This window comes from Mus musculus, chromosome 12 (genome assembly GCF_000001635.26).
Source record: "Mus musculus strain C57BL/6J chromosome 12, GRCm38.p6 C57BL/6J".
Classification (NCBI taxonomy): Eukaryota; Metazoa; Chordata; class Mammalia; order Rodentia; family Muridae; genus Mus; species Mus musculus.
In genome coordinates, this window is record NC_000078.6 from 42,376,642 (window position 1) to 42,448,730 (window position 72,089).

Below are 72,089 nucleotides of genomic sequence, written 5' to 3' on the forward strand. Positions count from 1 at the left end.
AAGGAGAAAAATAATCTAATCATATTTTAATCATCCCTAAGTTTTAAAGTGTAAATATGCTTCAATGTGCTATAATGATTTTAATCTATAAAGACAGATATTACTACAATGGAACATTAAATGCTTACAGTTTTATTAATCTTAAATTTTCACCTTTCTTCAGTTCTTGCATATCTATCTATCTATCTATCTATCTATCTATCTATCTATCTATCTATCTTCATCATCACCATTACCATCATCTAATCTATTGTGTATGGAAGGAGTAGAGTGAGGAAAGCTCCTTACACAACTTACATGTGTATATCACTGGACAACTTATTAGAGCCAGTTCTCTCCTCCCTCCCTCCCTCGTGTTGGTTCTAGGGACTGAATTCAGGCTTGCCAGTCCTTAGGGTTCATAGAAAACATCTTTATCTGTTGACACATCTTGCTAGGCCACGATTTTTATAAGAAAACTTGTAGAAATGAGCTGAAATATTACTTACTTGTTTTGCTTTTTAGATAAAGCCCTGCACTGATCTGGATACCATTTCCCTCTCCTCACTTCTTTTAACTGGATCTCTCTTCTCTTTTGTAGGTATAAGATACTAAGTACAAGGGGTAAGGCAATTCAGGTGTGGTTTGGGTCTTCTAGTTTTATGGTTTTAGACAACGTACTTCCTAAACCTGAATGATAAAAATGAGGGCTAGGATTTACAATTTCATGTGAACTTTTCCTGGCCTCTGTGTTTATCTACCTACTTTGAGAGAAATATATTTGCATTAAAAATCAATAAATTTATGGTTCCTTGAGGTTAGGCTTACTTTATATAACATTGTGGTTAGCACTTACTAACACATGTGACTCTGACAGGGATCCAGGGTGGTTGGCATCCACAGATTCACCTCTTCTCCTACTTGTTGCCTACAGTTCTTGTTTGCCCAAGGATAGCTATGAGGCCCAATACAAAAAATCTAAACTTAAACATGAGATTTTCTTGCAACGTTTGGTATAGCTATAGGGCAAACTTCTTAGCATATACTTTGAGAGAGAGAAAAAAGCTGTATCTTAATGTCAAAAGGTGGGAACAACTGGAGGGTTCGTTTGTGGCCATCAATCAATGAATCATCATCAATGGCTTTTGCCTTAAGATCATCTGTGAATGGGAGTTTTACACTTTTCTATGAGTTGTTCTCAAGAAGAGCGGAAGATAATATTCTCTTTCAACTAATTGCCTGAAATCCATGGACAATTTTCTCAACACATAGAACTAGCTCTACAAGTTTTCTTTATATACCATCCCACCCACCACAGTTTGAAATGTACAGCTTCTACTGCACTCATGAAAATGAATCTATAAAGCTTTATAAGACTGCCACTTAATTTTTAGGGAAAGCTCTGAGTACATGTTCTCTGTAGAGTTGTATAGGTGATTAGAGATTTACTCAAAATTTATACATCTCTCTCCCTCTCCCCCTCTCTCCCTTTTCCCCTCCCCTTCTGTGTGGTGCATACTCCTTAGAAAAAAATATACCATTTGCTCTAAATTGGACCACAATTATTTAAGTTGAGGTTGTCTTAAAGATGAAATCAAGAATCTGCATGCTTAATAAATTTCTTAGGACTTTCACAATTCATATTATCTAATAGACAGAAGTGTCAACAATGTAATAAGTAGTTGTATTATATAACCCTGGATTGTATATCTCCTGTAGCCATTTGGCAGTTAAGCAGACAAATGTGTATCTATGAATTCTACTTATGGTTAGTTTGGATATTCATGATGTTAACAAAACTGAGATATTTTATTTTTTTCTTGGTGGTAATGGATGGGTAGTGATCATGTTACTGTCACAAGGTAATAATAGTGGAGCCCAGTGTTCCATTGTGTAAAAGACACTACTTTGCATGGTGAAGAGTCCGAGATTGGAACATGGAACTGATTCATATGCTTGATCAGATAGCTGGGGAAGAAATGAGCAGCCAAAGCCTTTTGGAAAGCAAGGAGAACTAACTGACTTTTTCTTAATGATATCATGGCTAAAGTCTCTACTTTTTGATAGTTCTTTTAGTTTAATTAGCTACCCACCCCCTAGGAAAATTAAAATTCAAACTTTGATTCTGTCATAAGGTTAGTGAAGAAAAAACTGATTTAAAAACTCCTAATGATACTAAGACACACACACACACACACACACACACACACACACACACACACACACACACACAAATCTTCTTACAGATCACTATAAAATTTATCTCTCAAGGCTGCTATAAAATTTTGCTGGACAGCATGAGTGTCTTGCTAAATGACTCATACCCATCCTTTCAGTAGTTGTGGTGAGCAGGCCTACATCACCAGATTGTGTTGCCTGGAAATTATAATGCAGGTGCATTAATAATTAAAGTGTCCACTCAAACAGACAAGAATGCAAAAACAGATACTGATGAGTAATTATAATAATTAAAAAGTTGAAGGCAAGAATAATATATTCAGCAACACATACATACATGAAAAATATAGTAGGCCCATTCAGAATGAAATAGAAATTTAAATTAAAGGATAAAAGTCTTTTATTAAAATAAAAACAAAACTTCAAACAATCTCTTGGGAGATGTAGAAAAAAGGGTGGGGAGTCTCATAAATGTTCGAGTGAAAACATCATAGGTTGTCACTGAATAAAATCTTAGTGATTTGCAATAAGCAGAGCTCAGTTATTGGTTTCTAACTTTTTCCTTAGAGTTGCTGACTGATTCACACTTATCAGATCAATATACTTTAAAGCAGTGGTCCTCAGCCTTCCTAGTGCTGCAGCCCTGTCGCACACCCTCTGGGCCCCTTTGTCTTCATGGAAAGGGTCTCTAGTAGCAGGTGGGCAAAGCATTGGATGAAATGATAGACAGAAGCACACAGGAGACGTTGTGTAGAATCTGAATGTAATTTGTCTAATTGAGCATCAATCTTTTTATACAGAAGAAAGTAGGGAAGTTAGGTGACACAACGGCAAGGTACAAATGAGGTTACCGGATGCTTAATGACTCTTACACAAAACAGAGGAATGTAAACACAAAAACTGGCAGGAACTGGGCAATAAAATAACTGAGACAAAGTCAGCCCTATCTAAGGTCAGGTATAGTCTTAGAAGCCAGGTGTGAGGTCTTTACACTCCTAGGGCAAGGACTTTCACACCCAAGTCATGGTTCTAATTAGGGAGTTCCGTTCTAGCTAACCATCTCATGAATAATGCAATACTCTAAAACCACAGCTTGATCTACTTCCTAAACCAATTCCTGTATATGGGAGTGACTTGGCTTTTATTCTAAATGATAGTGGAATACCAGAGGCAATTTTGAATGTCACTGAACAGGCAACATTCTTCCTGAATTCCAAGCCCATGGTCAGCTCAAGGACTTTCTAGGATGTTGGAACACTGGCAAAGGCTTAGCTATGGCAGAATTCAATCTTAAAAGGCACTTATAATAAGATAATACTAAAAGAGCGCACGGGGATCCATACACTAAACTAACAAGGGAATAGGGTATGAGTATATGGGTTAATGGGAATGCCAAAGCTCCAGGAGTTGAGCTTCCATGAAACTCTTTGCCTGGTGAGTGCTTCCAGGCCTCTCGGCCTGCCAAGCAGACTTCACTGGAGTGTGTGTGGCACAGCCCTTAAATACAGCTCCTCATGTTGTGGTGACCCCAACTATAAAATGATTTCCATTGCTACTTCATAACTGAACTGCAATTTTGCTATAGTTATGAATCATAATGTAAACATCTGTGTTTCCAAATGTCTTAGGTGACCTCTGGGATAGCATTTTTGGACTCCAAAAAGGGTCATTACCTGCAGGGTGAGAACTTCTGCAATAAAGTGAATGTCTTAGTGATAAAATATTTCACAGCTGGGTAAAAATGTCCCCACTTGGCATCATAGTCAGAGCCCCCTTTAATGCTAATCTCTAGGAACGATACGTAAGAGTTTGCTAAATTATCTGAAAACGGGAAAGTGGCAGTTTAAGAAGAACAGTGTCCTAGTTAAGGTTTTATTGCTGTGAAGAGATACCATGACCATTGAATTTCTTATAAAGAAAAACATTTTATTGGGGCAGGATTACATTAAGATGTTTAGTCCATTATTATTGGGGCAGGAAACAGCATGCAGGCAGTACAGTACTAGACAGCTAGTTGAGAGCTGTACATCTGCAACTATAGGCAGGAAGGAGAGCAAGAACCACTGAGTGTACCTTGAACTTCTGAAAGCTCAAAGCCCACTCTCAGTGCAACATACTTCCTCCAATAAGGCCATGCCTCCTAGTAGTGTCATTCCTTACAGGCTCTTGGAGCCATTATCATTCAAACCACCACAAATGGAAGTTGAAAAATTCAAAACCCTCACACACTGCTGGTGGGGCTAAAGCTGCTCTCAGATGTTTTGCAGAAACACTGTGGATGTGCTGTATAAGTAGATGGAATTTCTGTCTATTGACAGTATAGAGCGGGTCTGGCTGACTCAGTTCTCCATTGCTTTTATTGCTTGTATCTTTCAGTATTAAATGGAGAGAGCAGTTGGCGTGCCTCATCTTTTGATGAGGAGTAGCTATCTGAAAGAGATTGGGTTCATTCTCATCCCTCCTAGAATGAATGGCCTTCAATGCTCCTGAGCTAGTCATATGACACCAGGTATATGAAAGTCCAGATGAGGCTATGCTGCTGTCCTTTTGCTGCAACAGGAAAAATATGTGCTGATTAAGATTCCATTGTCACAGTCAGCTTTCCTGGGCCTTGAGAGATGAGCTTGCCATGCATCTTAGGCATCTCTCATCCCTTGATGCCTATCTGAATGATAAAGTGGCTTCCCTTAACATTTTGTGTGGGCAGTCAACCTCACCTGACTTGTTTAAGTGGTAGAAGTTACAAATTGGCAAGTGGTGCACAGTGAACATGCTTCATAGTCAGCAACTCCACACAGGTTCATGCTCTACAGTACCATGGTCATCTGTAAGACAAAGAAGTGTGCCCCAGAAGAGCCCAAAGCTAATGACACCTTGATCTTCAGCTAGTACTCTCCAAATGTGATAAAATAGATTCGTGTTGTCTAAGCCACATCTTCTATGTTATGAGAACAGGTTGAATAATACAAACACTGAAGTACATGGTCGAGTAGCTGTTGCCAGTAAAAATTTAAAAAAGAAAAAGTTCTCCTTTTATTTGCCTTGAAAGTGAGTGCTTCCTAGGAATATACTGTAATTTAGAACTATCCTAATGAAGGGTGTTCAATGTCAGAGTCTTGGGACAGAAGACAGTCACTCTGATTTGATGATAGAAAGTATAACAGAATTGATCTAATATTTTGAAAATTTTAGAATGTATCAATATTGAAAACCTACATGTTTAAAAATCACAATCTATAAGAAAAACCCAAATATCTGTACTATTTTTATGCTTATGTCTGCGATGCAGTGTGGATTCTAATTGTGGATTCTAATTTCTAACAGTAGATGGTAAATAGTTAGACAAGAATGGGACTGTATGAGCAGCTTTAACAGGTGCTGCTCCCCAAAGAATTTTCTGTCAAGAGCATTCCCTGCGGGATTTCAAGGAGCTCCAAAGCAGAAGCAGCCAGGTGGCTACATTTGAGGAAAGGTTCATGTGTCTCCACATGTTCAATAGTGTACAACAGTGTGGCACATGCAGTTGTGATGGCAGAAATGGTTGTTTGTGATATGTACATGCATACATTATGTGCATTTAATGAAAGTTAATGAGAAATGTGTGGTGCATGTTCATATTACAATTTTCAGCTGGAATTGAGCCAATGTAAAGACATATATAAAAAGTAGACTAGATTGACCAATATTTATCTTGGTGAATGAGAAAATGTAGACCCTGGCAGGCCAATGTTTAGTTGAAATTTTGCTGAAGAGCCTCTTGATGAGGGGAGCTGGTCTTTCTGTTATATTTAAACCTTCAGCTAATTATAATAGTATACTGAAATTATGCAGGAAAATCTGCTTTATTATAGCTTTACTTATTTAAATGCTAATACCATCCTCAAACCACTTAAGTTGACTCATAAAGTTAACCACTTCAACTCCCTATAAAGACAGTAGTATAATTAATATTTCTTTTACATTTAAAAACACTATTCTATACTGTTCTTGGATATAGAGGAAAAAGATGTGTGTTTGACGTGGAAACATCTAGTTCTTTGGAAAGATAGTTATGTCAATTGATGTTTTGCTGAGGCACACAGGTGAAAAAATGTCTTGCTAAAACAAACATGTGAAAGACTGTTTTCCTGAAGTAGACACAGGTGAAAGGACATCTGATGAAGGAGTATAAATATGACCCCACAGATAGTGGGAGACAGGCACCGAGACTTAGTTTGGTTTGTTCTTCCTCCTTATTCTTTGCTAAGAACACACATGTATTGGTTAGCCTTGCATAGTGTTGTTGAGCTCAACTTGTGATAATATCACCTTTGAGAGAAACTCACTCAAGAACTGCTCTTGAGGTTCCTGTGGCAGCTTGCTGCTTCTATGGCCTGGTCTCAGGCTGGTTGGTGAGCTTAGTGGTTTCTTCAGGATTGTACTACAGATGACTGGTGTCTGCTTGCTGAAAGGACTGGACTGTAGCTGCCGGTTCACACCTGGTGTCTGCCTGCTTAGAAGACTGGTCTGCAGTTGCTGAATTGTATCTGGTGTTTGCTACAGGGCAGAATTGCTGCCAAAGATTAATCTTGCCCCCAAGAAACTATTGCTGAAGAGGTCCACTTCTCCCATATCCTAATAACTATCTCTTCCACTACCTCTTGTGGGTGGTGGGCTAGAGGAGAAGTTGGACCCTTATCAAAAGTAGGGTGAAAAATGTATGCCTACATGTGTCCCCAATTCCTGTGACCTTTTCTTTTTAATTTTGCCTCACCCTTCCATAGTTTTTTAAGTACTGACAGCTCACTGCCCTGCATACTAAAGTATACCCCAATATCTTTCAGTCATTTTTATAGATCATAGCATTCATCACCTATTTAAATTTGGTAGATATCCTCTGATAAGAAAAGCCAAACTGTAGCATGCTGGAGATGAATATTTGTACAATTGCCTGCTGCAGTCTCTTGCCACTGGAGTATGCTTTTTTCTTTCTGTGCCCATGCTGTGATTGAGTGAGGCATTACCCATTAGCTGATGTTGCTGCTTGATATGAAGAAAACTAGCCCCCTAATGGGCTCAAGGATGACACAGTTCTCTTCCTCTTTGTGCTTACTTCCTTTCCAAGGCATTAGGAATTCTGACTTGGTAGAGGCAACATAACTTTGGTTCTTGTAGGGAGCAGTCTTGCCAATTTCCATTTGTTTCCTTTTAAGATTGACTAAAAGAATATTGGAAGCAGGGGCAAATATTTATTATGTCCTTATGAGCTGCAGAGAAAAAGGCTAACTGGGAACATAAATGTGAGAAGTTACATTTGATTGAACACTTGCAATCACAAGATTAGTTAGTTCATGCTTGCTCTACATGTGTGGTCTATAATGAGGCCTTGTCCAGTCTGGATATTGTTCATATATTTGGAAGAGAGCTAATCAAGAGGTTTTATGTGGCTTACATGGTGACAGTTCAGTAAAAGTATTCTGATGGGTAAGCACAGATTTGGGGCAGTACCCTTAGAATGCTGCTTGTTTATCGAGTTGCTATAGAAGCATAGAGGATAGAGGTTCACAGAAGGGTTAAAATCATGATCATCACTATGCTGCCAAGGTGGGCAGCCACTTGCAGAGAGTGAAACTCCATGAAATATTTGTGAATTAAGGGAATCTGGTGGTGACTTTACAGTTTACATTCCAGATACTTTCTCTTTTATTATATGCATTTTAACTAAGTACCACTTTTAATATATTTCAGAAAGAATTTTTATGTAAACAATAAACAACTGTGCTGCCCCCTCAAATATGTCACATCACCTTTGGGATGACAAAGATAGTAAATGCTGATGGTAATGCTGGCAGATGTGAGTGAGAGTGGACTACAAGGTTTGAATCTATATAATTAGTACTGTCTTTTTGTAGCAAGCTAATACCATTTCTATAAATTTAGAAAAATGTTCTTCAGTCTTAAAGAGAAGTTAGCTATGGTCCAATATGGAAAATACTTGCTATTTTTTTCCCTAAACACACTAGAACCTGCCTGATGCCTACTTTGTTCATGTTTGCATGTCTTTAAGATGGTAATGTTTAACCAGCATATATAGTTATTCCCAGATAATTGGTTTAGTTATTTTTATTAAATTTACAGAATTGTAAAATGTGTGGCCTTTTCAAATTATGGCAATAGCTAAAACTATTAATAATATTTTGAAGCTAATGCTGTTATTTTTAATTGATCAAATACAAGCTCTCCTCTTTTTATCTGGAAAATCAAATTGTTATTATGTAACTTCAAGGCATACTCGATCAGCATTAGAATGTTTTGGTCTCAGAATGCTAACAATGCTGCCTTTACTGAAAACAATTTAAAATCCAAATGAATTGATGCAAAGAAATGGGTCATTTTCCACAGTGTTCTATGATTTCTTGTTTACAGTTATCCTCTTCGATAATACTGATATTTTTTGTTATGGATTCACAATCAAAACACAATTAAATTTTACTGTCTTGAGACCTGGGAAGAATATGAATAGACACAATTGCTATTTATGGTATAGAGCTTTCTTTCTGGATTTAAAAGGGTTGCAGACCCTGGGCTCTATGTTCTTCACTTTATGTTTATACATCTAGGATTGGGTTTCAAACATGTAGGGTTAAATTCTTGTGAAGAAAATCAGGTAAACTTTTGTCGTTAAGGGTAGCTTCTTGTTTGTCCCCTTTAGTATTCCGTATCCCCCAAACTTTGAGCAAGCACTTGTACAGTGAACACCGACATTATAGCATTAAGCTAATAGGATAATCATAAATTTCTTGAAATAATGCCCCGGTACAGGGGAACACCAGGGCCAAGAAGTGGAATTGAGTAGGTAGGAGAGCAGGATGGGAGGAAGGTATAGGGGATTTTTGGGATAGCATTTGAAATTTAAATGAAGAAAACACCTAATAAAAAATTGGAAAATGTTAAAAACAAAACAAAACAAACAAACAAACAAAAAACCAAAAGCCTGGTGCGTAATAAGTGCCAAAATCCCAAATTTCCATCTATAATGGAAGGCTGAGAGGTACAGGGAAGGCTGCATGAAAATGGAGATGGGAAGGAGTGTTATGCAATGGACAATCCTACTTTAGATGTCAGAGGCCCATGGCCTTGCTAACACTCTTGCTTCACACACCTAGCATCCAGAACTATAAAAGAATTTGTATCTGATGCTCATGTAACTGAGTTTGTGATATTTTGTTGATTTTATAGGCAGCAAACCATTTACTACTGATTGCTGAATTTGTGCTGATGATATCAGTATATAATCTGTTCTTGTGGGCTCTAGTATAACCCTGACTACTCCTGGTAATCTATAATCTGTTTTTATGAACAGTTTATTATTTTAAGTATGCCAAAACTCTAAAATTTACAAAGTACCATTCTCAGCTCTAAGTGATTAATACAAATCAAACTCAATGGCATTTTTGGAAGTTTTGCTTTTCTTTTTAATCATACAGATCATTTGCTTATTATGGTTTTCAGCTTTGTTAAGGGGTTTCTCCTTGTTTGAATATATGTGTTTTACCATATTTTTGTGCTTCTTATGCTTTTTCTTTGGCTCTTTATTTTTCCTGTTAGTTCTGTCCTATTCTGGTTTTTGTTTTAATTTTATTTAATTGTTTTTTCACACTCCATATTTTATCCCCCTCGTGGTCCACCCTCCGACTCTTCCAAATCATATAGTCTCCCCTCCCATTTCCACAAGTATGTTCCCATCCCCCATTCCCTACCCCACCAGACATCCCCACTCCCTGGTGCCTCCAGTCTCTTGAGGGTTAGGTGTATCTTCTCTGACTGAACTTGGACCCAGCAGTCCACTGCTATATATGTGTTGGGGGCTTCATATCAGCTGGTGTGTGCTGCCTGGTTGGTGGTTCAGTGTCTCAGAGATTATTATTATTATTATTATTATTATTATTATTATTATTATTTATTATAGATGATTATTTGTACTCTAGGAAAGAAAGAAAGAAAGAAAGAAAGAAAGAAAGAAAGAAAGAAAGAAAGAAAGAAAGGAAGGAAGGAAGGAAGGAAGGAAGGAAGAAAGAAAGAAAGAAAGAAAGAAAGAAAGAGGGAGGGAGGATTTGGGTAGGTGAGAATGTGGTAAAGCCTCGTGGAAGAGAAACCATAATCAGAATACAGCGTGTGAAGATAATCTATTTTCAGGAAAGAAAAGTTAAGTTATTAGAGGCACCCTCCCACACCCAGGATCTTGAGATCACTGGTGAGTGAAACGTAACATTTGTTCCAAAAAACCCAGAGGGTCTTGTGCCAGCAGGAACAGGGACAAAGGAAACCCACCCAACCAGCTGCTGGGGGTTGTTCTGGTCAGCACCAGCTCTATGCCATCTTTGGCACTAACTCAGTAGGCCCTAGCACACCGAGGATTTTGGGATCACGGAGATTAGTCTATTCAGGAGAGCATATGGGCAGCGGAAGCAACAGACTTTCTTGGACAGGGTTGCTGCAGGCCTTCATCCTCAGCCAGGAGGCAGATCTGAGACACAGACCCCTGGACACCTTCCCTGCCAGAGGAGAGTTGACCTCCAGGGAAAGCCCTGACTCCAGGACTCAGGAGCTGGATCTGAGATCCAGACTTCTATACAACTTCTGTGCAAAAGGAGTGCGTGCCTGCAGAGAGTGTTCTGAACACTGAGACTCAGGAGAGAGTGGGACTCCAGGACTGCTAGAGGCAACAGAATCACAGGAGGAACAAGCTCTAGCCAGAGACAGCTAGAACACCTAACACCAGAGATTACCAGATGGTGAAAGGCAAACAAAAGAATCTTACAGAAACCAAGACCACTCAGTATCATCAGAACCCAGTATGCCCACCAAAGAGAGTACTGGATACCCCAACACACCCAAAAAGCAAGATTGGGATTTAAAATCATATCTCATGATGCTGGTAGAGGATTTAAAGAAGGGCATTAATAACTCACTTAAAGAAATACAGGAGAACTCTGCTAAACAGAAGTACTTAAAGAACTACAGGAAAACCCTGCTAAACAGGCAGAAGTCCTTAAAGAGGAAACACAAAAATCCCTTAAAGAATTACAGGAAAACACAACCAAACAGGTGATGGAATTGTACAAAACCATCCAAGATCTAAAAATGGAAGTAGAAACAATGAAGAAAACACAAAGGGAGAGAACTCTGGAGCTAGAAACCCTAGGAAAGAAATCAGGAGCCATAGATGCGAGCACCAGCAACAGAATACAACAGATGGAAGACAGAATCTCAGATGCAGAAGGTTCCATAGACAACATGGACACAACAATCAAAAAAATTGAAAAATGCAATAAAAGAAAATTCTAACCCAAAACATTCAGGAAATCTAGGATACAATAAGATCAAACCTAAGAATAATAGGTATAGAGGAGAATGAAGATTTTCAACTTAAAGGGCAAGTAAATATCTTCAACAAAATTATAGAAGAAAACTTCCCTAACCTAGAGAAAGAAATGCCCATGAACACACAAGAAGCCTACAGAACTCCAAATAGATTGGACCAGAAAAGAAATTCCTCCCGACACATAATAATCAGAACAACAAATACACTAAATAAAGAATATTAAAAGCAGTAAGGGAAAAATGTCAAGTAATATATAAAGGCAGACCCATTAGAATTATACCAGACTTCTCACCAGTGACTATGAAAACCAGAAGATCCTGGACAGATGTTATATAGACCCTAAGAGAATACAAATGCCATCCAAGGCTACTATACCCAGCAAAACTCTCAATTACCACAGATGGAGAAACCAAAGTATTCCATGACAAAACCAAATTCACACAATATCTTTCCACGAATCCAGCACTCAAGGATAATAAAGCTAAAACATCAACACAAGGACAGAAATTATGCCCTAGAAAAAGCAAAAAGGAATCCTTTAACAAACCTAAAAGAAGACAGCCACAAGAACAGAATCCCAACACTAAAACAAACAAACAAACAAAAACCAGAAAGCAATAATTATTTTTCCTTACTATCTCTTAATATCAATGGACTCAATTCCCCAATAAAAAGACATAGACTAACAACAGACTGGCTACATAAACAGCACCCAACTTTATGCTACTTACAGGAAACCCACCTCGGGGAAAAAGACAGACACTACCTCAGTGTGAAAGGATGGAAAACAATTTTCCAAACAAATGGTCCAAAGAAACAAGCTAGAGTAGCCATTCTAATATCGAATAAAATTGACTTCCAATCCAACGTAATCAAAAAAGACAAGGAAGGGCACTTCATACTCATCAAAGGTAAAATCCTCCGGTGAACTCTCAATTCTGAATATCAATGTTCCAAATGCAGGGCAACCACATTCATTAAAGAAACTATAGTAAAGCACAAAGCACACATTGCACCTCACACAATAATAGTGGGAGACTTCAACACTCCACTCTTATCAATGGACAGATCCTGGAAACAGAAACTAAAGAGAGACACATTGAAACTAACAGAAGTTGTGAATCAAATGGATTTAACAGATATCTACAGAATATTTTATCATAAAACAAAAGGATACACCTTCTTCTCAGCACTGCATGGTACCTTCTTCAAAACTGACCATATAATTGGTCAAAAAAGAGAACTCAACAGATTAAAAAAATATTGAAATTATCCCATGTGTCCTATCAGATCACCATGGAGTAAGGCTGATCTTCAATAACATAAATAATAGAAAGCCAACATTCACATACAAGCTGAATAACACTCTACTCAATGATACTTTTGTAAAGGAAGAAATAAAGAAATAAATTAAAGACTTTTAAGGGCTTAATGAAAATGAAACCAAAACCTACCCAAAATTATGGGACACAATGAACACAGTCCTAAGAGGAAAACTCATAGCTCTGAGTGTCTCCAAAAAGAAACTAGAGAGAGCATATACTAGCAGCTTGACAGCACACCTAAAAGCTCTAGAACAAAAGCAATCAAATTCACCCAAGATGAGTAGATGGCAGGAAGTAATCAAACTTAGGGCTGAAAGCAACTAAGTGGAAACAAACAAACAAACAAACAAACAAAAAACTATTCAAAGAACCAACTAAACCAGGAGCTAGTTATTTGAGAAAATCAACAAGATAAATAAACCCTTAGTCAGACGAACTAGAGGGCAGAGAGACAGTATCCTAATTAACAAAATCAGAAATGAAAAGGGATACATAACAACAAAACAGGAGGAAATCCAAAACATCATCATATCCTACTACAAAAGGCTATACTCAAAAAACTGAACAACCTGGATAAAATGGACAAATTTCTAGACAGATACCAGGTACCAAAGTTAAATCAGGATCAGATTAATGACCCAAACAATACCATATCCCCTAAAGAAATAGAATCAGTCATAAATAGTCTCCCAACCAAAAAAAGCCCAGGACCAGATGGGTTTAGTGCAGAGTTCTATCAGACCTTTAAAGAAGACCTAATTCCAATTCTCCTCAAACAATTTCACAAAATACAAACAGAGGGTACTCTACCCAATTCATTATATGAAGCCACAATTTCTCTGGGAGCTAAACCACATAAAGACCCAACAAAGAAAGAAGTTCAGACCAATTTTCCTTACGAATATCAATGCAAAAATACTTAATAAAATTCTCACAAATAGGATTCAAAAAACACATCAAAATGGTCATCTATCATGATCAAGTAGGCTTCATTCCAGGGATGCAGGGATGGTTTAATATACAGAAATCATCAATATAATCTACTATATAAAGAAACTCAAAGACAAAAACCTCATGATCATCTCATTAGATGCTGAGAAATCATTTGATATAATCCAACACCCATTCATGATAAATGTCTTGAAAATATCAGAAATTCAAGGACCATTCCTAAACATAATAAAAGCAATCTACAGCAAACCAGTAGCCAACATCAAAGTAAATGGTGAGAAACTGGAAGAAATCCCACTAAAAACAGGAACTAGACAAGGCTGCCCACTTTCTCCCTCCCTACTCAATATAGTACTTGAAGTCCTAACCAGAGCAATTCGACAACAAAAGGAGGGCAAGGGGATACAAATTGGAAAGAAAGAAGTAAATAAAAATCACTATTTGCAAATGATATAATAGTATATATAAGTGATTCTAAAAATTCCACCAGAGAACTCCAAAACCTGATAAACAGCTTCATGAAGTGGCTGGATATAAAATTAACTCAAACTAATCAGTGGCCTTTCTCTACACAAAGGATAAATAGGCTCAGAAAGAAATTAGGGAAACAACACCCTTCACAATAGTCACAAATAACATAAAATAACTTTGTTTGACTCTAACTTGAAAGTGAAAGATCTAGGATAGGTAAAGATACTTTCCCAATTTGTTGGTGGTCTTTTTGTCTTATTGACGGTGTCTTTCGCCTTGTAGAAGCTTTGCAACTTTATGAGGTCCCATTTATTGATTCTCCATCTTACAGCACAAGCCATTGCTGTTCTATTCAGGAATTTTTCCCCTGTACCCATATCTTCGAGGCTTTTCCCTACTTTCTCCTCTATAAGTTTCAGTGTCTCTGGTTTTATGTGGAGTTCCTTAATCCACTTAGATTTGACCTTAGTACAAGGAGATAGGAATGGATCAATTCACATTCTTCTACATGATAACCGCCAGTTGTGCCAGCACCATTTGTTGAAAATGCTGTCTTTTTTCCACTGGATGGTTTTAGCTCCCTTGTCGAAGATCAAGTGACCATAGGTGTGTGGGTTCATCTCTGGGTTTTCAATTCTGTTCCATTGGTCTACTTGTCTGTCACTATACCAGTACCATGCAGTTTTTAATCACAATTGCTCTGTAGTACAGCTTTAGGTCAGGCATGGTGATTCCACCAGAGGTTCTTTTATCCTTGAGAACAATTTTTGCTATCCTAGGTTTTTTGTTATTCCAGATGAATCTGTCGTTGCCCTTTCTAATTCGTTGAAGAATTGAGTTGGAATTTTGATGGGGATTGCATTGAATCTGTAGATTGCTTTTGGCAAGATAGCCAATTTTACTATATTGATCCTGCTAATCCATGAACATGGGGTATCTTTCCATCTTTTGAGATCTTCTTTAATTTCTTTCTTCAGATAATTGAAGTTCTTATCATATAGTCTGGAGGTTCCTCAGAAAATTGGACATAGTACTACTGGAGGATCCCCCAATACCTCTCCTGGGCATATATCCAGAAGATGTTCCAACCGGTAAGAAGGACACATGCTCCACTATGTCAATAGCAGCCTTATTTATAATAGCCAGAAGCTGGAAAGAACGCACATGCCCCTCAATAGAGGAATGAATACAGAAAATGTGGTACATTTACACAATGGAGTACTACTCAGCTATTAAAAAGAATGAATTTATGAAATTCCTAGGCAAATGGTTGGACCTGGAGGGCATCATGCTGAGTGAGGTAACCCAACCACAAAGGAACTCACACAATATGTACTCACTGATAAGTGGATATTAGCCCAGAAACTTAGGATATCCAAGACATAAGATATAATTTGCTAAACACATGAAACTCAAGAAGAACGAAGACCAATGTGTGGACATTTTGCCCCTTCTTAGAATTGGGAACAAAACACCCATGGAAGGAGTTACAGAGACAAAGTTTGGAGCTGTGACAAAAGGATGGACCATCTAGAGACTGACATATCCGGGGATCCATCCTATAATCAGCTTCCAAACGCTGACACCATTGCATACACTACCAAGATTTTGCTGAAAGGACCCTAGCCGGGGTCTAGCATACACAAAAGTCAGCTATTGGATGGATCACAGGGCCCCCAATTAGAGTAATGTGTGGAAATACAAAATACTTAATAACAGTTCTCTTTCTGGAGTCTATCATTTGTCTTACAATCATTTTAGTGATAATTATTTCTCTTTGTGTTTATCTTTAAAATTTATGAAATATTTACTAATAGTTCCTTTGAGAGGCTATAAAAACTGATGCTTTTAGTAATTATAACATTTTAGAATTAAGGTAACCAAGATTTACATCTCAAAATTACAGTTACACATAAAATTATATTTTACAAGTGAGTTAAAATACTTTTTATTGTTTTATATGTTGCATTATGTTGTAAAGGGAGCTTTTCAGAGATGATCATAACTAAATAAACATCTCCAGAGGAAGTAAAAATTGGGCACAGACTGAAGTGCTTGGCTTAATAATCTGCAGCAGGTATTCTAGGAAGGGCTGGGAATGTTAAAGGCATGGAATAATCACCATCTTTCCAAGAGTCCAGAGCTTGCTGTCCATTGTGATTATGAGCACTTGACACTTTCGGGTTTGATTTAACCATGACATAAGTTAATCAATTAAAGCTACTTACCCAATTAAATAAGGCCTTCTTGGAAGGAAAAGTGGGGAAATTTTTAAGAACTACATTGGTCATTCAAACTTTAGTTTGGCATTCAAAATATACTTGAAAAATTAACACATTCAAGAGACCTACTTCATGACTGTCTGTGACTTCTGCCTTCATGATAAAACTAGAGTTTTATACACACTTGCCTGTAAGAACTGGTATAGGAGAAGAAATGAGTTAGAGATGTGTGCATGGAGGTCATATGTTTGCCAGAGTGTTTGAGTTGAAGAGCGGTTTAAATGGGTGCTGGTCGTGGTAAAGGAAAGGGGGGAAACAGAGGGAAGGGAGACTAATCCCAGGGCACATGCTGGCATCTTGGTTATATATTGATCAGTCACCAAGTAGCATTTCTTAGGCCTCTGCTGGTGCAGTTTTCTGGCTTTGTCATTGAATCTCAAAGATTCAGAGATGGAGCCACTAGTGATCACTGATTGCAGGAGTGGTTCGTTTTTGTTGTTGTTGTTGGTTTTTTGTTTGTTTGTTTGTTTTTGTTTTGTTTTTTTTTTTTTTGTATCTTAATACAAAACAGGAAACACTGTTTCATGTGTCTAAGTCAGGAGTTCCCAAAGCTTAGAAATGCCTAGTGTTAACTTTTCAGTTTCTTTTCCAACAGAAACCGAGATACCAGTTTTAGGTGTTGCTGACTTAGCATTGCTTATTCTTCTCATTTCTATCAGCTCCCTGCTTCATTTATTTTACTCTGCTCCCAACATATTGCTTAGGGTCTTTTCTTTTTCCTTACATTGATTCCAAAACTCATTTACAAGGTCTGAGCTTCCTATTTACTTTGTTCAAGCCTGATAAGTTCACACTGTCCATCTAATGACAGGTAGCAGAAGGATAAAGGTTGGTGGATAAGGGATTTTTATTGTTTCTCTTAGTGTATGTATGTGTGATTTATGCATATGTTCTTATGTTTATATATTTTTAATTCGTTTTTTTACACTCCATATTTTATCCCCCACCCTTGAATCCATACTCTGACTATTCCACATCCCAAATATCCTCCCCATCCCTTTGTCTCCACGTGGATGTCCCCACCCCCATCCCACCTGACCTCTAAACTACCTGGGGCCTCCAGTCTCTTGAGGGTTAGGTGCATCATCTCTGAATGAACACAGACTCGGCAGTCCTTTACTGTATGTGTGTGTTTGGGGCCTCATATCAGCTGGTGTATGATGCCTGTTTGGTGGTCCAATGTTTGAGAGATATTGGGGATTCAGATTAATTGAGACTGCTGGTTCTCCTACAGGTTCTCCCTTCTCCTCAGCTTCTTTCAGCTTTTCCCTAATTCAACAAAACTGGTCATCTGGTCCATTTGTTGGTGCAAATATCCGCCTCTGAGTCTTTCAGCTGCTTGTTGGGTCTTTTGGAGGGCAGTAATGATAGGTCTCTTTCAGTGAATGCTCCATATTTTTAGTAATAGTGTCAGGCCTTGGGACCTTGTATAGGTTTTTGTATACACACCTAAGGAGGATATGGAAAGGAGTCTTTATCATTCTCTACATATATTAGACAAAATATCTTAATGAACCTATTGAAGTTCACTGATTTAGCTTTTCTGCATGATCCAGTGAACTCCTGGGATCCACCTGTTTCTCCCTTACTCCATCCCAGCATTTTAATGGATATTTTGGTATCTAAATTAACTTTCTGAGACATCTCTTCAGCCTTCTGGAAAAAGAGTTTGACATGAAAGTAACTATTTAAGACATAAATACTCTATAGTATAATGTTGGGGAAACTGTCTCCTTAATATTGTAATAGAGGCACAAGAGTTGCTAGAATTAACAACCATCTTCTCAGCACTACAACAAGGAGACTAATGGACATTTAAAAGATTCCCATATTCTTTGAAGTTCCTCATAGACCTCAATATGTCACTGATACAACTACAGAGGTGACATGGTGAACTTCTTGCACTATCCCAAAGAATTTCTTCCTCCCACAACAATACAGACACTCTAACCACCATTAGACATGGTCAATATTAACCTCACCATAAATGTCTATCAGTCATAATAAATATTCATAACATGAGTTATTACTCTCTAACAACTTACAATATCCTATTATTAGCCTAGGTTTTCTCTATATCTTGTATACAGTCAGTCATCAGAAAAAAAATCTTCTTTATATTTAAGTCCTTTGCAAAGGACTTATCTTCTCTCCCTAATTAAAACATAGCTTTCTTGAAGAAACTTTCAAAAAGTCCTCTCCAAGAAAGCTGTTTTTCTCTTTTATGCCATTCATACTTCCATATTCTGTATTATCTTCTGATAATTCATGCCTTTTTCAGACATTACTTTCTACTATCAAGCAGGGTGTTTCACAGTAACTATGATGTTAGGACCTAGGTGGAGCTTAATGTTCATTTTCTTCTACCTAACATGGGGAGATGCTGTTGTAATAGGACTTTCACCTGGCAGACTCGTTCATCCACAGGTTCTGTGTTATTTTCCTTTAGACGTAGGAAGTCTTTTATTACTCTTACTACCTTCCCAACCTTGTTTCTCTAGCCAAGGTTAGAACATTATAATAATTCACACAGGCTAAATGTCTGCAGATTTGAGGGAATAAGTCCTATTGTTACTTAGATTTAATATCCAAAAGAAAAATTACTAACATAAGTCTGCTTACTGCTTGTTGAAGTCAGTAGATGTTTCTTACACTAGCAATAAAAATCTACCATGACACATTTCTAAAAATATAAGTCATGATGATCTGGTTGAACTGTGGGCTATTTTAATCTGTCCTATTGGTTTTCTTCATTCCTTTTAAAAAATGTTTTAACTTTGCTGGAACTATTTCCATAGTTAACTAGAAATATTCATATTCTTACCACAGAGAGTATATAATAGTTTATAACTTATGCTATTGTAGACTATGTGTTAAAAGAAAAAAATGTCATTGTGAAAAGAATAGCATCTCTTAGCCACTAATCCAGGTGTATTCTTCTATATAATCCTCACCACACATTGTGTTTTGCCTATAATTCTTGAATGAAGGGTGGTACTGTTCTTTCTCATCCATAAAATGAGTTTTAGGCATCTGCCTTTATTAATTCTATAGTCAAGTATATATCCAGCAATGCTCAGAGCCTCTTATCTTCACATATTTTTTCATCTCCTTGTTCTCTAAATATATGTGAATTAAGGACTGAACAGTGGAATGGGTGTCTAAGAAACATGCAATGCTTCAAGTGCAGTAGGTGGTTCATTATCTAAGTGATATGATGTGCTGTTCATTCTTCATTCCTTTATTACACATGACACGAGTGGAATGCAATAAAGGGCTTTTAGCTCCTTGAAGTGCTCCCATAACCTACAGGAGTACCATTTGTCTTAGTGGCAGTTAGCAAAGGAGCAAAGAACAATTTGTCTTTTTTTGCCTCATATTTCCACTTAAATGTGGAGAGATAAAAAGCAAGAGACAGCTTGTACTAATTAGGAGGAGAAAATTTAAGAGAATATTGCTCTTGGCAGTGTTCAAAATACCAAGGTCAAACTTGTAACTTCTGTAATTCTGTGCTTCTCTGTAAAAGTGTATAATGGGTAAGAAAATTTTCATGGAGGTATTTTTAAACTTTTTTCAGAACGCGGGCTTACTTACAGAGTCAAGGGGTTGCATATCCATTTCCTAAATGGTCATTTGGAAACCATAAGATCCTATTTATTCATTAAACTTAGGACTTAAGAATTAAGCCTGAAAGATTAATACATCTGTATATACTGCTCTCTTAGGGGCAGTTCAGTTGCTGTTCTGTAGAAGTAGTATGGACAATCATTCCTGAGGACATTCAAGGACTACCTGTTTTCCACATTCTCTCATTTTATGTCACATATTTTGACAATGTGATGCATTTTTCGTGACGTTTGAATTATTGATACGGACAAAACAATCAACAGTTATATAGTTCCTTCCTCCCACAGTAATCCGTTTTTCCTTTCTTTTGATCATTTACCAGCATATTAAGAAAAAACACATGTTTAGTTATTAAGAATTCAGTATTTTTTAGCATATGTTTGATAAGAATTCAGTATTTCTTATTTTGTTAATCTTAAGGGATGGTATGTACATGCAATTATTCAACAATGCTATTCACTTCTTAGGAATGAATTCTCCAATATCTTGAAAGGCACTGTAAGATTAGTAATAAAAAAAAAACCACCAAAATAATCTTAATTAATTGAAGCTGAATTCTGTCATGATAAAAGATTAAAATACTGTTGGAATATAGTTTCCATTATTTTTACTATACAACTGTACATACTCATTGAATATTTAATTTATATATTTTGATAACCCACAATGCATCCATTTGGATTTTACTTTGAACTGTCAAACTCCTGCCTTTCATAATATTAAACACAAGTTTGCATTTATCTCTAAAGTGTTAATGAAACATTTTAGTCATCTTAGCTCAAAGAAAGATTTTGTACAATTGTGTTACTCTTTTAATGTTGCTATTTGACATAGCAAAATAATGTAAATATGCTCTAGTGTGATCATAGTTCAACAGAGCATATCTTTTTGCCTCAAGTATAGTTTAGTAGTCCTCTTAAAAAATAGAGCTAGCATGTAATAACACTGACAGAAAGGAAAAGTTAATTTTATGAAGAATATTTATTGTTCTTTAGTAATTAGTTTTTTTTTTCTACTGGTCTTTAAGATACACGAGGAAAATGATCACTTCCAGTTATTTGCTGCAATGTACCATTTCCTTGTATCATTTCTGAAGTTCATTAAACATTTGAACATAAGATGATATTTCCATGTTGTTTTACTCAGGCTTAATTTAAAAGTATATAAAAGTAAAATAGAAATCCCAAAACTCTGCCCTGGTGTGTTCAGTGGAAAGCTATTTGTTTTTTTTTACAGCAACCTAGAATAACAACCTTATCACCTAATGTTAGACTTTATGTTTTTCACAATTCTGTTTAAATCTCAAATGAGAGTTAGAGAATTTTTAACTCAGGAGTAAAATGACTCCATTAGATAGATGCCTTTTTTTTCTCTTTCTTTTCTTTTTTTATTATTTTAAAGATTTATTTATTTATTTTATGTATGGGAGTACACTGTAGCTGTCTTTAGATATACCAGAAGAGGGCATCAGATCCCATTTCAGATGGCTGTGAGCCACCATGTGGTTGTTGGGAATTGAACCCAGGATCTCTGGAAGAGCAGTCAGTGCTGTTAACCACTGAGCCATCTCTCCAGTCCCCTTTTTCTGTCTTAATTGGAAAGCTCAGGTAAAAGTTCTTTGCATGGTTAACCATTAAAAGTAGTGTAACAAAATGAGAGTTATTGCTTTTCTTCATTTGCACTTGGTTGGTTATCTATGAGATATATTGGGATTTGCCTGCCCCTTTCCTCCTGGCTTTTAGGTCCTCAAATCATTGCATTTGTTATGTTGTCCAACAGATGGTCTTTTTTTTTTTTTTTCCTCCTTTAGGGTAAGAACTTTTGAGAATGCCACAGACTCTATCTTTCTATGCTATATTTAGAAGATAATTCTCTGCACCTTCATGGATCGATTTTGTCATCTAAGTGACTTTGTGAGAGATAATTGACATTCTTTGTTTTATGACAAATGTATGTGATGGATTGGTTCTACTAGTTGACACTTCCTATCAGTTGTAAGCATTTCCCAACCAGCCAGATTCAAATCCTATGCAAGATACATGGTATTTTCAGGAAAGTAGCCAGAATGAATTTCAGAAACAGAGTAAACATTCTCTCTGCAGAAGTCTTCAATTTTCTAAAGTCATGAAAAAGATGAAAACTCAGTAAACTACTAGTAGAATAGTTTCTAAGAGTCAGCATAGGTTGTAATTGAAAAATTTACAGGTGCGACTCTAGGTAGATACTGTGACACTTTATATCAAAGCATTGAAGGTTTAAAATGAATTTGAACAATTTTATAGAATGGTTAAGACTATAAATCTGCCTATAAGAAATCCGAAATTATATCAAAAGTTTGCAATAAATAACATAATCTATTTTGTGTGTAAAGTAATGCACAATGAAAATATATATGACAGTTTAGTAACTTATTGTCTTTAGATTATAGAAATAGTGAAAGAATATCAGTACATTGGATGGCAGAAGACATGAAGGGGCAGGGCTGGGAGGAGGGTCCTGTGATTGCAATGTAAAGTGAATAAATAAATTAATGGAAAAATATGCATTTTATATGTGGGATGCAGTCCTTTGTTTGTGAGACATCTTACCTTGGCCACACTTTCTTTTGCTTTCTCATCCCTCAGCATGTCATCATCTTCAAATCTACAAGGCTAGCTCCAGATCTGTAGTTTTAAAAGCCACCAGTGCCAGTTAAACATATCATCTATCAGTTTTACTTGCCCAAGCACACGTCATGTAGTGATTGTACTGGCTCTTTATCATATCATACATGCAACCAAAGAAACAAGTTCACATCCCCAGGTGAAATTACAAAAAGAAAATTAATAGTTGTCAAGATAGTATACCTTCCATCAAACCACTTTCCTTTTTAAGTGCTCTCTAATGAGAACTATGTAGATGAAGCCCAGACATAGAATTTAAAAGAACGATCCTAAATTTTATTAAGATATTCAGGAATTAAGGGGGATTAACAGAACAAATACTTCATTGAACTCCAATAGGATGACAGTATATGCTTTGGTAATTTCCAAGAAATAAAAACTCATGGCTGAAAGAAATAATGTGACTAACTCAGGAATTAAAAGAATAAAGTAAAAAATAAAGAACATGACATTGACAAGAACAGAAGCTGAAGTGTAGGTGAAATTGAAATTCTTAGCATCCTAGTTAGAAAACTCAGGAAGAAGTCCTACAAGTAGAATAAAACAAACAGAAGATAGAATATCAGGATGCAACGATTTAGACAAATATGTAAAGAATATAAAAATCTTTAAACATCACTGTGAAGGAACATACAGGAAATGTAATAAACCATAAATAAAAAGATCAAATCTTCAAATTATAGGCATAGATGAAGGAGAAGACTCTTAGATCAGTCGAATAGACCAGATCTTTAACTAGGTCAGAGAATAAAACTTTCACAAATTAAGGAAACACATGACCACAAAGATATAAGTAGCCCACAGAGTATCCTAACTAGACAAAGAAACATCCCAAAATACGTGATAGCTAAAAGACTAGATAGGCAAAACAAAGAAAAAATATTAAAAGCTTTAGAAGAAAAAAAATACAGGATATATATATATATATATATATATGTATATATATATATATATATATTCATTAGAATATATATATATATTCATTAGAATAGCACCAGATTTTGAAATGGAAGCTGAACTTCACAGGATTCTAGAACAATTCATTCTGATTTCTAAAAGACCACACCTACAAACCTACACTACTGTACCCAGCAAAACTATCTGCCATAATTGAAGAAGAAAGAAAAACTTTCTATAATACAAATAGCCTAATAAATTCATATTCCACCAATAACTTCAGTCAGAATGCTGGACACAATACTTCAAAATAAATAGAGGAACAAGCACAATGAAAACACTCTAAAAGAAAATAAACAAAGATATAACTTAAAATGCAGAGGACAAATGATACAAACAATCTAAAAACAAAATTATTGTAATATCTATATAAGTTTTAATAATAATGTCAAACATTAGTGGCTTCAAATCTCCAACACAGGCTAGCTGAATGCATTAAAAAACAAAATCCATTTTTCTGTCTAGAAGAAACTCATCTTTGCTTATAGATAGGAGACTCTCCTTGAAGTGAAAGGATCAAAAGAAGTATTCCAGCAAAAGGGATCAGGAAAGAAATTGGTATTGGCATCATAATATCTGACAAAATAGACTTCAAGCTAAATCATTTTAATGATTCAGAAGAGAGAAAATACTTCAATTTAATCAAGGGATGAATTAATAAAGAAAATACTACAAAAGTAAGCATTTAGGCACTATTACCAATTTTAATTAATGGAGTTAAAGACAGTGAGACATTGAGACAAATGCAATAATAGTAGGTTATTTCAGCACCCCACTTTCTCAAATAGATAAATCATTGAACCAAAAAGAAATTGAAAAAAACTCAGAATTAAATGGCATGTTATATCAAATGGACCTAAAAGAGAGATAGGGAATATTTTACCCAAACAGCCAAAAGATATACATGCTTCTTAACAACAAATAGAAGCATTTTAAAATACCCCCCAACTTAAACAAAAAACCCCAGAAACCAGAAACCAGAAAAAAAAACAACAACAACAACAAAAACTAAAAACCCCAAAACACCAGAAAACCAAAACCCAAAAAACCCCAAAACAACTGAGTGAAGAAAAAGTCCACTTGCCAACTATCATAGGGCTTCTATTGCTGTGACGAAACACCATGACCAAAAAGTAAGTTGGTGAAGAAAGGGTTATTCCGTGTCTACTTCCATATTGTTATTCATCATCAAAAGAAGTGAGGACAGGAACTCAAACAGCAGGAACCTGGAGGCAGCTGCTCTTTCAGAGGCCATGGGTGTGAAGGGAGTGCTGCTTGCTGGCTTGTTCCTCATGGCTTGCTCAGCCTGCTGTCTTATCAAACCCAGGAGCACCAGCCCAGGGATGGTGCTACCCACATAGGACTGGGCCCTCCCCCAGCCACTAATTAAGAAAATGCCTTACAACTGTATCTTAGAGAGGCATTTTCTCAATTTAGGTTCCCTCCTTTTAGATAATTCTAGTTTCTGTGCCAACACATCAGACTTGCTTGCCAGCACATAATCATACCTCTGCTAGAGTATTGATATCTAAAATTACATGAATAACTCAAAACAAAATCAAGGAAAAAATTAACTTAATTGAAAAATTACAAAAAAAAATCAGGCTAGGGGTCTGAACAGAGAGTTTTCACTACAAGAAATGAAAATGGCTAAGAAACACCTAAAAAGTTGATCACCATCCCATGCACTCTTGCTGGGAATGCATATTGGTGCAGTCATTATAGAAGTATGATGAATTCTTAAAAAGCTCCTTGGAATATGCTCAAGGTACGCAATGTCCTATTCTACAGGTAGGCTGGTCAGCAATTTTCATTGCTGTCCTATTTAAATTATTCAGAACATTGAGGTAACCTGACTGTTCTTCCAAAATGAGTGGATAACGACAGTGTGTACATATGTACAATGGAATATGATTAAGCTGTAGAGTAAAATCAAATAAGAAAATGTGTAGGCAGATTGATGGATCTAGGGAAAGGGATAACATTTGAAATGTAAATAAAATATCCAATTAAAAAATGGTTATTTTGAGAGAGGTAACCCAGATACAAAAATACAAAGCTCACATGTTCTGTCTCATCTGTTGTTAGCTCCAGATCTTCACATATGAATTTAGAACATCGAGTTTCACTGAAACAAGGCATGCATCAAGTATAGAGAGCACGTAAATAAGAAATACGTTCAGGGCTGAGTTGGATGTTACAGCGATGAGCAGTTAGCTCAAGTCAGCTGTACAGAGTAGATAAGAATGAAATGATAGCTCATGATGTAATGCTAGAGTGTGATTGGCAAAAGTATGGCTGCCCCTTGTACCAGGCAGACAGAGATCTTGACGCAACAGTGAAGAAGATCCTTCTGTCTTGCTCTCCAATCAGCATGACTACTTAATGTGCTGCCCTTGCTGAGATCCAGAGGAAGGAGGAAGATCCAGAGGAAGGGGCCACAGCCTGCAGCCCACAGCCCGAGACAGGCCAAGCAACAGATTGATCTCAAGCTTTGCTTTCGAGTCCTTTGCTGCTTGCTTCTGAATCAGGTTCCACATGCTTGTGTTATGGACTGATGCTTGTCATTGCATTGAATAAACCTTGAGATCAAACCATATCTGGACTCTTCCCTTCTAGGCCTTAAACCGGGTGCAACCACTTTCAACATAGAGAGACCTTTGCAGAAGGGTGAAGGAGACTTGCTTGGGGAATAACAGGATTTAGGTGAAAAGAAGTGGAAAATACTATTGTGGATGCCAACAAGTGCTTGCTGACAGGAGCCTGATAAGAGATATATTTGTCTCCTGAGAGGCTCTGCCAGTGCCGGACAAATACAGAGGTGGATGCTCTCAGCCAACCATTGAACTGAGCACAAGGTCCCCAATGGAGGAGCTAAAGGACCAAAGGAGCTGAAGGGATTTGCAGCCCCATAGGAGGAACAACAATATAAACCAACCAGTACCTCCAGAGTTCTCAGGGACTAAACCACTAACTAGAGTACACCTGGAGGGACCCATGACTCCATCTGCATATGTAGCAGAGGATGGCCTAGTTGGTCATCAGTGGGAGGAGAGGCCCTTGGTCCTGTGAAGGCTCTATGCTCCAGTGTAGGGGAATGCCAGAGCCAGGAATCAGGAGTGGGTGGGTTGGTGAGCAGGGGGAAGGGGTAAAGGAAGGGAAACCAGGAAAGGGGATAAATTTGAAATGTAAATAAAGGAAATATCTAATAAAATAAAAGTGGAAAATAAATAATAGGAGGGGCTTCAACTGTAGAAAGAGGAAAGTGGTTGACACGGAAAGGAAGGAAGGGAGTACAATAACACCAAGGTTATTTGATAAAGTCTCAAGGGATTTTTATCATTTTATATTTATATAAAATTAAACACAACATGTATAAGGCTTCACACACACACACACACACACACACACCACATTATAAACATGCAAACAAAAATAAAGAAACATTTTGCTACTTGGTCTGATAACTGCCACCCCAACCCCCCCTACATACCACATATACCAAGAACCAGAGACTAAGAAAACACTCAGTATCAGATACTAGAAACCTCCTTTCAAAAGGCTGGTCAGAGTTGTTCAAGTGACTCACCAAGCAAAATTGTCTATTGCTGTTGCCCTTGATTTCCTCAGAGGTTGAAGGTAAGCTTCTATCACTAATGACATTTCTTATTTGGACCTTTTTCTTCCTGGGTCTAACCTGAAACATTACATCCTGTGGTCTATCTTGTTTCCATGGGAGCAGAAAATGCTATGCAGAGCTGCCAAGGCAAGGAAACAACTATTAGCCCTTCGTAAATGCCACACTTGTGAACCACAACAATAATCGGCATAACAAGCTCTCTGTAAATGTACAATAAGAGACATTCACATGTTGGTAGTAGCCAGCTGTTGTCCAATTGGATTTAAGGCCTACTCAAATAAGAGAGATACTATACTATACAATACTATTTTTGTAGACTTTTGTCTCATACTGCTTTGATTGGACAGTTTGTTTGTTTTTGTCATATTATCATTTTTGATTTAGTGCTTTTATGTTTTGCTTTTGTTTTGTCAATTTTTTAATTCAACAATAAGATGGAAAGAAGGATTTGTGGGAACTAGTTTTAAGTGTATGGGGAAAATAATAGTGTAAAATTAGAGATTTCTATATGTCTGCAACATAAATATACATAAGTATACATCAGGAAAGCCTAGAGGGAGAGTTTTTCATTGTGAAAAATATTTGCTTCAAGTTAGACACTAACATGTAAGAACAGCCCAATTTTTAAGATTCAGATTCATGCAGTTTTACATGACCTAGAATTAGGAGCTAGAATGAAAATTTGGACCTCTTTTTCTATCCCTACTTTAACGTATCTCATCTAAAAAACATAGACAGAATCCTGTGTCCTAAGGATAAGCTCAACATAAGGTAAAGTCTCCTTACACTAAATGTAAGAGAGTTAATCTTCAGACTGATTATTTGTTTATTTGGATTTTTTAAAATACCTTTTGTTTACTCTTCGATTATTTCACACCTGTAAAAATAATGCATTTTTATCACATGTTGCCTCAACTCCTTCACCACCTCTAGGACTTTCCAGCATGCTTTTTCTATCCTTCACGTTGCCTGACTAAGTTAGCTTAGTCTTGTACTGCTAATGATGCCTGAAATGAGTTCGTGAGCACAATGCCATGTTCTAAAAGATTGCTTATTTGAAGTTTTGGGACAGAGTCTCATTGCATGGTCCAGATTGTTCTGGATATTATAGCATTCCCCTTAACCAAGCATCCTGAGTTCTGAAACAGCAGACATGAGCCACTATTTAGAATTCTTAAATCTCTCTTCCACAACTTGGAAATTACTTATGTGGAAATTCCAGTACATAGATGCCCTGCACAAATGGAGTATGTGCTAAATCAGAATTTTCAAGAAGAGGATTACCAGGGTTCATTGGTTCTGTGTTGTGATAATCTTAAAATTGACTTCTATACACATTTCAAATAAACTTCCAAAATCCAACTCCTATGTTTGCATGTGCGCACGCGCGCACATGTGCGTATTTGTATGTGTGTTTGTGTGTCTGTGTGTCTGTGTGTCTATGTTTCTGTCTTGCTACCCCATGCATTTTCACTGTTGGGAGTGAGTTGAGTCTTCTCAGTCCAGGGATACTACCTTCCACAACTATGTGACTCCTTTTCCCACTTGCCATTTTTGTTGTTGAAGATAAACACTATGCATTATTATTTAGAGATTCATCATCATGAATAAGACTCATTTGAAAGCTAAGTTCTGACAGTTGGATAGTGGAGTTTTGTCTGATATCCCTGAGTAGTGGACACAGCATGACAGCCCCTCTACCGTTAGCCCCTCTGACCTTCCTGTGCTCTAAATGGAGCATTCAGCTACTAATACTCTTCCTCTTTTCTAACCTCTGCCCATTGTGAGTCCTTCAAAATGAGTAAAATGTCCACTGTTCCAAAGAGGAAATAATGAGTCCAAAATGTATCCATCAAATATAATGTAGTTGCCTGGCAAGCTACAGGATATAGAAAAAGAATAATTCCCTGCTGTGCTCTCTTGTTTGAGGGAAGAGAGCTGACACCTTTTAGTCTTTTCTCCATGGGAGCCTATTTCCTTTTTCTCCATCCACGGTATTTTTAAGATCCATATCATCAGAGAAAGCAACGGAGAAGAAAAATATCAAGTGTAAAATGTGATCATGAGCTGCGTCTTGAAATCTATACTACGGAGAGGCTGACAAGGCAGATGGTCTGTGTTCCTTTATCCAGGTTCAATTTCAAAGAGTGACTGTATGTGCCTGAGAGGTTTGTTACAAAGAAGAGGATCTTTCCCATAGTTTTCAGCATCAAAACTTTAGATCTTTGTGTAATATCAATAATAGATGAATGAGAGGCAGTTTATAAAAAGTAATTGGGTAGTTGAGCTGAGCCTGATTAGAGTAGCTTGTGTAGTCTTGAAGTTTATGAGTCCTTACCTACTATGTTGGGGGACAGAAAAACATGGGTCATGATTAAATGTCATGAACTAAATAGGTGAATTATATACCTTAAAGAACATATTATTTTTTTTGGCCAGGATTATTATTGGTTATTTAAAACTCATCTTAACTTGGAAACCAAATGGGACTTCTCTCTATCCTTTGTTCTCTCGTCCCAAATCTCCAGAGCTTACTGTGAGTAACTAATTCATTATAGCTTATGAAAGATATATATATATATATATATATATATATATATATATATATATATATATATACACGCACACATATATATATATATACACATAAATTTTTACTATTTATTGAAGAAAAAGCAAATTCACATACTGGTAAGATGGATGTCCTTATTTTTAAATGAAGGACTGAGTCTTAGTTGAACATTTGACAAGGCAAGATGTCTAGAATCTTTAGTATTTCTTCAGAGTTGTTCAGTCCTTTGACTTTATGAAGGTCGCTGCTGATAATAATGCTGTTTTATATAAATGTGTAGTAAATGTGGCACATCCATGTTTATATGTAGTTTAGAAAGTGCTGGAAATTCTGCCCTACTCTCAAGTAAAATGATTTCTAAATGAAATTCAATTCAATAATTTAACCAGCAATTCTTAAAATAAGGCATTCTACAACAATCATATCCAAAAATATGGTACATAGATTATTACACTCCGAGGTACATGTTATCCCCATGTAGAGATGCCCACTTGGGACTGGAAAAACTATTCAAGATCTCCATGGAAGAAATCAATTCTTTTCTCAGAACTTATCTACCATATTTAACTCTTTGTCTAGAGCTGAGAATTCATGGAACAAATTCCACATCAAGAAGTCAGCTAGTGTTGCCAATGTGCTCAGCTATAAATCCTGTGCACCACAACAAAGACCAGGCTATCAAGATATCCTCAATGGTACAATAGCAATATCTTTATATTGGGAATAAGTGACATCTGTTTATCTGGATCTATGGCCCCACTCAATGTGAAGGAATTCATGCCTGGTACTATACACCTAACCAATTGCTACCAGAGAGATCTAGACCTTAGGGGATAACTTAGTACTACCATTTTACTAAAGTAATATAATTTCTAACTGTATTCTACATAGGTGTACTTATATATTCACCCTTCATTCCAGAAGTTTTACTTTTCAACAGATCTATTATACAGATTCACAACTGGTCACAATGCAGAGAATACATAATCAGAGGATGCTCTACACCAGCTGATACATCTACAAAATGAAACTTATATAACCAAGGCTCAGGAATAAAGTACAAAACAAGAGGTGAAACTATCATAAGGGTCAAATCCTCATCACACTTGCTGCTAGATAGTGTTCACTGAAGATGAGAGGGAGAACGCATTCATGAAACAGTATGGTTGCCTGAACAAGGTCAGAAAAATGAAAATGCTAACTGACACAGTAATTTGATTTTGAATTATCCTTTATTGTATACACAGAAACTGTTATTTGCCCACTGAATTCCAACACACATTATCAGGTGACCACATATAGGCTCACAACCTAGGGTTTAAGATCTGAATTGTCACTTATGCCAGCAGCATATCTCACCTGAATTCTAAAAATAAAAATGCCCTCCAAATGATCTTTCTCTAATCTCAGTTGCTTGAAAAGTTAGAGTGGCAGGATCTTAGCCCCAAGGTCAGCCTGAAAAACTTGGTAAGACCTTGTCTAAAATAATAAAAGCAAAGAAAAATATTTCTAGCTCAAGTTTTGAGCTGTTTTAACATGCTGTTTACATTGCAGCCTGAATATCCTTTTGAAAGGTAGAATTATTTATAATGCTTAGTGCTATTTCTGTCTTCAAAGACACAAGCTTCTTTCCATCAGTTTAGAATACATCTTCTACTTATTGTCTAGTTAGGTCCCTACTCATCCTTCACCAACCTCTTCCCCATTTTTGTCAGAACAAAATCTTCTGGGATTTCCTTCTACCTCTTCCCCCACTTATTGAGCCATGTGCTCTTTTTTCTATGACCTGCCCCTGCCTCCTGATTTTTCCCATTTATCTTTCTGGTATTAGTTTCAGCCCAACCTTGGACATGATTGGGCTTTGATTCATGCCATAACCCTCATTTTGCAGAGCCACTTCATTGTTGATATGTTTTCACCATGAGAACAGGAGTTGCAAAATGACCTTATCAGGGCATGAGGGTGCTTTAGGTTTTACCCAGTTATGCTCACATCACTGCTGTGTGATACTTGTTGAATAATAGGATAGATTTCCTTTCCTGCAGCCTCTGAGATTCATGCGATGAATGGTTTCAGGCCTGAAAAATGGATGCACCTCTGCTATTATACCTGGAAATGGAGGGAGTTATTGACAATGGAAAAGAGCATGAGTGAATGTCTCTGTGTGCCTGGTCATAGAGAAGTGTAGAGGGCACTGTATATGCACAGAAAGGACTGAGCTGGCACTTTAGGGGACATCTCCTCCTGACTTTGCTTTCATCACTTTAAATGAGGCAACCTCTGTGGAGTAGGAAATTTACTTGTAAATTTGCTGAAAGCAAGAGAACATTGCTGATTTATGATATAGAACCAATTCAAAATGCTGACATGGGTCTTACATTTTCAGGAACATCATAAGCGTTTAGAGCAAACATGAGTGAAAATATGGAACTTTGAAATAGTTTATGTCATACATGAATTTGTTTTTTAAAATCCAGTACACAGTCTTTCTCCATCTTAGGAACACACAATTATGGTGAACTTCGCATATACAGAGTGCATTCTATATAGGGAGGGTACAAAGATCTTAAGGGACAAGCTCATGATCACTGTACCCATGAAACTCATGTCTTGTTGTATAAACTAACAGAAGAGAGGTTGACTTGTGAGGTAGTGAACAGTTCCACAAAGATAAGTAAACAAGGGCAAGGATATAGAATAGCTGGACGGCAACATGGATGAGGGCAAAATGCGTGGTTAAGCATTTTTTTTTTTGCATGAGGTTACCAGCATATGCTCTGTGAGACTGTGACAAGTAAAACTTCAAACCAAAGAGAACTCAAAGAGCAAAGACTTTCTGTGACTGTTGTCATAAGACCAAGACTGTAAAAAACAAGGCAATGATACCAAATCCAATGTACCTGAAATAAAATCTTGAAAATCTTAAGTACTATGGAGAGCCACTGGAACTGTCTGAGAAGAAAGGGAGTATAGATGGACACATTATTATGTTGTTTATGCTTACTGATTACCTCTTATCAACATTAAGCTCCTCTCTTGAGTCATGACTTTCAGATCCATGAGAAACACATTCTTGGATCTTTAAACTTAAAGGAGACTGTCATATTTGTCTAAACTTAGGTGGAAAAATACCCAGTAGCAATTTTTCTGAAGCAAATTCTCTAAGCAAAGGAAAATCAAGGACCTACTAAAAGGAACAAACTGGCCTAAAGTTATCTCCAAGGTATCTGATGGTGTCTTGAGACTTCATCAAAGATGCAGGAAACTGAAGTGAGAGTTGTGAATGGAGGAGGAACACATTAGGCCACTTCAGAGCAATGGGCTTACAGCTTCAGTAGTAGGTGGACAAACCAACAGGGCTCCAGGAACATGGCCAAAGAAGATCTGGTTTGGAGGTAAGGCATTTGAGCTTGCTCTTGGTACCCCTAGAGCAAATGATGCTTCTTTATTCTGAGTCTTGCGCTTAATCATTAGAAGTGAAAAGAAACTAAAATTTTATGGTTTGAATAACTAGGTGAATATTGGTACATCAATAATTGTAAAAGCTTGGCCAGAGAATTATGTTTGGAAGTTTGAAAATGACATAAAGCCATCAGTGTTGGGTAAGTGTGGGTCAAATTATGTCTGGCCTAGGCAGGTTTATATACAGTACCAAGACATTTAACAATTGAGCTATGGCTTGAAAAATGTGTGGCTGAGTATTTACACAGAACTATAGGTACATGTTTATCATGCCATTACTTTACAGTAAACTTTTTATAAATAGAAGAATTGTACCTTTAACATATCTCTGGAATATGTGTATGCATACATATACATATATATTAAGTGTATATAATATGGATATTATATATCTATTGTGTACATATCTGTATATTAAATTCATGTATAGTATTAATATATATAAAATGCATAAACAAAGTAACCTAGCCATTGTTATCACTATTAATGTTTAAATATTATATGTTGTATATAATTGAATGTTATGCTTTTATACGACAGACTGCTAAAGTTTATTCACTGTAAATATAATTTTTATTCACCTGATATATTGGTCTTCTCTAATGTAGTTACTGAATAAGCTTGCCCTTCCTAGTTCTTTCTGGACTATTTCCAACCAGCTGTTCTGGCTCAAACTCCTCTCCAAGATGACTGTTTCAGTCTGACTTCTCTCAGTTTTTCACTGAATTCCTCTGCTTGGCCTCAAACTAACTCTGAAAATTTGTTCTCATCTTTTGGTTCCTTGTTATTCACTGGCATTAACTGAACTGAATATACTCATGAAGGAACTCAACTCCACTGCACTGCACTTCCTGTTTTGACTACCAACTGACTGATTCAACTCCAGTGCACTGAACTTAACTGACTGAAAAGATCTGTCTGAGTTCTACTTACTAAACTGCCCTCCAATAAGACATCACTTTCAAATGTGTTGCTCCCTTCTATAAACTAACCCTACTTGCATTGTTTTGGGTTAAAGATGTGTTCTAAAGATTTATCCATGTTCCACCCATATCATACTGTAATCCAGGGCAGGTATGCATTCCAGACAGATCCCTTCAACCTAGAAAGTCTCTTGCCAGAGCAGCCAGCCATGTTACTGGATTAAAATTCCTCTACAATTCATATCAGTTTCCCCACAAACACAGGAACACGGCATTGTTAAACAACTCTAACATCATTAGTTGACATGAATCTTTCAGCTGTTACTAATCTTATGGGATCATCATTGTGGATGTGATACATTGTGGAGATGCAGAGTGATGGATAATGACATTGCCTCAAAGCTCAAGGGAGATGAAGAATCGAGAAAGAAGGACTTGAGACTCCCTGGAGTATAGCTGGTACTTATACCCAGGTTGCACATTATTTAGGGTTTGAAGATGAGAGGAGGCAGAATTTGTTTTTCGTTTTTCTCATTTAAAATGCCTCCATTTCCAAATTAACCCAGTGCTTTTAAAAATTTTAAAATTAATAACTACTCACATTTTCATCTAGTAGGACTTTATTTATGGTTGACCTGGGCTGATTAAAAAATGTGTGAGAGAAGTGTAGGCATTGGCTTTGTTAAAAATAATGTATTTGAGACTTCATGAATAAATTTTAGATACTATTAATGGGGAAATAAAAAAATTTTGTTTGACTTTCTCAATTTATTTAGATACAAAATTTAAAAAATACGCTCAAACACAGAGTAGAAGACACATTTCTTCATTTCACATTCAGTGCTTTTACTAGGCCTTGATCTAGATCCTGGCCACTAGGAGAAGCCAATGGCAGATTGCCTTGTTCATTTATTTCATATGTTTTTAAATCTCTTTTAGCATTAAATAAAGCAAAAGAGACTATGCATAAATGAATAATGTCACTACATTAACTGGTAGTACTTTTTAGTTCTTTATTAACTTTAATCAGTGATGGGTGAAACTCGAGAGATTTTAAAATAAAGTGAGCTCAGATGAGCTTCAAAACACAGCATCTCCAGCTGGCATTCTACTATTGGGTCTTCAGAAACTAGTTTTATCTTTATGTTTTTATTTTAATAGGGAGAAGATATCAAATATAAGGTCGGATAGGGATAGTGAGTACTCACTGTGTGTTTGGAATAGTTCTAAGTGTTAAGATTATAGTAGTTTTTAAAAATAGTTCAGAAGCACTTGCTTTTATTTATTTGTTGGCCTTTAAATTTCATTTAATTTAAATGTGTTTTGAGACAGTGTTTCTCTGTGCAGCCCTGCCTGTCCAGGAACTAGCTATATAGGCTAGGCTGAACTCTGGCTTCGAACTCACAAAGATCCACCAGACTCTTCCTTTTAAGTGCTGCAATTAAAAGCATGTGTCACCATCTGGCTTACACTTGCTTTTATTGAAGCATATAGACAATAAATAAAATAAATATGTACAACTTATGCTAATTGACAATAATTACTATGGATGAACAAGTTTGTGGGAACACACAGTTCTAGGTTGAAAATGTATCTGCAAACAAATGGAAACAGGATAATTGGGGAAGTGAATCTGAAAAGAACTTTGAAGAAAGATGTGCAGGAAGTAAGGGAATTAGCAATCTGCTAATAAGAGAGCATAGGGTGAAGAAGCAGGGAGAGCTGAAAAATGGGTTAAATCATTGTTGATGTGTTTGAGGAATAACTTGGAAATCACTGTGTCTTTAGATAGATTAGACAGATGGCAGACAGACAGACAGACAGATAGATATGGATGGACAGATAGAATATTAGAAGTTAGAACAACAGGAGCTGAATTAAATATAGCAGACAAAATTTAGAAGCCCTTAAGTCATTGAAGAGCTTGACATTGGATTTAAAGCAGAAACTTCTGGAACTAGAGAAATATTAGGAGCAGACTCATATTTCAAAAAGAAATAGTCATGAGGCTGAAGAAATGACTGTACACAACCTCCTGTTACTGTAGTTCCAGGGCATCTACCACTTTCTTTAAGTGAAGACACTTGATGTCCATAGCACACATATGTTCATAAAGACAAAACCCTCATACATGTAAAATACAAATAAAAGACAAATACATTAAAATAACATTTTATGAGAAGAAGGGAACATGGGAGAGTTTAGATGGCAGTAAGGGAAGCTATGCAGTTATATTAATCTCAAAAATAAAAAAAAATAAAATTAATAATAAAAATATTTTTAAAAGAAATACTCTTACTGGCATGCTTAAAAGAGACAATGGGGCAGGCAGGAAGCAAGGCAAAGGGCAGGGGTTATTGTAATGCTTACTGCGAATAGAAAGGTATAGTGATAATGATAATTAGAAATGAGAGGGGACCTTAAGTTTAGCTGTGCAGGGATACAACTGAGCCAGCAAGATTTTGAAGGATAATGTTTGGCATGGGCTGAACAGGTTTTAAGTGGAATATGAGATAATAAGGGTTGATTTCAACTTTTCTGGTCTGTAGAACAGTAAGATTAGAGGTGTCATCTAGGAGAGATGGGATAAATGAGTGTATATTGAGTGTTAAGCTGGAAACTGAAAATTAGTTTTAGGATATTTTTATTTAATATAACTACTAACTGTGCAAGTGTAGTTAGATACATGACTTTGATCTCGACATTATGGTTAGAGATGTTAAGTTTATTGGCACACACCTGGTAGTTTTTTTGTTTGTTTGTTTTTTTAAATACTTAAGTGAGTTAGCCACAGGTTGAGACCTGGGCTGCTACATTGGTTTGTTTTGTTTGTTTTACAGTTAGAGAGCCAAGAAAAGCCAAGAAGGCAGTGAATGTAGAAGTGTATAGGAAACCCAGTAGGCATGAGTATAGCAGAAATTTTGTGAGGAAATCCCATGAAACTAATCGATCAGCTTGTGAAAGAGTCTCACATAAAGCGCAGCTTGTAAAATAATCAAATTAAGACATTATCGCTGTTGCCCAGAAAATGAGTCTTAATTGTACTCTCAAATTCACTTTTATTGTTTCACATATAATTTAATAATTGAAAGACTGTAGTAATTTCTTAATAACACTTATTGAGTGGCACTGTTTTCATACACAGATTCCACACAGTACCTCTCAATTAAGAAATGAGTTGATGTTCTTATAACACAATTTATTACTGATTAGTTAGCAATTTATTCATCAGCTTAGTACCACACAAAGGATAATCTGACAATTGTTCACTGTGTGCTTTTGCCCATGAGTGATACTAAAGCCAAGAATTAGACAGATAGTCCACTCATATAGATTCCCATGTATGTTAATGAACAGTAGAGACAGAGATATACGGTGCCAAGTATTTTCTTGTTTCTTTCCTTTAAGAGGAACTGAATGATTCGGGTAAAGGACTGCATAGTGTGCTACATAGTACACAGGGCAAAATCTACACACTGGTACTCAAGTCTGGGGACTTTTTTTTTCTATTTTTACAAGGTTTATTTCAAATCTTCTTTGTTTTCTTTTATCTTTCAGTTACCTTCTACTATTATCTTACCTCTTTTTACAAGGTTTATTCACCTCTGGTCCACTTCTTTTATTTTCCTTTACCTTTTATTTTCCTTTGCTATTCATTTTCCTTTCCAAGCACTCCTCTCTCAGTGGTGTCCTTCACTGTACCCCCATTACCTGAGCCCGAAGTTGAGGCACCATCTGACCAAACTAGCTCAGTCAGTCAACAGGGTCTCAAGTGAGGGAGTGAGGATTGAAAAAGAAAAAACAATTAAGACAAAATTATAACATGACTCCAGCCCACACTGGGACTGAAGCAGCGTTATTCTTTTCCAGCACTTTTTTTGTTTGTTTGTTTGTTTGTTTTTGTTTTTTTGAGACAGGGTTTCTCTGTATAGCCCTGGCTGTCCTGGAACTCACTTTGTAGACCAGGATGGCCTTGAACTCAGAAATCCTCCTGCCTCTGCCTCCCGAGTGTTGGGATTAAAGGCGTGCAAAACAGTATTTCCCTGACCGGGAATCGAACCCGGGACGCGGTGGTGAGAGCAATGACTCCTAACCACTAGACCACCAGGGAAGTTTCAATACTTTTTAAAAATCTCATTAGTCAGTAACTAAGGGTTACATTAGTTTCTGCATTTGCTTTTTCTATGGAATATATGCCAGTCATTTATCTAAACTTGAGCTATATCCATTGTATACTACCTTAAACAAAATATGTCTCATACATATTATACTAAAATATCTGTGCTCATTTGTATTATTATTTAAGGGAACATAGAAGGAATATGGCTAAATTAGTTTGGGATTCATCTCCATATACTTGATGTTCATTTATGTGAATGAAAGTAAGCTCTTAAGGTTGAAATGTCCCCCCTGCTTTGGAGTTAACATAGGCTATAAAACATTTTACAGGATTCATTAGAAAAATGTCAATCAAATCTGTAATAACATACTTTCCTAAGAACTAATGAAAAAACAAATTAGAGAGTGAGATTTCATCTATCTTTTTCCAAGGGTCACATTGGTTTTCTTCATATAAAAATGTTTACACTGGTTTATTATAAATATATTTAACTCATTAATTTTTCTCAGCATTCACTTAAAGTTTGTTGGTTTTGTTTTGTTTTGTTTTGTATTAACTCTAGAGAAGTGATAAATAAACATCAAATCTTAAACTGTGACACAAAATATCCAGTTTTCCCATAGAATCCTTCCCCAGAAAGAGTTCAGTATTCCTGAATATATCACTAGTGATCTTTAATAGAATTTATCTCAACAAATTGGGAGTTTTTTCCATAGTCATGCAATCATCGGTATCTTGTTCATGACCAAATTCCAAGAATCCAGGTTTTAATATCTCTCCTACAGTGATATTTTGTAGTTTTCTAGTTGCAGAAAACTGCTCCATACCTGTCTTCTGCATTTATTATAGACTCTGTGTTGGTATGAAAAATGTGCCAGGAAGAACAAAGGCATTTAGCCAGCAATACTCCAAGTTGGGACATTTGGCTTATTAATCCCTACTTTTTAGACATTGCTTCTCATCTGGGTATATGCACAACTCTATTTATAACAAATTATTAAAGGACAGAATTATTCTCTACATTTTATGCATCAATCATAAATTTGTCTGTCCTTGCTGAAAGAATTCCATTCCTAGGCACAAAATGCCTCCCAGCTCCCCATATCCCCTGATCTTGCCAGCTTGGACGGAAGGGACAGAGAGATACACTGTAGTCTTGCTTCTGCTTCAAAAGCTGAAACACTGGCCATCAGCCTTCATCCAGGACACTGAATGGAACCGGAGAGAGTAGGTTGACCTTCTATGCTTGACAGTATCAGTAAAGTTTGGTTTCTTTTTTAAAAAAAGATTATATATGTGTAATATGTTATATTATATATAATATATATATATAATTATACAACTATAATAAACATGACTGATGCTTCAGTAGAAAATTATACATTGATTCTGCAGAAAGCACGGGAAGAGAGAATTCCTAGACTTATATGCCTGAGTAGAAAGGGTGGTATTTCTCTCTAACTAAGATATGGGATGGTGATCCTGTATCTCTTGATTGCTTCCTTTCCCAAACTTTCTCTCTTTCTTCATTCTCCATTTCATTCTAACACCTTCACCATTGATCAGAAAATGATTTAGGTTTCTTGAAAACTTAAAAGATACAATCATATTAGAATTAGGATATGGAACAAAGAAAAAAAGGGTTGAAAATTTTGCTCATTATCTTAGACTAACCATTTAATCCATTTAAAAAGTAATGCCAAGATATTATTGATAACTTTTTCTAATTTGGGCCAAATTACTTACTGTAATTTTCCATTCTGTAGCCTACAATTTTGTTATTTTGATGGTGTCCATTGCCTTACAAAAGATTTTCAACTTCATGAGGTCTCATGTATTAACTGTGCCTGAGCTATTGGTGTTTTCTTAAGAAACTTGTATCCAGTGCCAATGCATTCAAGGCTATCTTCCACTTTCTCTTCTTTCAGGTTTAGTATATCTGGTTTGATGCAGGTAGACAGCACAAGTTTACACTTCCACCAGAAATGGAGGCATGTTCTTGTTCTGCATCCTCTCCTCTATGACCTGTCACTTGTGTTTTTGATCTTAGTCATTCTTCTGTTGCGTTCTTCTACATGGAAAAAATCCAATTACATATCAGTCAGTTTTTGCCTTGATCTAGTAGTCATTTAGAACAGAGTCGTTCAGTTTCGTAAGTTTGTAGACTTTCTGTTGTTTCTTATGTTAAGCTTTAGTCTCTGTGGGACTGATAAGAAACAGGGATTATTTCTTTTTTTTCCTCTTCTCTTCTCTTCTCTTCTCTTCTCTTCTCTTCTCTTCTCTTCTCTTCTCTTCTCTTCTCTTCTCTTCTCTTCTCTTCTCTTCTCTTCTCTCCTCCTCCTCCTCCTCCTCCTCCTCCTCCTCCTCCTCCTCCTCTTCTTCTTCTTCTTCTTCTTCTTCTTCTTCTTCTCTCTCTCTCTCTCTCTCTCTCTCTCTCTCTTTCTTTCTTCTTTGGTTAACTCATCCTTTTTTATAGGATATTTTAATTGTTTACATTTCAAATGTTATCCCATTTCCCTGTTCCCTACTCTATAAATCCCCTCTCCCCTATTCCCTTCCCCTGCTTCTATAAGGGTATTCCCCCACCCACCCACCCACTCACTCCTTCCTCACCACCCTGGCATTCCCCTACACTGGGGCGTTGAGCCTTCACAAGACCAAGGTCTTCTACTGCCACTGATATGCGACAAGGCCATCCTCTGCTACATATGCAGCTGGAGACATGGGTCCCTCCATGTGTATTCTTTGGTTGATGGTTTAGTCTGAGGGAACTCAGGGTGGGGGTAGGTCTGGTTGGTTGATATTTTTTTCTTCCTATGGGGTTGCATACCCCTTCAGCTCCCTCAAACCTTCCCCTAACTCCTTCATTGGGGTACCCATGCTCAGTCCAATGTTTGGCTGAGAGCATTTGCATCTGTATTTGTCAGGTTCTGGCAGACCCTCTCAGGAGACAGCTACATCAGGTTCCTGTCAGCAAGTACTTCTTGACATCTCCAATAGTGTCTGGGTTTGTTGACTGTATACAGGATAGATTCCCAGTCTCTGAATGGCCTTTCCTTCAGTCTGTGCTCCACACTTTGTCTCTGTATTTCCTTTAGACAGGAACAATTCTTGGATTAAATTTGTAGATGAGTGCGTGGCCCTATTCCCCTACTGGGGGCCTACAGGTTCAACCTCCCATTTGTTGGGCATTTCAACTAATCTCTCTTTCCTTTCTCCAGGCACTTCAATGCACCATCTCTTAAACTGATAGCCTCTTTTTCTTTGATTATTGTTGTTACATGCATGTGTCTGTATATAATGTATATGGCATTCATGTATGTGTATGTATATACCTCCATTCACAAATAAATAATACAACTTTCTGGGCCTGTTTTTATTGTTTGTGGATACATGGTTTTAGGGCTCACCCTTTTGGGTTGGATAACCAATAAGAGGGCTTATCCCTTAGAAAGAGTGATTTTCCTTCTCCGAACCATAATTAGTTACCTTAAGATCTTTGTCTAGGGTTGGGACACCATAAAATTCCCCCCTTACATATTAGTACATCTATTGACATTGCTATTGCCCCAGTCTTTATGCAGCCATTTGTAGGAAAGACTGTTTCAAAGCAGACTTCCTGGTACATTGACTCTTACAGTCTATCTATCTTTTCATCACTGAAGGGCCCTGAGCCATGGATGGAGAAGTTGTGTTCCTCATGTAGGCATTAGGGCTGGTCTGCTCTTAATTCTTTGACCTCTGCAGTGTGTCCTGTAGTGGATTTATCTTCTAATCTCTGTTTGTTGTAAAGAAAACCTTCTTTGATGAGGGATGGCAGCTACACTTATTTGTGGTTATAAGGATGAAATATAGAATGTAATAAGGATTATGCTTTGCTAACAAAGTGGAGGGATCATGCCACACCTCCTCTGCCACCCAGGGTCGAGAAGCTCTCTGGCTCCAGGTAATTGACTAGGTAGCTCATACCAGGCATGATTTCCCTCGCATTATGTGGAGGGCCTTATCTCCAGTTTCATATTTGCTGAAAGGAAAGGAAAGAAGGGGGGGGGGAAGAAGGAGAAAATGGAAGAGGGAGAGTACACAGAGGAGGAGGAAGAAGAAGAAAAGCAGAACAGAAGCACATGGCCTGGAGAAACCGCTAGTTCTAAGGGGTCTCATAGATGTGGAAGATGGTAGTATAGTGGTAGATCTGCCCATTCTAGGCACACAGCATGTATTCATATTAACTGAGTTGTGTTTTTATTTCTGGAGCATATTTGGGTTGGAAAATTACTGCAAAACATGCCTTCATCCTCTGGGAGGAAATCAAGGGCTATAACATTATGCATCAAAACCTGGATGTATCTCATTCAATACTGAATTTACATTCATTCAACAGTAGAAAAGTTAGAAATCTTGAAGTGGTATTTGATTTTAGAGTAAATAGTCTTAAAAAAAGCTCTCACACTTATTTAGTAGGGGTATCTCTCTAGTTTGGTGTATTTGTTGTGTATTTGTTTGTCTTCTCTCATGTATTTGAAGGAGGCATCAGTATTCTCATTCTATTTTAGCCGAGCCAGAAGCTGAGTTCCTTACCCCTATGTTTGGACATTCTGCCTTTGTATCAAGAGTACTCCTCCTTTGGCTGGAATATTATGTACACTATCTTCCAGATTTATCTATTGTGTCAGCTTGTCATGGAAGGATTCCTCATGCTACCCTACTTGTACTCATAGTCCCTAGGTCTGTCCCATTTCCAACTCACCAAGCAGTTCATCTCACTATGCTTATTGGTTTCTCTTGTTCCTCACCATACACTAAAACCTTTGTGGACAGAAAGTTAGTGCTTGTTTCAACTAAGTAGCTCCAGCTCCATACTGCAGTGGGTACACAGTAGGCACTCACTCCCTGAATTAATAGAACTTCAAGTAAATCTAGGTCTGAGTGTCAATGAGATATTTCAAGTAACAGTTTAGCCTCTTTATTAAAATGACTATTTCTAAACACATATGTGAAAATATTCCCCAAAGGGAAACCCAATTGCTGTATAATTCAAATGAAGTAGCAATCTTACCCTCTCTCATTCATAGCTTTTATGAATCTCAGACCCATGAAGCACCATCAAATTCCCTAATTCTCTTTTTTTATCCCCTAAGAGCCCATTAACTTAACTAAAAGGTAGGATTGCTGCCAGGCTCTGTCTTTGGGCAAGGAAAACACTTTGCTATCTCAATATTTTAAAAGGATTGAGTAAAATTAAAATTATGAGGCAGAATTTTTCTTTAATGGCTTTTACCCTGGTAATTATCCAGGCTTGCTCATTCAGTTCTGACCAAACAAGACAAGGGTATGGACTCTGTTGGTTGTTTAGGAGGGATTCTTCAAAATATACAATGTATTCACCTTGCAAATGTATTCACCTTGCAATGGTCATTCTTGCTGATGGTGACATTCTTATATCAGTCAAGGGCAAAGCAGATGGCAGTCCTTTGTTTATCCTAGCTTGATAACTGGCTCATTAGCCAATGATAATTTATGCCTAGGATTCATAAAAAAGTCCTACATACAGCACATACAGGCAGCTTACCTCAAGAGGAGGAAGTCAGAGTTATGCATTTCATATTGCCCCTTGGTGAGGGTGGCAATACAGGTGTGTAAAGAAGCCCACAGACTTGCCCTCTGTCCCATAGACATACAGAGTCCTACCTACTACCGTGTAAGCTTAGCGTTGGAGGAAGAAGACAGATAAGAGACCCAGATATCTGCCTTCCAGTACCAGGGTACATGCAGGTCATGGACATCTGCTTGCAGCCATGTCAGGCAAGGAGCCCTCCAGCCATGTGGCCATCCTGTAGTGGGAGCCACCACAATGTACATGTATGTGATGACTATTTGGGAGAGAATGAAAAATGGAGCAGCTTGAACGTTATGAAGAGAGATGGAAATGGAGACTGGAGAGTGGAGAGGAGTAGCTTTTTGTCAGTGGCTAGCCTGACACTTGGGACCATGGTGTTGAACCAGCTTGAGCTCCTGCTGAGGGTCATGTCTGGGTCCATGGCAGCGGAGGTTGGTGCTGATGCTCATGGCTCATATTAACAATAGAGAACATGAGGATGACCCTGTTCCGGGAAGCAGTTATCGACCATGTGGATGTCAAGAGGCTATGCAGAACAGACTCTACCCTTTGATGGATGCATCACTCTGAAGAGCTGGTCCTAACTTTCACCTGCAGCAACACTCTGGGGAGCAGGCTCTGCAATTTGCCAAGGCAACATGTAATACATTGGAGCTGGCCCTAGGTAGTAGTGGTGTGGGTGAACTGTATCTGAAGACAGGAGAGCTGACCCCACAACTCATCTACTGTGGGATAGAACAGGCACATAGGTGATTACCCTCCCTCTCCCATCAGGCAGTTGGGAAAGTTTGCATTGGGTAATGAGCTCCAAACAGTGGGTCCTGCACCTTTCCTGAACAGCACTGCAATGCTGAAACTGCTGGAGGAGAAGCAGGTGAGTCATCACCTGTTATGTGCTATGAGTTATTATAGGTAAGGGGGGATATGGCTTTTAACCCTTACCCCTCCCCATCTGCGGCAGTCAGAAGAACTGGGACTGGAGTTATGAGGGAAAGCTGGCCTTACTTCTTGCTAGATGCAGCACTTGGGAGAGCAGGCCCTGTTTCTGAGCAGCACAGTATAGCTGGCCCTGATGAAAGGGCATGGGAAAGCCAGCACCAAAGGCAGTGAGGTGATCTGAGTGGGGGGCAGTGATGCCCTCTGCTTTTTCTTCCATTAATACCTGAGGCAGTCAGGAGAGCTGACTCCCAGGTCCTGCCCCTCACAAGCTGCAGCACTTGAGAAGGAGAATGGGCCTTGCATCTCACGTGAACAGCACAATAGAGTTGAGCCTGGTGGAGAAGGCACAGATGAGTCCATGCCATGAGCAAGAGCATGGGAGAGCCAGCCCTGCCAGTGGTATGGGTACAGGAGTGATGTGCCCCTCCCTCCCACCTTGCTACTTGCAGAATTCAGGAGTTGTGTGTGTTTTATTGCGTGTGTGTGTGTGTGTGTGTGTGTGTGTGTGTGTGTGTGTGTGTGTGTGAGAGTGTGTGGTTGCATTGGCAAAGGATGGCTATGAAGGGACAGGAAGATGAGCAGTACCGGGGTGTATGCTGTAAAACTCAGTAAGAATCAATAAGAAGTTAAAATTTACAATGTAGATGCCTGATTCTGCCCTGGAGTATGTCCATTGCTCAAATGCAGGCCAGCCTAGACAGAATAGGTAATAAGCCTATTTGTACTTGAACCCTTTAGTGCCCTTAGTTCTGATTCTAAAGATGCACCTGCAGACACCCTCGCTATGCTATCTCCCACTCTCACTTGTCATCATCTTATCCCTACCTATGGAGGCTACCCACAGCCCAGGTATAGACCACAACAGCCAGAACAGATCAGAGCTACACCTGACCTTTGAAACCGTCCATTCCATTTATTTGGAAAGGAAACACCCAAGCTACTGATACTCTGCACCCCCCCCCCCCAAACTCACTACAACTGTCAACCCTGCTGCCTTGACCCCCTGCTACTACATTGGTGAATACCCACTACTTAAATTTAGCTGATGCCCGTCAGAAGAACAGAAGTTCCCTGCTGGAACAAAGGCCATGCTCACTACCAGAAGTTCAGCTTGCAAGTCCAATGGAGACTACCTCCTGGACCAGAGGTCATTCCCACAGCTAGAAATATAGATCACAAAGACTAAAAGACAAAAAAGGAAAACAGAAATGAAGGAACAAAACTATCCATCCAACAGAAATGTTACTCAGAAATTGGCTCCCAGACCTATAGTCATCTCAAACCCCAATGCTTAGACAGCAGTGTAAGAAAAAAAAAAAAAAAAAAAAAAAACAGCTTTGGCAATAGGATACCACCAAAGCCCAGCTACCCTACTACAGTAACCCAAGAATATTTATTTCAACATAGCCAAAGCACAAGAAAGCAACCTAAAAACAAACTTTATGTTAAAGACAACTTCTGTTCCCATTGTTCGGCTGTGAGTTTCTTCATGTGTTTCCATTAGCGGCTGGGTGAAGCATCTCTGATGACAATTGATCTAGGCAACCATCAGTAGGTATAGAAGAACATCATTAGGAATCATTTCATTGGCTTTTTATTTTTGCCATTCCATTTATGTTTGACTTATCTTTGGTTGTAAGCTCTGTCTCTGGGATATCCAGCCTTTGGGTACTGGCTCTCCAGAAAAGTGGAGATTAGGCTTCTTTGGGCTCTCTCTCTCTCTCTCTCTCTCTCTCTCTCTCTCTCTCTCTCTCATTGCATTGGTCCCAAACTGGACCAGTGGGTGCTTAGCTTTACTGTAACTTGATATTCCATGGCTGTTATCTATGATGCAAAGTAAATAAATAGATAAATTAGTGGAGAAAAACAGATGCAGAGACTCACAGCCAATCATTAGGCAGAGATTGGGAAGCCTGCAGAAGAAGAAGGAGAAGCATTGTAGGAATCAGAGGAAACAAAGACACTATGTGAAAATCCACATAATTAATTAACCTCCGCTCTTGTTTTCTCACAGAGACTGAGCCTACAATCAGGGAGCCCCCCATGGGCATAACCTAGGCTCTCTGCATATATGTTATGAATGTGTAGCTTGGTATTTTATGGAACTCCTACACGTGGGATCAGTGGCTATCTCTGACTCTTGTGCCTGCTTTTGGGATGCTTTTCTCATACTGGGTTGCCTGTCCAGCTTTAATATAACTGGAGGTCAGTAGTCTTATTGCCTTGTTTGTCTTATCCTTGAGAGGCATACCATTTTCTGACGGGAAATGGATGATGGGATGGATGGATTGGTGAAAGTTGAGTGGAGGGAGTGAATTGGAGGAGATAAATGAGGGGAAACTGTGGTACCTGGTAAACAGAGATGATAATATATTTTAATATAAGTTAAGTTTCCCCATTCATTTCAGTCATTTAGCCTGGAAAAATGTAACTAGGAACTACTTAATGAAATAGAAAATAAGTTTTATCTGTTTCAAGTTATACATCATTAAGGAATAGACATGTAATAGTTAATATATTTTTCTGGGTATCTCTTCTATGTAGTTAGGTTGAAGAAACTTGGAAACAGTAACAGTTCTATGGTGCAACAAACTTCTTTTGGCTCTTACTGGGTTGTGTTCTCCATCAGTACAATAAAATCACATATCTGATTCAGTATACTATGCTTAACCTTTTGATTCTTCATCTATGCTTTCTGGCCTGCCACATATTTCTCTGTGAGTTGATCTGGGGATTATTCTGTTGTTCAATAAATATATATTCTTATATTTCTTCTGTCTCAAGAACTGCATCACATATTAGGTGTTAAAAGATTTAGGTTTTAAAATTTGGGCTGTATTGGATGAATAAAGAAAATTAAACAAGTAATTTAGATTTTAATTGATCTGTAAAAGCAAATTGACAATATTGTATGGCCATTTAACTAGGATCTAGAGGTACAGACATATTTTTAATTAATCTTAGGAAACAAGAATTCAAATCTAAACTTTGTTATTTACCATACTTCACTTACGGATAATGTAAAAATTACATGTCTGACATTCAAGATTTTTCCTAATTAGGCTGATTAGAAGTTTTGTTCTGCCTGACACCCATGAGACTGCAAAGGTTAAATGGAAACCATAGAATTATAGCTATACTTCCCCACCCTCTCTATTTATTTTAAAGTCCTATTAATGAGGACAACAATTTACCACAAATTCCACAAAGTAGGAGAAAATACCCTTGCATTACAGATGAAACACTAACATAGGGTTTGTGGTAGACACCAGGTCATGATGGCAACAAGAAATATAAAGGTAAGAAATGAAGTCATGTGATATAAGTTGCAGTGTTAGCTTCTCTTAAAACAAGTAGAAGACATTACGATGTGACTTACAATTAATCTTATTAAAGTTTGCCATACATGGATCCCTAGTCAATTGCCTATGTAAAGAGAACTTCAGAATGGTATGGGTCACCACAGGACAATTTCTATCTACTTTGACCATTCTTTACTGCTGCCCTTCCTGCCTTAACATTATTAGTAAATCAAAGAATTAATTAATAAATTAATGCCCATTCTATTAGACTGTTAAAAAATTGCAGGTATTTTTAAGCTGGCTAATATTTTGTTCTCATAAAGGAAACTACAAAGACTTACATAGTGATTTTCTAAAACTTGAAAAATAACCAAATAAAGGATCTTGATTGGTTTACTTGGTATTGTCTCCAAGGAGACTTTCCTTTCCTTTTCTTTCTTTTTTTTTTTTTTTTCTTCTTCTTTGCCCGTGAATTACTGTGTAGGAGGGATTCTGTGAAAGGACCTGTTAAATTATGTTAAATATTCATCTGCTCACTTTAGCATCTGGATAAGGACTGTTTTACACGTTAGAAGATCCATCTGCAAAGGAAACTTTAACTGACTTGGTGAACCTTCTTTCAAAACTAAGGTTAAGTAAATGACACTATATATTCTTGTCTATTATAAACTCATAAAAATACCATAAAGGGAAATCAAGGTGGTAATGGATCATCAGAACTGCCTAGTTATAATATTTTTTCAAACACTTTAGAAGGCAATATTGATTTTTCTATACATATGTATGCAAAAATATACAGGTGTTTATAATCTAGGTATAATTTGAAATGAATTTTAAAGATGTTAAACAACAGCAGCAAACCATGAATGATTAGCATTGCAAATCCAAAGTGGAAACCAAGGTGTGATGAAACAGCAAATTATACTTTTTAATAAATGCATTGTTCTACTGAAAGAGATTATTGTAGTCACTGACAGCCAATTCTGGAATGATGAATTATTGTTTAAAAGCCCTTCCTGCGGTGTTTTGCATGCCGTTAACAAATAACTGCTCGGCTAATTCTCATGTACACATTTACAGATGTTTGATTTAAATGTTGTACCAGCCTAATGAATAAATGGTTTTGATAGTATATATACCTCCCATATCTTTTCTCGTAAAAGATCTCCCATGAAACATGTTTTCTAGCCATAAATTTGTATTCCAATGTGAAGAAATGGAATAGCAGATGCACAACTTTCATTACATCTTTTCAGAAGAAAGAACGATTATCACCTGAGCCAATCTGTGAATATGGCAGCACTTACCAACATTCTTCATGCTGAGATCAACTCAGCCCATGTCCCTCCTTACTTCATACTTCTACCTTCATGTCTTTACTTAGTTATATCTGCCAGTCCTGGAGATCTATAAAGCACAAGAGATAATTAGATCCTTTATTGTTATTTTGCAACATACTAAAGTGTTTTATTGATATTAAAGGTTTATGTTTAACCATGCCCTCCAGCTACAGTGTTCTTATTAAAAGAGTATTGGTTCTAGAAAACCTTTTTGGTGATCACTATTATTTTCCTATTGACTAAAATTTGTAAGATCAGTCATAGAAGGACTATATATAAGATATTTATTGATAAACATATAATTAGCAGTGAACTATTTGTTGAAAATTAAGGTGCACAGGTAGTGTTTCCTTTAAAATCAAACATTATTTAATAGACCTTTTCTTTTTGTGAGTTCAGTGAATAATGATGTGTCCAACACACACTTATTTGTGAAAAGGTAAATACTTTTTGTAATTAAGCCTGTTTAATTGAGCAAAGAGCAAGTTGCACGGGAGCAGGGCTAGGGTTGTGTTGTTCTTACACACAGAAGGAGATAGCTGAATCGAGAGAAAGCAGAGTAGGAAGGGTGTAAACTGTTTTACCCTACAGTTTTGCTTCCAACTTGTCTTGAGAGTTTTAAATATGATTTTCTACTTTTGGCTGAATGATACCATCCTTGTTTATATATCAAATTATTTAATGTTAGTTTTATAGAATATTTTCTTGTATTTCCCTATTCACCTTTGATGTTTTATATCTTGAGGATGGCAGTAGTTATGCTTTTAATAAGATTATTATTTCTTTCAGTCGTGTAGCTTTAAACATCAATGGCTGCTCTTGGAGTGGATAACACATCACTATGTTCCTCTCTAGATCACTACATTTATATATATTTACAACTTTTCTGCCCTGAATTCCTATAACAAAGGGTATTCTGTAGCTTTAGTAAATTAATGGTCTTGTAGAGAATAAAAAAGAATAAAAGGTTCAATAGTCTTTTGCTATCAGTGCACACAGTCCTATTTTCTCTTGATGTTCTTTTATCCATGTAAATTCCAGTAAATTATTGTTCACATACAAAGGAAGGGTAGCTGCAAAAGGCTTTTGCTTGGTTCTGCATAATGGTGCTTCCTTTTACCGATGAGAGACTCCTGTAAGGATTAGTTACTTCCTGGATAGTGAGCATTTTGCTTTTTTGTCTTTCAGGAAGTAGTTTGAACTTGCTATTCTGTGGGATTTCATTCAAACAGGGATGTGTTGGATGAAAGCTGACAGTTACGGTCTGTGATCTTGGCTTCCCTTGTACACTGTGCCCTTCACACTGAAGAGCTGCTTCTGACCCTCTGTGGAAGAACCCATACTGAGACTCAGCCAAGCCACTGACCTTTGAGAAGGCAAATTGAGGGTGTTCTACTTTAATAAGCTCTTACTGAAAGAAGCCTGGCAGGGCCAGATGAATAGTCTAGGTAGGCTCCAGCTGTTTAGCGCACACAATGCTAGCACACCAGTTTAGATAATATACTTTTGTTATAGTTGAAACTCTGTCTTCCATAATGGAAAATATAAATTGTAAAGGACAAAGCGACATAAGCAAGGGAAACTTTCTTTTGTCTGTTGCAGTGGGAAAGGGAGATTGAGCTCAGCTCAGCAGACACAGAGGATGGGAGGGTGTTAAGCATGGGGTGAGCTACTGGTAGAGTACTCATGAGTGTTAGGGTTAAATGTGACGGTAGAAGGTGTCCAGCACAGAGTTAGATGTGAAATTGTAAATACTTTTCTTTGTAGTTAGGCCAAATATGCTTGCTCACTAGTACTCAAGAAATTAAGCTCCAACTCCCCTATAGAGGCTGGAAGATAACGTACCATCTCAATTGATGAACACATTTCAAAGATGTAGTTCTGGAAAAATGACATTGGGGGTGTAAAATTGGTTTTGAATATTACAAAGGTTATTTCAATAAACCGGAAGTGAGTGACAAACTTGTTACTAGAGTAAAGAACAAGATCTAAGTTTAATCAAATTGAGGGAGCTTTAACTCTTTTTTTTCTGTCAGCAATAAATATGATTCTTGCTTGGACCTCAATAACTCAGCAACATCAGTGCCTCTCATCTCAGGCATACTGAAAATCTGTTTTATAATAAATTTGTTTTTAAATTTTTGAGAATTCTCCATATTGATTTCTGTAATAGCTGCTCCAGCTTGCAATCTCACCAACAGTGAATGACAAAACCTCTTTCCTGCATCCGCTCCACAATTTGTTGGGTTTTATGTCATTGATCTTTGCTATGCTGACCATGGTAAGACAGGACTGCAAAGTGGTTTTGATTTGCTTTTCATATTAACTAGGGATGATTAAACTTTTTTGTTTACTTTTGAGATTTTAACTTATTACAAATTTCTTCTCTTCTCTTTCCTCTCTCCAAAACTTCCCATATACTCATCCATGCTCAACTTCATAATCATGGCCTCTTTCCATTAATTATTATTGAATACACATAATATATTTATATAGACATATATATGCCTAAATATAACCCATTGAGTAATTGTATATATGTTTTCAGAACTGAACAATTGGCACTGAGTGAATAATTTTAAAAATAGCATTAGATTTTTTTACTTCTCTTGAGAACTGTCTTATTTTGAGTTTTATTGCTGTGATGAGATACCATGACCATGGGGACTCTTATGAAGGAAAATTTAATTGGTTCTGGCTTACAGTTCAGAGGTTTAGTCCATTGTCACTATAGTGAAGAAGCATGGCACATGCAGGCAGACATGACACTGCAAAGGAGGCTAAGACTTCTATGTCAGGATCATCAGGAAAAAGGAAGAGAATGCCACATAGGACATCATCTGAGCATTTGAGACCGCAAAGCTAACCCCCAAAGACATGCTTCCTCTAATAAGGTCACAACTCCTAACAGTGCCACTTCCTGGTGATCAAATATTCAAATATATGAATCTATTGGAGGCATTCCTGTAGAATCCACCTGGAGAACTTACTATTTAGATCTCTGAAATATTTTTTAAGTGGTTATTTCTTTTATAATACTTTGGTTTTTTGAGTCTTTTATTATTCTGACAAACAATAAACGTTAACTTTAAAAAAGAGGCTATGAACTTGAAAGAGAATAGGAAGAGGTATATAAGAGGGTTGGAAGAAAGGAATGAAAGGGAGAAATATTAGTAATTACATTGTAACCTCAAAAGTCAAATAAAATGTTAACAAGATAAATCTGTTTTAATCTGGATTAAACTTGGATAGATATATACATCTACCATCTATTCATAAAATATTATAAACAAACCAAAGAAGCTAACTATTTGAGAACCTAATGCTTATTGAAAAGCTTTTAAACAATATTCTGGTTTTTAAAGTATTCTGATTACAGTCCTGATTATGTCCTTATTTAGCATTGCTCTTACCTTGACTCATAAAAACAAGAAAGATTTTCTAATAAGTAATTCTGTTTTTTTAAAGATATATATTATTTTTAATTATATGTATACTTGTCTCTGTGTGTATATGCATGTGAGTGCATGTGTCTACAGCAGTTAGTGATGTTGGATTCCCCTGGAGTTAATGCTGGTTGTGAGCTGTCTGACATGAGTGCAGGGAACTGAATTTAGATTTTATGGAAAACCAGCATGTGTTCTTAACAACTGAGCCTTCTCAGAAGTACTTCTTTTTGTAATAGCCTGTATAATTTTAACATTTCTAATTATTATGAACTAGAAATTTGATTTTGGCCATAATTTTGTGCTGTATGATTTAAAACTGATTTTAATACTTATGTTTTTAACCAAAATACCAAGAGTTTAAAATTTAAAGTATGGAAAAAGTGAATACGTGTCTATTTCTAGAAAATATTTGTTTGTCCACAAGGAAAAAAAACATGATAAAGTGTTTATACTTGTTATTCCACTAAAATTCTGCTTACCAAGCACGTAGAGTATACCATGGTTGTTCAGATCTGTGATAAATATAACTGGGCAATTGCTGAATTTCATGTTGCTCTTTAAGCAAGACAAGATTTTAGCTTATGTGACCTTCCCCTGTATCTTGTTTTGGTTCCTGGAAGGAACTCATTCTATGGTACTGTTAGGGAAAACTATCATAGTGTTGTGGCTGCTTACATGGTTTTCTTTTTTTCTTTTTTTTTCTTTCTATCTTTTCTTTTAGTTTAACAAAACAATTTTTTTATTTATTAGGTATTTTCTTCATTTACATTTCCAATGCTATCCCAAAAGTCCCCCATACCTTCCCCCAACTCCCCTACCCAGTCACTCCCATTTCTTGGCCCTGGTGTTCCCCTGTACTGAGGCATATAAAATTTGCAAGACCAATGGACCTCTCTTTCCAATGATGGCTGACTAGGCCATCTTCTGATACATATGCAGCTAGAGACAAGAACTCCGGGAGGTACTGGTTAGTTCATATTGTTGTTCCACCTATAGGGTTACCCCTTTAGCTCCTTGGGTACTTTCTCTAGCTCCTCCACTGGGGGCCCTGTGATCCATCCAATAGCTGACTGTGAGCATCCATTTCTGTGTTTGCTAGGCCCCAGCATAACTTCACAAGAGACAGCTATATCAGGGTCCTTTCAGCAAAATTTTGCTAGTGTATGCAATGGTGTCAGCGTTTGGAGACTGATTATGGAATGAATCCCCAGGTATGGCAGTCTCTAGATGGTCCATCCTTTGTCTCATTTCCAAACTTTGTCTCTGTAACTTCTTCCATGGGTGTTTTGTTCCTAATTCTAAGAAGGGGCAAATGTTCAGCATCCTTAATCATCAGGGAAATGCAAATCAAAACAATCCTGAAATTCTACCTCATACCAGTCAGAATGGCTAAGATCAAAAATTCAGGTGACAGCAGATGCTGGCAAAGATGTGAAGAAAGAGGAACACTTCTCTATTGTTGGTGGGATTGCAAGCTTGTACAACCAGTCTGGAAGTCAGTCTGGAAGTTCCTCAGAAAATTGGAAATAGTACTACTGGAGGATCCTGCAATACCTCTCCTGGGCATATATCCAAAGATGTTCCAACTAGAAAGAAGGACACATGCTCCACTATGTCCATAGCAGCCTTATTTATAATAACAATCAGCTGGAAAGAACCCAGATGCCCCTCGACAGAGGAATGGATACAGAAAATGTGGTACATCTACACAATGGAGTACTACTCAGCTATTAAAAAGAATGAATTTATGAAATTACTAGGCAATGGATGGACCTGGAGGGCATCATCCTGAGTGAGGTAACCCAATCACAAAAGAACTCGCATGATATGTACTCACTGATAAGTGGATATTAGCCCAGAAACTTAGAATACCCAAGATACAAGATACAATTTGCAAAACACATGAAACTCAAGAAGAACGAAGACCAAAGTGTGGATACTTTACATGGTTTTCTTAAGGGAATTCAGTTTCAAGTATTCTGCATGACATGACCTGGACTCTGTAACTACACTTCTAATAAAGCAATACAGTGGTAGTTTGAACACCTTCCAGTAGGATAAATTATTTGAATGATTGAGTCATCAGTGGTGGTCAGATCCTATAGGGTTTTTTTATTATTATATATTTTCTTCTTTTACATTTCAAATGCTATCCCGAAAGTCCCTTATACCCTCGCCCTGCCCTGCTCCTGGAATTCCCTTGTACTGGGACATATGATCTTCGCAAGACTAAGGGCCTCTCCTCCCATTGATGATCAACTAGGCCACCCTCTGCTACATATGCAACTAGAGACACAGATCTGGGGGGGGGGTGTACTGGTTAGTTCATATCATTGTTCCTCCTATAGGGTTGCAGACCCCTTTAGCTCATTGTCAACTTTCTCTAGCTCCTTCATTAGGGGCCCTGTGCTCCATCCAATGGATTATTGTGAGAATCCACTTCTGTATTTGCCAGGCACTGGCATAGCCTCATAAGAGATAGCTATATCAGGGTCCTGTCAGCAAAACCTTGCTGGCATATGCAATAGTGTCTGAGTTTGGTGGTTGTATATGGGATGGAATCCTGGGTGGGGCAGTCTCTGGATGTTCCTTTATTCTGTTTCAGCTCCTAATTTTGTCTCTGTAATTCCATCCATGGGTACTTTGTTCCTCATTTTAAGGAGGGATGAAGTATCCATACTTTGGTCTTCCTTCTTCTTGAGTTTCATGTGTTTTGTAAATTGTATCTTGAGTATTCTAAGTTTCTGGGCTAATATCCGCTTATTAGAAAAGTGGAGTATAAGATTATCAGGATGTTTGTAAGAAGCACTGCCCTGGACCACATAATGTAGAAATAACATTTGGGCTACTTGGAGATGTCAGAACTTCAGTATAGAGCAGCTAAGGGACAATTCATTATGCACAGGCTAATACAGACAGATTCTGTGAGTCAGTGGTGTTATCTTTACAATTTATATGGTTTGAACATGTTTTTATTCAAATATAGATCATATAATTTTTTGTGTATATGCCCAGGAGTTGTATAGCTGGATCCTCAGGTAGTACTATATCCAATTTTCTGAGGAATCATCAGACTGATTTCCAGGGTGGTTGTACCAGTTTGCAATGCCACCCACAATGGAGAAGTTGTCTTCTTAAGATTAAAACCCCAAAATCTAAAATAATCATTTCCCCTTCCCCATTTTGTGGTGCTATGAACCAAATCCAGGCTACTGTGTACACTAGGGAAGGAATTTACTATTGAGCTGAATGCCCAGCTCTTGGTTCTTTAAGGCAGTTTCATTTCTAGCCCATACTGATTTGAACTCCTACTCTTCCTGCATCAACTCCTACACTGTTAGGATTACAAAACCGTTACTATCATGCCTGATTTAAAGTAGATATTGGTGAGAATATTCAGGGCTCCTCAGCCCTGTAACTGAATTTGAGTTCTACCCTTTAGAAAGCAACTCTTTCAAGATTATTATTTTTTAACCCATGAAAGCTATTAAAAAGATGAAAAAAATTGTGCTACATATTTTCAAGCAGAAGTTACTTCTTAAGGGCATGCTGGGGATGCATTTATCAAGTTAGTGTAACAAGAGAGGCTATTAATTTACCTCTTAAATTCTTTTTTATTTCTTCAATCTAGGTCTGAATTTTAGTGAAATAAGTAGATAAAAGACAGTAAAAAGAGAAATTTGTTTATTCTTTATCTTGTATAAAAAGTTTTTCATATTAGAAATGAAGAGGCAGTGACCTAGTTTCATCTTGTTACTTCACAACAGTGATCGAGAAAATATAACTGTGTACTCAGTTCTATTTTTTATAATGATGGATGTTACTTGTAAAACTTTTCCAATTTGATTTTGTTAAATAATTAGTTTCTAAGTAGCATTGTAGCCTTCTGAAAAACACTGGAAATAGAAAAGTAACACATGGCCAGGCATGGTGGCGCATGCCTTGAATCCCAGCACTCAGGAGACACGGGCAGGCATATTTCTGAGTTCCAGTCCAGCCTGGTCTACAAGGTGAGTTCCAGGACAGCCAGGGCAACAAAGAGAAACCCTGTCTTGAAAAAACAAAAAACAAAAAGGAAAGTGACACATTATTTAAGTAGTATTTTCTACTTTGTGATATAAATATTTGATAATAAAACTCATTACTTCTGAAGCAAATATTTTAAATTTTATTGGATCATTTATATAATATAATTCCTTTATGATAAAGGTGCATATTATGTATAAATTTATATTACACATACAATCATAACTTTAGAGCTTTTATGGATTTAATATTTATTTCCTCTTTATTCTTAATAAAATGAGTCATTGCAAAAATTGACATTTTCAAAGAACATACATGTTGAGAAATATCTAAAAATAGAATTGTTAGGAAAATACCACAATGATTACCTATTAGGTATTTTTCTGAGTACAGATGGACTTTTTAATTACCTGAAAACTCTAGAAAGACATTATTGTTTAATGATGGAAAACAAAGAAATCTGGAGTGAAAATTTAAAATATATTCGTGCCAAAAATTAAAATAGCAAAACTATGTGTATTTTACTGCAATTCTTTTGATCAATATTTAGGTTACAGCTAAGTAATATATGTAATACATGTTTTCAAAATTTCAACAATATGTTTGCCTGAACAAGACCTGGACAATTATAACACTAAGTGACTTGCCAATATAGATGGAAGAATTCTCAGGGGGTCTTATCCACAAAGAGCTACAAATGATTAAGGACTGCAGAGGGAAGGAGAGTTATTCTTCCCCAGGGATGAGTCTCCTAACTCATTATCCAGTACCAGCTGATTAGACCTAAAAATATGTACATGTCAGTAAAACTGGACAGATCCAGCAGGTGTATTTATATATTCACTCATTCGTGTGTGTGTAAATGTAACAATGATTAAGGAGCAAGAGGTCATGAATTTGAGCATTTGTAGAATGGGGCAGTTGGGGGGGGGGAGAATTGGAAGTGATATTAATATATTTCAATGAATTATTCCTTTTTTCTCTTTTCTCACCTCTTCAAATCTTCTCAGAATATTATTAGATGCAATATCTATAACACAGATGTACCTAGGAAAGTGTGCATGCACAAATAACACACATATGTGCAGATGGGCACTAGGTAGGTAATTTCTTAAATTCCATCAACTTCAACAGAAGAGCCTCTGGTAGAACTGTAGGGAAAATATGGTAAACACAAAGTATGTAAGGGACATTGGGACTCCAGGAAAAGAAAGAGTTTGATATGAACCTTTGTCTTCATTGTCAACTTGGAAGAAGCTAAGACCTCCTGGAAGATAAGTCTTTAGGCAGTTCTGTTGGCAATTTCTTGAGTAGGTTAATAGTTTGGACAAGTGGCACCATTTTCTGTTTAAGATCCCAGACTGTATAAAATGAAGAAAGAGAATTGAGCACAGGCAATGATAGCTGTCTTCTCTTCACTATAAACACAACGTGAGCAGGTACCCGAACTTCCTGCTTCTGTGGCTTTCCAACCATGATTGAGTATAACCTTCAACTCTGAACCAAAAAAACAAAACAAAGCAAGACAAACAAAAGAAAACCAAACCATACCAAACCTCGTTTGTTTAGGTTAATTTTGTCAGAGTGTTTTATCTTAGAAATATAAAAAGTCTCAAAGATGCAGGCAGCATAAGTGCTGATGGGAAGAGTCACAGTCTAGAAATGACCTGCACATAATATTATTGTGTATTAGGCTGACGTGTGCAATCTGATTCACAAACAAACCAGTAGCAGCATTAAATGATGTAATTGAAACTAATCAATAAAGAAAAAAAAAGTTGGTCAGGGTCCCTATCCATTTGTTTTTATCACATGTGTACTTAGGAAGTCTGATTTATCAACTCGTTGTTAAAATACCTATATTAAGAAATACCGTTTTTGATCCTGTGTTAGAAACAGTACCGATATGTCTCCAGTGCTAACAGAAGAGGAGCAAAGGATAACCAAGTCTAATCACTTTTATTTACCAAACAAAGTAGACCTTTGGTCACCTTTTACTTCCCGACAGTTTACTTTTAGTCATCTGGCTTCGCAATAACTAGGATTAGACCTCAGTGACCTTCAAGTACACCCGCATGGGTTGCAAGTGGAAGGTAGCATTAAAAAAAAAAAAAAACAATATGAGACTTTTGGAAGCTGAAAAATGCTATATAACAAGAAATTTTGAAACCATTTAGCATATAGATAGATGTTTAATGGCTGTATGATTATACCAAATGAGATCCACTCTTGGCAAAAGGCAAAATAATAATGTAAAGTACAATAATACATTTCATAGTTACAATTTGTTGTGAGGTTTCTCACACAATATTTGATTCAGGAAACTTGGCATGGAGATGCTGTTTATTAGCATCATTTCAAAGAAAAAAGAAACATAGTTTGCAGAACAGAAGTCACTCAATGTCATAGATACTGGGGGATAAGCCAAAATTTAAGCCCAGTCTTGCCTAAATTCAAAATCTACATCACTAAGCTATCTATCCATTTCAAGCCACTAATGTTTAAGTTGAAATTATATCTGATTTATACGTTATGACAAACAAAAAGAGCATGAAATTCTCTTTGGCATGCAGCCCTTCCTCTCTGGCAGATACCTATAGACACTTTTGGAAGTAAGTGCTGTGTTATTTTAAATAAATAAAATATTCAGATGCCCTCTGATCATTTCAAAGACTTAAGTACATTTTGTTTTCTGAAAAAGGAAGTTGGTGCTGCCAGTCCATGATTCTTAGGCTCCTGGGTCAGAGTACCACATGGTTTTGGTAGTCTCTGTGTTGTGACTATTGAAAAAACACATAAAATCAGGTGTTTGGCCTTCATGTATTCAGTTACTATAATCAGAATATCTATATTTCCTTGAACTATCTCATGCATTTTCTGACAATGTTACATCATTACTTTTAACAGGATGCTTCATCACAACTGTTTCTGTTTTTGTTACTGCTCTGGTCACAAAGTTCTAAGGTTGTCCCAATTCTATTTCTTCATAAAACTTGTTACATTTACTGCTCAGCTTTGCAGAAAATGAGATTGCTCAGTACATGTCTGTTCTACATGAAACTTGGTTGAGTGAACAAATGAGCGTATCTCAGAGGACCATAATTTTCCTTTTCCTAGCAGGTACAAGGAAAACATGTGTACATGATTGGCAGGTGCTTCTCTCTGCAGCAATAACTGCTCTAAACACTTGTTTGACTGTCATCCAAGGTAAGCCTAGAAATGCAGTTAACTGGAGGACTTTGTAATGTAAGCTATATATAGTAAAGGAGATGGTAACTTTTCATTAAGAATTTTCCTGAGAGACCTCTGGTGAGTGGAACACAGTGCCTGCACCAATCCAATCGCGCGGAAACTGAGACTGCAGTACATAGGGAAACAGACTACCTGGGCCTGACCTGGGGCACAAGCCCCTTCCACTCCACTCGAGCCCCGGGCTATCTTGCCAGCAGATTCTCGCCCGACACCCGCAAGGGCCCACACAGGATTCCCCACGGGATCCTAAGACCCCTGGTGAGTGGAACACAGAGCCTGCCCCAATCCAATCACACGGAACCTTAGACTGCAGTACATAGGGGAGCAGACTACCCAGGCCTGACCTGGGGCACAAGCCCCTTCCGCTCCACTCGAGCCCCGAGGTACCTTGCCAGCAGAGTCGCCCGCAAGGACCCACACAGGATTCCCCACGGGATCCTAAGACCTCTAGTGAGTGGAACACAACTTCTGCCAGGAGTCTGGTTCGAACACCAAATATCTGGGTACCTTCCCTGCAAGAAGAGAGCTTGCCTGCAGAGAATACTCTGCCCACTGAAACTAAGGAGAGTGCTACACTCCAGGTCTGCTTATAGAGGCTAACATAGTCACCTGAAGAACAAGCTCTTAACAGTGACAACTAAAACAGCTAGCTTCAGAGATTACCAGATGGCGAAAGGCAAACGTAAGAATCCTACTAACAGAAATCAAGACCACTCACCATCATTAGAACGCAGCACTCCCACCCCACCTAGTCCTGGGCACCCCAACACAACCGAAAATCTAGACCCAGATTTAAAAACATTTCTCATGATGATGATAGAGGACATCAAGAAGGACTTTCATAAGTCACTTAAAGAATTACAGGAGAGCACTGCTAAAGAGTTACAGGCCCTTAAAGAAAAGCAGGAAAACACAGCCAAACAGGTAGAAGTCATTAAAGAAAAACAGGAAAACACATCCAAACAGGTAATGGAAATGAACAAAACCATACTAGAACTAAAAAGCGAGGTAGACACAATAAAGAAAACCCAAAGCGAGGAAACACTGGAGATAGAAACCCTAGGAAAGAGATCTGGAACCATAGATGCGAGCATCAGCAACAGAATACAAGAAATGGAAGAGAAAATCTCAGGTGCAGAAGATTCCATAGAGAACATCGACAAAACAGTCGAAGAAAATACAAAATGCAAAAGGATCCTAACTCAAAACATCCAGGAAATCCAGGACGCAATGAGAAGACCAAACCTACGGATAATAGGAATTGATAAGAATGAAGATTTTCAACATAAAGGGCCAGCTAATATCTTCAACAAAATAATAGAAGAAAACTTCCCAAACATAAAGAAAGAGATGCCCATGATCATACAAGAAGCATACAGAACTCCAAATAGACTGGACCAGAAAAGAAATTCCTCTCGACACATAATAATCAGAACAACAAATGCACTAAATAAAGATAGAATATTAAAAGCAGTAAGGGAGAAAGGTCAAGTAACATATAAAGGAAGGCCTATCAGAATTACACCAGACTTTTCACCAGAGACTATGAAAGCCAGAAGAGCCTGGACAGATGTTATACAGACACTAAGAGAACACAAATGCCAGCTCAGGCTACTATACCTGGCCAAACTCTCAATTACCATAGATGGAGAAACCAAAGTATTCCACGACAAAACCAAATTCACACAATATCTTTCCACAAATCCAGCCCTTCAAAGGATAATAACAGAAAAGAAGCAATACAAGGATGGAAATCACGCCCTAGAACAAGCAAGAAAGTAATCACTCAACAAACCAAAAAGAAGAAAGCCACAAGAACAGAATGCCAACTCTAACAACAAAAATAAAAGGAAGCAACAATTACTTTTCCTTAATATCTCTTAATATCAATGGACTCAATTCCCCAATAAAAAGACATAGACTAACAGACTGGCTACACAAACAGGACCCAACATTCTGCTGCTTACAGGAAACTCATCTCAGGGAAAAAGACAGACACTACCTCAGAGTGAAAGGCTGGAAAACAATTTTCCAAGCAAATGGTATGAAGAAACAAGCTGGAGTAGCCATCCTAATATCTGATAAAATCGACTTCCAACCCAAAGTTATCAAAAAAGACAAGGAGGGACACTTCATACTCATCAAAGGTAAAATCCTCCAAGAGGAATTCTCAATTCTGAATATCTATGCACCAAATGCAAGGGCAGCCACATTCATTAAAGACACTTTAGTAAAGCTCAAAGCACACATTGCACCTCACACAATAATAGTGGGAGACTTCAACACAACACTTTCATCAATGGACAGATCGTGGAAACAGAAACTAAACAGGGACACAGTGAAACTAACAGAAGTTATGAAACAAATGGACCTGACAGATATCTACAGAACATTTTCTCCTAAAACAAAAGTATATACCTTCTTCTCAGCACCTCATGGGACCTTCTCCAAAATTGACCATATAATTGGTCACAAAACAGGCCTCAACAGATACAAAAATATTGAAATTGTCCCATGTATCCTATCAGACCACCATGGCCTAAGACTGATCTTCAATAACAACATAAATAATGGAAAGCCAACATTCACGTGGAAACTGAACAACACTCTTCTCAGTGATACCTTGGTCAAGGAAGGAATAAAGAAAGAAATTAAAGACTTTTTAGAGTTTAATGAAAATGAAGCCACAACGTACACAATCCTATGGGACACAATGAAAGCATTCCTAAGAGGGAAACTCATAGCTCTGAGTGCCTCCAAGAAGAAACGGGAGAGAGCACATACTAGCAGCTTGACAACACATCTAAAAGCTTTAGAAAAAAAGGAAGCAAATTCACCCAAGAGGAGTAGCCAGCAGGAAATAATCAAACTCAGGGGTGAAATCAACCAAGTGGAAACAAGAAGAACTATTCAAAGAATTAACCAAACAAGGAGTTGGTTCTTTGAGAAAATCAACAAGATAGATATACCCTTAGCTAGACTCACTAAAGGGCACAGGGACAAAATCCTAATTAACAAAATCAGAAATGAAAAGGGAGGCATAACAACAGATCCTGAAGAAATCCAAAACACCATCAGATCCTTCTACAAAAGGCTATACTCAACAAAACTGGAAAACCTGGACTAAATGGACAAATTTCTGGACAGATACCAGGTACCAAAGTTGAATCATGATCAAGTTGACCATCTAAACAGTCCCATATCACCTAAAGAAATAGAAGCAGTTATTAATAGTCTCCCAGCCAAAAAAAGTCCAGGACCAGACGGGTTTAGTGCAGAGTTCTATCAGACCTTCAAAGAAGATCTAATTCCAGTTCTGCACAAACTCTTTCAGAAAATAGAAGTAGAAGGTACTCTACCTAACTCATTTTATGAAGCCACTATTACTCTGATACCTAAATCACAGAAAGACCCAACAAAGATAGAGAACTTCAGACCAATTTCTCTTATGAATATCGATGCAAAAATCCTCAATAAAATTCTTGCTAACCGAATCCAAGAACACATTAAAGCAATCATCCATCCTGACCAAGTAGGTTTTATTCCAGGGATGCAGGGATGGTTTAATATACGAAAATCCATCAATGTAATTCATTATATAAACAAACTCAAAGACAAAAACCACATGATCATCTCGTTAGATGCAGAAAAACCATTTGACAAGACCCAACAACCATTCATGATAAAAGTTTTGGAATGATCAGGAATTCAAGGCCCATACCTAAACATGATAAAAGCAATCTACAGCAAACCAGTAGCCAACATCAAAGTAAATGGAGAGAAGCTGGAAGCAATCCCACTAAAATCAGGGACTAGACAAGGCTGCCCACTTTCTCCCTACCTTTTCAACATAGTACTTGAAGTATTAGCCAGAGCAATTCGACAAGAAAAGGAGATCAAGGGGATACAAATTGGAAAAGAGGAAGTCAAAATATCACTTTTTGCAGATGATATGATAGTATATACAAGTGACCCTAAAAATTCTACCAGAGAACTCCTAAACCTGATAAACAGCTTCGGTGAAATAGCTGGATATAAAATAAACTCAAACAAGTCAATGGCCTTTCTCTATACAAAGAATAAACAGGCTGAGAAAGAAATTAGGGAAACAACACCCTTCTCAATAGTCACAAACTATAAAATATCTTGGCGTGACTCTAACTAAGGAGGTGAAAGATCTGTATGATAAAAACTTCAAATCTCTGAAGAAAGAAATTAAAGAAGATCTCAGAAGATGGAAAGATCTCCCATGCTCATGGATTGGCAGGATCAACATTGTAAAAATGGCTATCTTGCCAAAAGCAATCTACAGATTCAATGCAATCCCCATCAAAATTCCAACTCAATTCTTCAACGAATTAGAAGGAGCAATTTGCAAATTCATCTGGAATAACAAAAAACCTAGGATAGCAAAAAGTCTTCTCAAGGATAAAAGAACCTCAGGTGGAATCACCATGCCTGACCTAACGCTTTACTACAGAGCAATTATGATAAAAACTGCATTGTATGGGTATAGAGACAGACAAGTAGACCAATGGAATAGAATTGAAGACCCAGAAATGAACCCACACACCTATGGTTACTTGATCTTCGACAAGGGAGCTAAAACCATCCAGTGGAAGAAAGACAGCATTTTCAACAATTGGTACTGGCACAACTGATTGTTATCTTGTAGAAGAATGCGAATCGATCCATACTTATCTCCTTGTACTAAGGTCAAATCTAAGTGGATCAAGGAACTTCACATAAAACCAGAGACACTGAAATTTATAGAGGAGAAAGTGGGGAAAAGCCTTGAAGATATGGGCACAGGGGAAAAATTCCTGAACAGAACATCAATGGCTTGTGCTGTAAGATCGAGAATTGACAAATGGGACCTAATGAACTCCAAAGTTTCTGCAAGGCAACAGACACCGTCAATAAGACAAAAAGACCACCAACAGATTGGGAAAGGATCTTTACCTATCCTAAATCAGATAGGGGACTAATATCCAACATATATAAAGAACTCAAGAAGGTGGACTTCAGAAAATCAAATAACCCCATTAAAAAATGGGGCTCAGAACTGAACAAAGAATTCTCACCTGAGGAATACCGAATGGCAGAGAAGCACCTGAAAAAATGTTCAACATCTTTAATCATCAGGGAAATGCAAATCAAAACAACCCTGAGATTCCACCTCACACCAGTCAGAATGGCTAAGATCAAAAATTCAGGTGACAGCAGATGCTGGAGTGGATGTGGAGAAAGAGGAACACTCCTCCATTGTTGGTGGGATTGCAGGCTTGTACAACCACTCTGGAAATCAGTCTGGCGGTTCCTCAGAAAATTGGACATAGTACTACCGGAGGATCCAGCAATACCTCTCCTGGGCATATATCCAGAAGATGCCCCAACTGGTAAGAAGGACACATGCTCCACTATGTTCATAGCAGCCTTATTTATAATAGTCAGAAGCTGGAAATAACCCAGATGCCCCTCAACAGAGGAAAGGATACAGAAAATGTGGTACATCTACACAATGGAGTACTACTCAGCTATTAAAAAGAGTGAATTTATGAAATTCCTAGCCAAATGGATGGACCTGGAGGGCATCATCCTGAGTGAGGTAACACATTCACAAAGGAACTCACACAATATGTACTCACTGATAAGTGGATATTAGCCCCAAATCTAGGATACCCAAGATATAAGATACAATTTGCTAAACACAAGAAACTCAAGAAGAATGAAGACTGAAGTGTGGACACTATGCCCCTCCTTAGAATTGGGATCAAAACACCCATGGAAGGAGTTACAAAGTTTGGAGCTGAGATGAAAGGATGGACCATGTAGAGACTGCCATATCCAGGGATCCACCCCATAATTAGCATCCAAACGCTGACACCATTGCATATACTAGCAAGGTTTTATTGAAAGGACCCAGATGTAGCTGTCTCTTGTGAGACTATGCCGGGGCCTAGCAAACACAGAAGTGGATGTTCACAGTCAGCTAATGGATGGATCACAGGGCTCCCAATGGAGGAGCTAGAGAAAGTACCCAAGGAGCTAAAGGGATCTGCAACCCTATAGGTGGAACAACATTATGAACTAACCAGTACCCCGGAGCTCTTGACTCTAGCTGCATATGTATCAAAAGATGGCCTAGTCGGCCATCACTGGAAAGAGAGGCCCATTGGACACGCAAACTTTATATGCCCCAGTACAGGGGAACGCCAGGGCCAAAAAGGGGGAGTGGGTGGGTAGGGGAGTGGGGGTGGGTGGGTATGGGGGACTTTTGATATAGCATTGGAAATGTAAATGAGCTAAATACCTAATAAAAAATGGAAAAAAAAGAATTTTCCTGATACTCTTTCTTTGACATCTAATTAAAATAATGGAATCTAAGTGGAATTAAATGGAAGACACTGCTAGGATAAAATACATAATGATTAGTCCATAGCTGTACTATGTAAAACATTTTTAAAAGTGCAATTTTCATGAATGGATTGGCAAACGTTGAAAGTTGGTGAGTTCACCCATAGCGGAACTATTCTGATGGAAACAGGAAAACTCATCCTGAAATCTTATGCCAATGTCATCTATGTTTTATAGAAAGATGATGCAAAAACTGTTATTTCTAACATTAACACTATTACTTGTTAACTGTTGTACTGGACTATATAGAAACTTTTACTATGATTTTCTTCATAGGCCATGACTACTTTATCTTTAGTAAAAAGGAAAAGAAAATGATGTTTAGAGAGTTGAGTAACTCAGAATTAATGAGAATAACTTAGAAGCATCAGATCCAGGATAGTATTTTATTTTATTTTTTTATTTTTAATTTTGTATTGGGTATTTTCTTTATTTACATTTCAAATGTTATCTCCTTTCCTGGTTTCCCCTCCCTTCTGGAAACACTTTATCACATCCTCCCTCTGACTGCTTCTATGAGGGTGTTCCACCACCCACCCACCCACTCCCTCCTACCTGCCCTTGATTCCCTTATACTAGGTCATCTAGCAGCTGGAGCCATCTGTACTCCTTTGTTGATGGCTTAGTCCCTGGGAGTTCTGGGGGTCTGGTTGTTTGATATTGTTGTTCTTCCTATGGGGTTGCAAACCCCTTCAACTACTTCAGTCCCTCCTCTAACTCCTCTTTTAGGAACCCTTAGCCTTAGCTCAGTCCAATGGTTGGCTGCTAACATCCTCCTCTGTATTTATTAAACTCTGGCAGGGCCTTTCAGGAGACAGCCATATCAGGCTCCTTTCAGCATGCACTTCTTGCCATCTACGATAGTGTCTGGTTTTGGTAACTGTATATGGGATGAATTCCCAGGTGGAACAGTCACTGGGTGGCCTTCCCTTAGTCTCTGCTCTACACTTTACCTCCATATTGGCTCCTGTGAGTATATTGCTCTCCTTCTAAGAAGGACCGAAGCATCCAAATTTTAGCCTTCCTTCTTATTGAGCGTCATGTGGTCTGTGAACTGTATCCTGGTTATTTGGAACTTTTGGAGTTTTATCCACTTATAAGTGAGTGTATACCATGTGTTTTCCTTTGAGATTGGGCTACCTCACTCAGGATGATGTTATCTAGTTCTATCCATTTGCCTAGGAATTTCATGAATTCATCATTTTCAATAGCTGAGAAGTATTCTATTGTGAAAATGTACCACATTTTCTGTATCCATTCCTCTGTTGAAAGATATCTGGGTTCTTTCCAGCTCCTGGTTATTATAAATAAGGCTACTATGAACATAGTGGAGCATATATCCTTATTAAATGTTGGAGCATCTTCTGGGGATATGCCCAGGAGTGTTATTAGTGGGTCCTCAGGTAAAACTATGTCCAGTTTTATGCCAAACTGATTTCCAGAGGGGTTGTACCAGCTTGAATTCCCAGCAACAATGGAGGAGTGTCCCTCTTTCTCCACATCCTCGCCAGCATCTGCTGTCACATGAGTTTTTGATCTTACCCATTCTGATAGGTATGATGTAGAATCTCAGAGTTGTTTTGATTTGCATTTTGCTGATGACTAAGGATGTTGAACAAATTTTTTAGGTGCTTCTCAGCCATTTGGTATTCCTCAGTTGAGAATTCTTTGTTTAGCATTGTGCCCCATTTTTAATAAGGTTGTTTGGTTATCTAGAGTCTAACTTCTTGAGTTCTTTGTATATATTGGATATTAGCCCTCTATCAGATTTAGGATTGGTACAGATCCTTTCCCACTCTGCTGGTGGCCTTTTTGTCTTATTGGTAGTGTTCTTTGCCTTACAAAAACTTTGCAGTTTTATGAGGTCCCATTTGTTAATTCTTGCTCTTACAGTACAAGACATTGGTGTTCTGTTAAGGATTTTTTCCCTTGTGCACTTATGTTTAAGGCTCTTCACCACTTTCTCTGCTCTAAGTTTTAGTGCCGGTTTTATGTGGAGGTCCTTGATCCACTTAGACTTGAGCTTTGTACAAGGAGATAAGAATGGACCAATTTTCATTCTTCTACATGCTAACTACCAGTTGAGCCAGCACCATTTGTTGAAAATGCTGTCTTTTATCCACTGGATGGTTTTAGCTCCTTTGTTAAAGATCAAGTGACCATAGGTGTGAAGGTTCATTTCTGTGTCTTCAATTCTATTACATTATTCTTCCTGCCAGTCTCTGTACCAATACCATGCAGTTTTTTTGTTTCTGTTTTTGTTTTGTTTTGTTTTGTTTTGTTTTCATGATTGCTCTGAAATACAGCTTGAGGTCAGGGATGGTGATTCCCCCAGAAATTCTTTAATTTTTGGGAATAGTTTTAGCTATCCTGTGGTTTTGTTGTTGTTGTTGTTGTTATTCCGAGAGAATTTGCAAATTGCTTTTTCTAACTATATGAAGAATTGAGTTGGAATTTTGATGGGGATTGTACTGAATTTGTAGATTGCTTTGAGCAAGATGGCCATTATTACTATATTAATCCTTCCAATCCATGAGCATGGGAGATCTTTCCTTTTTCTGAGATTTTCTTTGGTTTCTTTCTTCAGAGACTTGAAGTTCTTGTCATATACATCTTTCACTTGCTTGGTTAGAGTCACACCAAGTTATGTAATATTATTTGTGGCTATTGTGAAGGACGTCATTTCCCTAATTTCTTTCTCTGCCTGTTTATCCTTTGAACAGAAGAAGGGTACTGATTTGTTTGAGATAATTTTACATCCAGCCACTTTGCTGAAGTTTTTTATCAGCTTTATGAGTTCTCTGGTGGAATTTTTGGGGTCACTTAAGTATATGATCATATCATCTGCACATAGTGGTATTTTGACTTCTTCCTTTCCAATTTGTATAACGTTGACTTCCTTTTCTTGTCTATTTGCCCTAGCTAGAACTTCAAGTACTATGTTGAATAGATAGGAAGAGAGTGTGCAGCCTTTTCTAGTCCCTGATTTTAGTGGGGTTGCTTCAAGTTTCTCTCCATTCAGTTTGATGTTGGCTACTGGTTTGCTCTAATATTGTTTTTTACTATGTTTAGTTATGGGCCTTAAATTCCCGATCGTTCAAAGACTTTTAACATGAAGGGATCCTGAACTTTATCACATGATTTTTCAGCATCTAATGTAATGATCATGTATTTTTTTTCCTTTGAGTTTGTTTATATAGTGGATTACATTGATGAATTTCCATATATTAAAATATCCCTGCATCCCTGGGATGAAGCCTATTTGATCCTGGTGAATGACTGTTTTGATGTGTTCTTGGATTTGGTTGGCAAGAATTGTATTGAGTATTTTTATATCAATGTTCATAAGGGAGTTTGGTCTGAAGTTCTCTTTCTTCGTTTGGTCTGTGTGTAGTTTAGGTATAAGTGTAATTGTGGCTTCATAGAATAAATTGGTTAGTGTTCCTTCTATTTCTATTTTGTGTAGTAGTTTGAAGAGTATTGGTATTAGGTCTTCTTTAAGGTCTGATAGAATTTTCCACTAAACCCATCTGGTCCTGAGATTTTTTTTTGGTTGGGAGACTGTGAATGACTGCTTCTATTTCTTTAGGGGTTATGGGACTTTTTAGGTGATTTATCTGATCCTGTTTTAACTTTGTCACCTTGTATTTGTCTAGTAAATTGTTCATTTCATCCAGATTTTCCAATTTAGTTGAGTATAAGCTTTTGTAGTAGGATCTGATGATCTTTTTGAATTTCCATGTTTTTTGTTGTTACCTCTCCCTTTTCCTTTCTGATTTTATTAATTTGGATACTGTCTCTGTGCCCTCTGGTTAGTCTGGCTAAGGGTTTATCTTGTTGATTTTATCAAAGAACCATCTCCTGGTTTGGTTGATTCTTTGTATAATTCTTTTTGTTTCTATTTGGTTGATTTCAGCCCTGAGTTTGATTATTTCCTGCCATCTACTCTTCTTGGGTGTATTTGCTTCTTTGTGTTCTAGAGTTTTCAGGTATGCTGTCAAGCTGCTAGTGTATGCTATCTCCAATTTCTTTTTTGAGGCACTTAGAGCTATGAGTTTTCCTCTTATCACTGCTTTCAGTGTCCCATAAGTTTTGGTATCATGTGTCTTCATTTTCATTAAATTCTAAAAAGTCTTTAATTTCTTTCTTTATTTCTTGCTTGAACAAGTTATCACTGAGTAGAGCATTGTTCAGTTTCCATGTGTATGTGTGTTTTCCATTGTTTTTATTGGAATTTAAGACCAGCCTTAGTCCATGGTGAACTGAAACTGTGCATGGGATTATATCAATCTTTTTCATCTGTTGAGGCCCTGTTTTGTGACCAATTATATGGTCAATTTTGGAGAAGGTAACATGAGGTACGGAGAAGAAAGTATAGTCTTTTAATTTAGGATGAAATGTTCTATAGATACATGTTAAATTCATTTGGTTCCTAACTTCTGTTAGTTTTACTGTGTCTCTGTTTAGTTTCTGTTTCCATGATCTATCCATTGCTGATAGTGGGGGGCTAAAATCTCCCACTATTATTGTGTGGGGTGTTGATGTGTGCTTAGAGCTTTAGTAAAGTGGTTTTTTTTTTTGTTTGTTTTTTTGTTTGTTTTTTTTTTTTTGTTTTGTTTTTTTTTATGAATGTGGGTGCCCTTGCTTTTGTGGCATAGAAGATCTTGATAGATTTTTTTCCTTTCATGAGTATGACATGTCCCTGCTTATCCTTTTTGATAACTTTTAGTTGAAAGTCAATTTTGTTTGATATTAGAATGTCTACTACAGCTTGTTTTTTTGGGACCATTTGCTTGGATAATTATATTCCAACCTTTTACACTGAGGTAGTGTCTGTCTTTGTCACTGAGGTATGTTTTCTATATGCAGCAAAATGCTGGGTCCTGTTTACGTATCCAGTCTGTTATTCTCTGGATTTTTATTAGGGAATTGAGTTCACTGATGTTAAGAGATATTAAGGAAAAGTGATTGTTACTCCCTGTTATTTTTGTTTTATAGGTGGCATTATATTTGTGTGCCTATCTTCTTTTGAATTTGTTGAAAGATTACTTTCTTGCTTTATCTAGTGTGTAATTTCCTTCCTTGTGTTGGTGTTTTCCATCTATTATCCTTTGTCAGGCTAGATTTGTGAAAAGATATTGTATAAATTAAGTTTTGTCATGGAATATCTTATTTTCTCTGCCTCTGGTTATTGAGAGTTTTGTTGGGTATAATAGTCTGGGCTGGCGCTGGC

General features: G+C 37.3%; 1 non-coding gene across 1 annotated transcript; it reads right to left on the reverse strand.

The window, feature by feature from the left end:
- Positions 1–38,433: 38,433 nt before the first annotated feature.
- n-TEctc2 lies at positions 38,434–38,505 on the reverse strand. The gene has a single exon. It is a non-coding gene; the product is annotated as a tRNA-Glu (tRNA).
- Between the last annotated feature and the right edge of the window lie 33,584 nt (positions 38,506–72,089).